The following is a 70,500-nucleotide window of genomic DNA, read 5'->3' as shown; positions in this document are numbered from 1 at the left end:
CTCCAAGTGTGGTCTAACCAAGGGATATGGAGACCAGAACTGTGCACATTGCTCCAGGTGTGGTCAAACCAAGGGATATGAGGTCCAGAACTGTGCAAGTTGCTCCATGTGTGGTCTAACCAAGGTATAAGAGACCATGACTGTGCACATTGTTCCAGATATCACGTAACCAAGGGATATAGAGACCAGAATTGTGCACATTGTTCCAGGTGTGGTCTAACCGAGAGCTATGAAAACCAAAACTTTGCACAGTACTCCAATAGTGGTCCAACCAAGTGATATGAAGATTAGAACAGTGCACAGTACTCCAAATGTGATCTAACCAGGGCGTATGGAGACCAGAACTGTGCACAGTGCTCCAGGTGTGCTCAACCAAGTAGTATCAGGACCAGAACTGTGCACAGTGCTCCAGGTGTGCTCAACCAAGTAGTATGAGGACCAGAACTGTGCATAGTGCTCAAAATGTGATCCAATCAAGGGGTATGGGGACCAGAACTGTGCACAGTGCTCCAGGTGTGATTTCGCCAAGGGATATAGAGATCGGAACAGTACACAGTGCTCCAGGTGTGGTCCAACCAAGGGGTATGGGGACTAGAGCTGTACAAAGTGCTCCAGGTGTGGTCCAACCAAGGTGCTTAGAGTCCAGATGTTTGCACAGTGCTCCAAGTGTGGTCTAACGAAGGTAGATGGAGACCAGAACTATGCATAGTGCTCCAGGTGTGGTCTGACCAAGGTATATGGAGACCAGATGTGTACACGCTGCTCCAAGTGTGGTCTAACCAAGGGATATAGAGGTAGTGTATGTGCACAGTGCCCAAGTGCAGACTAACCAAGAGATCTGGAGACCAGAAATGTGCACAGTGCACCAGCTGGAGTCTAACCAAGGCGTATGGGGCCCAGAACTGTGCAAATTGCTCCAAGTGTGGTCTACCCAAGGTATAAGGAGACCATGACTGTGCAAAGTGTTCCAGATACCATCTAACCAAGGGATATGGAGACCAGAATTGTGCACAATGCTCCAGGTGTGGTCTAACCAAATGGATATGGAGACAGAACTATGCACAGTGCTTCAAGTGTGCTCCAACCAAGTGATATGGCGATTAGAACAGTGCACAGTGCTCCAAATTCGATCTAACCAGTGGGTATGGAGACCAGAACTGTGCACAGTGCTCTAAGTGTGGTCTAACCGAAGGATATGGAGACCAGAACTGTGCACAGTGCTCCATGTGTGATCTTGCTAATGTAAATGGAGACCAGAACTGTGCTCAGTGCTCCAGGTGTGGTCTAACCAAGGTAAATGGAGACCAAAACGGTGCACAGTGCTCTAAGTGTGGTCCATCCAAGGTAACTGAAGAGCAGAACTGTGCACAGTGCTCCAGGTGTGGTCAAACCAAGGGATATGAGGTCCAGAACTGTGCAAATTGCTCCAGGTGTGGTCTAACCAAGGTATAAGAGACCATGACTGTGCACAGTGTTCCAGATATCATCTAACCAAGGGATATGGAGACCAGAACTGTGCACAGTGCTCCAGGTGTGGTCAAACCAAGGGATATGAGGTCCAGAACTGTGCAAATTGCTCCAGGTGTGGTCTAACCAAGGTATAAGAGACCATGACTGTGCACAGTGTTCCAGATATCATCTAACCAAGGGATATGGAGACCAGAACTGTGCACAGTGCTCCAGGTGTGGTCAAACCAAGGGATATGAGGTCCAGAACTGTGCAAATTGCTCCAGGTGTGGTCTAACCAAGGTATAAGAGACCATGACTGTGCACAGTGTTCCAGATATCATCTAACCAAGGGATATGGAGACCAGAATTGTGCACATTGCTCCAGGTATGGTCTAACTGAGAGATATGGAGACCAAAACTTTGCACAGTGCTCCAATAGTTGTCCAACCAAGTGATATGGAGATTAGAACAGTGCACAGTACTCCAAATGTGATCTAACCAGTGGATATGGGGACCAGAACTGTGCACAGTGCTCCAAGTGTGGTCCAAACAAGTGATATAGAGATTAGAACTGTGCACAGTGCTCCAGGTGTGACATAACCAAGGTATATGGAGACAGAACTGAGCACAGTGCTCCAGGTGTGATCTTGCCAATATATATGGAGACCAGAATAGTGCACAGTGCCCCAGGTGTGGCCTACCCACTGGGTATGGAGACCAGAACTGTGCACAGTGCTCCAGGTGTGGTCTAACTAAGGTGCATGGAGACCAGAACTGTGCACAGTGTTCCAATTATGGTCTAACCATGATATATGGAGACCAGAACTGTGCACAGTGCTCCAAACGTGGTCCTACCAAGGAGTATGGGGACCAGAACTGTGCACAGTGATCTAAGTGTGATCTAACCAGGGGGTATGGAGGCCGGAAGGGTGCACAGTGCTCCAGGTGTGGTCTAACCAAGGTATATGGAGAGCAGAGCTGTGCACAGTGCTCCAAATGTGATCTAGCCAGCAGGTATGGAGACCAGAAGGGTGCACAGTGATCCGGGTGTGGTCTAACTAAGGGATATGGAGACCAGAACAGCGCACAGTGCTCCAGGTGTGGTCTAACCAAGGTATATGGAGACCAGAACTGTGCACAGTGCTCCAAGTGTGGTCTAGCCTCAGGATATGGAGATTGTGTACAGTGTATGTGCACAGTGCTCCCAGTGCGGTCTAAGCTAGGGGTATGAAGATAGTGTACAGTATATGTGCACAGAGCTCAAAGTGCGGTTTAAGTTAGGGGTACGGAGATAGTGTACAGTGTATGTGCACAGTGCTCTGAGTTTGGACTGACCAAGGTGCTGTGCAGGTTTAATCTAACTTCTCCGCATTTCATTTTCGTCCCTCTCGAGGTGAAATCTGGTGTTTGTATGCAAACAAGAAATACTTGCATTTCTATAGTGCCTTTAACAACCTCCAAACATCTCTAATGAAATGTCTTGAATTTATAGTCGCTGTTTTAATGTCGGAAATGGTGCATCCAATTTGTACACAGCAAGCTCCCACAAAGAGCGATGTGATAATAATTTGTTTAGCAATGGTAGGCGAGGGACAAATCTTGCCCCCAGGACACTGGGGAGGTCTCCCCTCACTCTTCATCCAAATAGTGGGCCTGGGGTCTTTGAGTTCCACCTGAGGGGGCAGATGGGGTTTAATGACTCATCCAAAAGATGGAAAGTGGGTGATAATTATGCTGATAAATCACGTAACTGAACGGAGTGACTGCCTCTTTCAGTAGCTCACAAGGGCTCCTGTCAAAAATCGTTTTCAGGTTGAACGAAGAAGGCGTGAGGCCACAATGTGGTGAACAGGTTGGGTTTGGGATTGGGGTGGGTGACTGGGAAATCAAGCCACACTCCCGCTACGAGGAGAGAGCCAAAGGGAAACATTGGAACTTAAGTGATTGCTCCGCACCCACCCCCTGTTCGCAAATTAACAGGAATTTCACAGGAAAGGCAAAAAAGGAAGTGGGAGCTAACCCTGAGAGCAGCGCTCTGGCACAGAAGCAAGGAGATCATCTGAGGGAAGTAACTCAGCTGGTAAAAATACTTCTGCTAACTTTCAGAAAGCTCACACCAGTTGCGGAAGTCAGCTAACAATTGCAGCCCATGCACCTGGTTCTCTCCCTCTCTCACACATATCCTTCTCTCTCTCTCTACCACTCTCACACCCTCTCAACCATCATAACCATCAATTCCCTTCTCCCTCATCTACTTTTCTAGTTTCTCCTTAAATGTATCTATACTATTTGCCTCAGCCACTTCCTGTGGGAGCGAGTTCCACATTCTCCGCACTCTCTGGGTGAAGAGGTTTCTCCTGAATTCCCCTGTTGGGTTTATTGATGACGATCTTATCTTGATGGCCCCTAGTTACACTTTTCCTCACAAGAGGAAAGGCTCTCTCTGTATCCGCTCGATCAAAATCCTTCAGAATTTTAAAGACCTCTATTTGGTCACCCCACCAGCCTTCTCTTTTCAAGAGAAAAGAGACCCAGCCTGTCAATCCTTTCCTGATATGTAAACCCACACATTTCTGGGGTCAGCCTTGTAAATGAGAGAGCTGTGGATGCTCAGTCGTTGAGTATATTCAAGACAAAGATCAATAGATTTTTGGATACTCAAGGAATCAAGGGATGTGGGGATAAGACGGGAAAGTGGAGTGTATAGGTTTTTTTAATTCTTTCACAGGATGTGGGCATCACTGGCTAGACCAACATTTATTGCCCATCCCTAATTGCCCTTGAGAAGTTGGTGGTGAACTGCCTTCTTGAACCGCTGCAGTCCATGTGGTGTAAGTACACCCACAGTGCTGTCAGGGAGGGAGTTCCAGGGTTTTGACACAGTGCAGTATAGTATGGATAAATGTGAGGTTATCCACTTTGGTAGCAAAATCAGAAAGGCAGATTATTATCTGAATGGCAATAAATTGAGAGCGGGTAATGTGCAACAAGACCTGGGTGTCTTTGTACACCAGTCGCTGAAGGTAAGCGTGGAGGTGCAGCAGGCGGTAAAGAAGGCAAATGGTATGTTGGCCTTCATAGCGAGAGGATTCAAGTACAGGAACAGGGATGTCTTGCTGCAATTATACAGGGCCTTGGTGAGACCACACCTGGAATATTCTGTGCAGTTTTAGTCTCCTTATCTAAGGAAGGATGTTCTTGCTGTAGAGAGAGTGCAGCGAAGGTTTCCCAGACTGATTCCTGGGATGGCGGGACTGACATATGAGGAGAGATTGAGTCATTTAGGATTATATTCGCTGGAGTTCAGAAGAATGAGGGGGGAATCTCATAGAAACCTATAAAATTCTAACAGGACTAGATAGGGTAGATGCAGGAAGGATGTTCCCGATGGTGGGGGAGTCCAGAGTCAGGGGTCACAGTCTGAGCATACGGGGTAGACCATTTAGGACTGAGATGAGGAGAAATTTCTTCACCCAGAGAGTGGTGAGCCCGTGGAATTCACTACCACAGAAAGTAGTTGAGGCCAAAACATTATATGTTTTCAAGAAGGAGTTCGATATAGCTGTTGGGGCGAAAGGGATCAAAGGATGTGGGGAGAAAGCTGGGGCAGGCCATTGAGTTCAATGATCAGCCATGATCATAGTGAATGGCGGAGCAGGCTTGAAGGGCTGAATGGCCTACTCATGCACCTATTTTCTATATTTCTATGACAATGAAGGAATGGCCAGTATATTTCCAAGTCAGGATGGTGTGTGATTTGAAGGGGAACTTGCAAGTGGTGGCTTTCCTATGTTTTTGTTGCCCTTGTCCATCTAGATGTAGAGCAGGCTTGAGAGGTGCTGTCGAAGGAGCCTTGGCGAATTGCTGCTTAGTCCTGGATGGTGCTGTTGGAGTTGCACTTATCCAGACAAGTGAAGAGTATTCTATCACACACCTGGTTTGTGCCTTGTAGATAGTGGACAGGCTTTGGGGAGTCAGGAGGTGAGTTACTTGCCACAGGATTCCCAGCCTCTGACCTGCTCTTTTAGCCACAGTATTTATATGGCTAGTCCAGTTCAGCTTCTGATCAATGGTAACCCCCCCAGGATGTTGATAGTGGGGGACTCAGTGATGGTAATTCTATTGAATGTCATGGGGAAATGGTTGGATTCTCTCTTTTTGGAGATGGTGATTGCCTGGCACTTATGTGGCATGAAAGCTACTTGCCACTTATCAGCCCAAGCCTGAATGTTGTCCAGCTCTTGCTGCATAATGACATGGACTTCTTAATGTATTCATGGGATGTGGGCATCATTGGCAAAGCCAGAATTTGTTGCCTGTCCCTAATTGCCCTTGAGAAGCTGCTGGTGAGCTGCCTTCTTGAACCGCTACAGTTCCCATGTGATGAATTGAGGTAGATGATCAGCCATGATCTAACTGAAGAGCAGAGTGGGTTATGGGGCTCACTCCTGCTCTTACGCCTTGTGTCAGCTGTGGCTCTCACCTCGAAGTCACATCGTTTTAGGGTTCAAGTCCCACTCCAGGGCTTGAGCAGGGAAAATCATGGCTGGCATTGCCAGTGCAGTGCTGAGGGAGTGCTGTACTGTAGGAGGTGCTGCCTTCTGGGTGAGATGATAAACAGAGGCCCTGTCTGCCCTTTAGTTCAAAGAAGAGTTATCCTTAGTGCCCTGGCCACTGTTTATTCCTCCGTTGAGGACATGGTGGTCCAGTGGTAATGGAACTAATCCAGAAGCCTGGGCTAACGCTCTGGGGACATGGGTTCAAATCCACCATGGTACCTGGTCAATTAATTCATTGAAAAAATCTGGAATTGAAAGCTCATCTCAGTCAGGGTGATCATTAAACTATCATCAATTATTGTTAAAATCCCATCTGGTTCATTCATGTCCTTTAGGGAGAGAAATCTGCTGTCCTTACCCAGTCTGGCTTACATGTGACTCCAAGCCCACAGCAATGTGGTTGACTCTTAACTGCCCCTCTGAAATGGCCGAGCAAGGCACTCAAGTTGTAGGTATTAGGGATGGGCAACAAATGCTGGTCCTGCCAGTCACGCAGTGGAACAATATAAAAAAAAACTGGTCATTATCACATCGCTGTTGCTGGGAGCTTGCTGTGCCCAAATTGGCTGCCACATTCCTTCGTAACATGAACTGGGCGGTCAATAGCTGTGAAATACTTTTCACCGCTGCTGGACTTTTCAATAAATGCAAGTGTTTGTGAAAAGAGCTATGTGGGAGCAAGTCTCCTCTTTTGTTATGTTCTTGGTATACAGCGTGGAGTGGTCGGGGCAGAAGGTGTCACATTCATTGGTTCAGTCCGCACTCTTGTGTCATTTTAGGGCAGCTTGACCTGTACCGTGGCCACCAGCGTATGCGCAGCCATTCATGCTGTCTTGACACTGGGCAGCAGGAGCACCAGGGGCTCATCGAATCCCACTTTAGATTTCTGATTTCTTACTGGGGATAAAATTGCCAAATTTGCAATGCATCGCAGATGCGCAGAATGGAAATAGCAGCTTCAGGTTGAAGTGACGTTCTGCTGAAAAAAGTTGGAAAGACTTTGTGGAGGCCATTCCTGGCCCGCTAGGTTAGTACTTACTGGGGGTCTTAAGCCCAGAGTCCTGGTCTCAAACCCTACACTGAACAATGATTATGTTCATTTAAAATGGTGCATTTACCAAAGAGTACAATTCATTAGTAGAAAATCAAATACATCCTTTTGATAGCATCTACAACAAGCCACATTAATATATAATGAATAAATTAGTGAATAAATGATGCAAGATGGAGTAATCCTGTACATTTTGACGCTTCTCCTAGACATTTTGATAACATCTGCAAAAAAGTCCACTTAAAAATACAATATTTCTGACAAGAATTTGAATAAGAATGACTGACGAATGAACAGGACATTTTGCGGAACAGTCAATCCTAACATGGTTCTGTTTTACTTTAACTCCCAAATCCAGGTTTCAGTTTGCATCTCAAATCTTAATCTGGCACGGTCACCTATTTGCAAATCAGCAAGTCACAGACTAATTTACTGTGACTGACACTGTCTCGGCACCCATGCAGGAACTGCTACCCCTAGCATTACTACACAAATAAACCAACCAAAAAGGTATTGGCAAATCACCCAGTTCGCACGATTGCCAATGTCTGCTTCAATATTTGGATTGCTCCATAACCGGCCACAGATACAAGCAGAGGCATGCTGGTGGTGTGTGTTACAGTTCACTCAGGCAATGTGAGATGTATGACAACATGCACTTTTACATGCATGCTGTAATCTGGAGCTACGGGTACTTACGGTAGAGCAGGCCTTCCCAATTTTATTCCTGATGTGATCTGTTACGACCCTTGGCCAGAGCCCAGGACGTCGGGGGAAATACAATTAGGAGCCAATAACATTTTGTTTAAAGTAGATAAACATTAAGATTCAAGACACCTTTTTTTGGAATAAAGCTACAAGATTCCATACGTTTTAAACAAACAAAAACAAACTTTACTAGTTCAGAAAGATAAAACAATTTACAATATGTATCTTGTGCTCTAACATTCAGGGTAAGTATGAGGTACATATAAATTAACAAACGAACTGTGCTCGAACACACCACACTACACAGGAAATGGCAGATGCAACCAAGATAGAGTCCTTGGATTTCTCAACACCACCCCCCCCCCCCCACCGACCCCCCAACCAGATGTTAGCCCTACTGTGGGCCAACTAATTTCACTGAAACTTCGGCCGGAATTTTACGCAGTAACCGCGGGCGGGCGCACTGGTGGCACGACCTTGCGTGAAATTGCGCGATAAGACATCAGGCGCGCGTCCCAATGTCATCCCGTACTGGAGCAATATTATGGTCAGAGGGCACACGTGGGAGTCGGCAGCTCCCCCGCCAACAGTTAAACAAGCAATTAAGGTCATTGAAATATCAAATAAGCAACATTTCACAGCACCCGTGCACTTTAGCGTCTGGGCGAAATGGACAGGCAATCCATTTTTTTCATGATGTCATCCAATGCTGGGATGAAATGGGCCCAGAGCATTGACACTGTGAGTAATGAGGTGTTTAGGAGGTAGTTTGCTGCTGGTTGCTTAGTGAAACTTGACAGCTTTATCTCTGTTTATAGCTTCGATCTTTGCATTGCTAGCTTTCATTTCAGGTCTCATTGGTGTCTCCAAGTCTCCTGAAGGATTTATACCGTGTGGCCCTGTCCGATCACCACACAGCTTTCTGTTTCTCAGGTAATGGGGATTGTCTACTCCACTGGTGGGACCTCCTCTGAGGAGGAAGAGAGGGGCAGAAGGGAGAGAAGGCCAGGTGTCCGTAGGCAGCGTCCAAGGGAGTGACCTGTGGGAGGAGAGGCGCAGGCACAGGTGGAGAGTGCAAGGTGGAAGGGGCTGCAGAAGACACCACTATCCTGCTGCCAGTGTTCAGGCGGCAATCCAGCTACCTCAACATGTCAGAGGGGCAATCCCGAAGGAGGCTCCACCTCTCCAGGGATACTGTGACATCAATATGCCAGATGATTGAGCCAGAGATCACCTCTGACTGTGTGGGTGGCCATCCCATGCCAGTGACTCTAAAAGTCATAGAGGCCCTCAACTTCGATACCTCCAGACCTTTCCAGAGGTCAGTGAGGGTTTCATGTGGAATGTCCCAATCAGCTGTTCACAGTTGCTTGAAGCTGGTGACTGATGCTCTGTTCAATCGGGTCATGACATTTATTCATTTCCAGATGGACGAAGCCAGCCAGGCTCAGCGAGCCAGAGGGTTCGCTGCGATTGCTGGGTTCCCTGCGTCCAGGGTGCCATAGATTTCTATTGACTGTGGCCACCAAGGCACCAGTGAGTGAGCTGGATGCCCTCGAGAACAAGAGGAGCTTCCACTCCATGAACGTGCAGCTTGAGGCAAGATGCAGATTCTTCAAATCTGTGCAAGGTACCCTGGCAGCTCCCATGATACATGCCTCCTGTAGCACTTCCAGGTGCCAAGGTTGTTCATGGCTCCAGCCCAACTGGATGAGTGGCTGCTGGGTGACAAGGGCTTTCCATTGAAAAGGTGGCATATGACACCTCTCCGGCACCCAAGGGCAGAAACAGAGCAGAGGTACAATGAGAGTCATGCCCCCACAAGGGTGGTGATAGAGAGGACCACTGGTCTGCTGAAGATGAGATTCAGTTGTCTGGACCAATTATGTGGGAGCACTGCAGTGCCCTGCAGAGCGTGTGTCTCTTATAGTCATTGTCAACTGCGCTCTCCACAATCCGGCACTGGCAAGGGGGGAACCGACTGGAGGATGAGGATTTCGAGGCAGCTCCACAGGCCACAGATGATGACTCTAGTGGTGGATCAGACGAGGAGCCCAGGGAAGAACATGGTGAGGACATGAAGGCAGGCTTCTGGAACCTTCAGGGAGGCAGGGACACCAGGGAAGCCTTGATTCAACGCTCCTTCAGCTAGGCTGCCAAGGCATTGCTTCTAGCCTCATGCCAGGGGTGCCACCTCCTTACCAGACGTTTGCAATGACCAGTTCCATTGAAGTCCACTCAGTACCTGTGCAATAAAGATTAGAGTCCCTCACGTCCAGCATGAGATACAGGCATGCCCTGCTCCTATGAAATAAGTCAAGCGTACTCAGGCCATTAACACATAAGCAAAATTGATATGCTCTTGGCACTTACGGGCAATGAACATAACATTATAAGGTGTTAACTGTCACACCAGTAAACAACTTAAGAACTGAAGATCGCCCATGAAAAGTCCCTCTTGTGCTCAAGGTGATTTAATCTAACGTTTGCGAGTGCTCCGTCTTGGCACCCCCTCAACCCCCTCTCCCTCCCAGCCCCCACTGCTGGCACTGCCCCCACTGACAGGCGTCTTGTCGGCCCTGTTGACCTTGGCAGTCGTCCTCTGGCTGGCGGAGCCTACGCGGCCACCTGCCTGTGAGGGTGCATCCAGTGCCATGGCTGGGCATTCCTCGGTGGTCACAGCCTCATCAGATGGCACGGTCACCAGCAGAAGGGTGGAGAAGGCGCTGCTGCCATCCTGACAGGAGCCTGCAGAGACGGCACGACACTCGGTCACCAACGTGAGGTCAGTCTGGAGCTCCCTGCTCGCCATCGATGGACGGGCACCTCGCAGAGATACCAGGTGCCTCATCCATCTCTCACACTGGCAGTGACCTCCTAAGGTCATTGCCTGTATGAGGGCTTGCAGGTCCAAGTGCAACCCCAGAGACCCCTGGCTCTGTTCTTGGAGCTGCCTCTCCATGAGAGTTGCCACTCTCTAAATGGAGGAGGCCGTGCGCTCGGTGCTCAGAGTCAATGCAGTACTCATGCTCTGCGTGGACTCCTCCATGACGTAGACCATGGCATGTGAACCCTCAGGAATCTCTGCCCGTGATCCTCCCACACATCCTGCTGGACATTCAGCATTGCTGCCTAATAATCAACTCCAGAGGCTCGGCATCTGCCTCAGACTCAGCATGATCCTGGTCTGCAGCAGTTCTCTGCCTGCTGGAGCCCTGGGCACTCTCTGCCTCCACTAGCTTCTCATGCAACTGTGCTGTGCCCTCCCCCGTGCACTGACGTTGTAGCCGATGGTCTAAAGACCACTGAGGTGCTTGCATCTGCGCTGGTGCCTGGTGTAAAGGGGGGAGTGTGACACAGGTGCAGATGCTGGCCCACCAGTGTCAAGGGTGTGTTATGACACAGCAGTTGATAAAGGCTGAGTTGTTTAAAATCCCAGAGAGAAACTTTAAACAACTGTCTTAAGCTATATTTTCAATTGGTATGTTTGAGATGCAGCTCTGAATTCAGAAATGAAACCACCAAGCCTCAAAAGGGTTCTTATATAAATTAAATTAAATATTTATTAATTTAACAAGAAATTAAACACATACACGTGTCTACAAATTACTACTATAATAACTTTTAAACAAATCCCCAAATTAATCATTCTCAGATAAATCTTCCCCAAGGCAACATAACTCATTGACTTAAACAGACACCAGGCAAAGCACATTTTATCTTATGAATTCAAAATGAGGTTTCTTTCAATTTTGTTCCTCTGCACCTTTGTAGGCTTACAGGTGGCTTAAATCTTACATGCCTCTGACTGACACACACAAAACTCTTTTCTGTACATTCCCAGCCTTCCCCTTGAATGTAACTTCTCATTGTATCACCAGGCCCTTTGAACTGCACCTCTTCTAACAATAAAACCCCTTTCATAGTACCAATTTTATTAGTAATGTAAACATGTTGCTTGGTGTCTCCTAGCTAGGTGCAAGATTTCACCCCCAAATCTTTGAATGGTTTATTCAACAAAATGCAAATGTACCTTCTAACCTTACTGTTTAACATCTCAAAACTACTATACATCAAAGCACCCAGGCTAGCTGGTTTTAATCCAGTTAAGACACACACACTCACACCCACAGACACAGACCCTCCTACAAAGCCGATTTAAAATTATTTCCAATAACATTATATACATTAATATCTTCATGACAGGTGTCTCCTCGGGGTCCTGCAATCGTTGGCTGGATGGCAATTCTAGGGGGAGAAAACGACATGTCAGTAGTATCAGTCATCACCGTCACTGTGCACGCTAGGCAGGCTGCTGAAGCAATGGCGATCTTCATCATGGTGCTATCATCTTTTAATGAACAATGGGGTCTCCAGGTTTGAGGTTTCCATTACAGATGAGGCAACACAACAGTGTTAACACACTCCAACACTCTCGCATCTGTGGGCTGCACTCTTACCTTCATCAGAGACCCCTGCCTCTCCACGACCTGCGGACCGACTGAGCGTTGGCACTCCATCGCCAGGGCACCCATCTCGTCAGAATCATCAGGTTTGGGGGGGGCCTCTCGATAGTGTTACGGCTTCTCTTCTCCTTAAAGGGCAGAGGATCATTGATTGGTCCACCCTCTACCTGCAGCGCCACTGCAGCCTGGCCAACCCCACCTGAGGGACAGCTTGCGTGGCACATCCGAGCCGTGGCCCTCGAGCCACAAAGCAATCAGGCCAAGTGGCCAGAGCTCACCCCCTTGGCCGATGCCGGTGTCAGTGACATTTGACACTCAGGCTCTTCCAACCGAGCACCACAGAGGGGGGGGGGGGGTGACCAGCCTTTAACACTTCTCCACACAGATCCGTGCCAACTTATTGAACCTTTTACAGCACCGTACCCACATGTCCTGCACAACAACATGACTGCTGACCAGGGCTGCCACCTCTGCCCATGCCCTCCTGTTGAGGTGCAGTGGCCTCCTTTTGCCAGCCCTGGGCGTCAAGATGTCCGGCTGTACTGACCTCCTCCATAAGGGTTCCCAAGCACTCATCCGAGAGTCAGAGGGAGTGAATGCCCACCAGCCTTGCCCTCCCACCTGGTTTGCCCAGCAGGGGCAGATGCCATTGCTACTCCACACAAATCTTTCTTCCTTGAACTCAACAGCTCCCTCTGTGTCCCTTGGGCGCTGGGTCCACCTGGAACTTGTTAGGGCATTCAAAAGCAACAGAGGCAGCTCCATTTCAGATTCATTAACTGAATTTAAATTCCACCAGCTGCCTTGGTGGGATTTGAACCCATGTCCCCAAAGCATTAGGCCAGGCCTCTTGATTACTGGTCTAGTGACTATACCACTATGCCGCCATTTCCCAGCACCCAGGGCCATGAAGATCAATGCATTTCATGACATGTTCTCCTTGGAAGAAAGAGAGCTTCACTACAGTGAAGGTTTCCTTACAATGGTTTTACAGTTTCTTTACAAGAAGTACTTAACATCATAACTTTTAACAAATACCTTATTACATACTATCCAAATAAACCTTTTCATTTTGTTTCACAACTACACCATTGTATAATAAAGTTACGAAGGTTTACCAAACAAAAGTCAATACATGTAACAAGTAGAATTAGCAGAATTTTGTTTCTGGTATATATTAATGATTTGGACTCAAATGTGGGATGCGTGATTGGAAAATTTGCAGATGACACAAAAAAATAACCATGTAGCTGATAGTGAAGAGGATAGCTGTGTACTCCCGAATGATATCAGTGGTTTGGTTGAGTAGGTGGAAAAGTGGCAATTGGAATTCAATCCAAAGAACTGTGAGATAATGCATTTTCGTAGGGCAAACAAAGCAAGGGAATACACAATTAATGGAAGGATATTGAGAGGAGTAGAGGAAGTGCATGCCCACAGGATGGGACAGATAGATAAGGTGATAAAGAAGGCATATGCACTGCTTTCCTTTATTGGATGAGGTACAGGTTACAAAAGCAGGGATGTAATGATGGAACTGTATTAAACGCTGGTTAGGCCACAACTGGAGTTTAGCGTGCAGTTCTGGGTCAGCACATTACAGGAAGGACATCATCGCTCTGGAGAGACTACAGAAGAGATTTACGAGAACATTTCCAGGGCTTGAAAATCACAGCTATGCAGAAAGATTGGATAGGCTGGGGTTGTTTTCCTCATGACAGAGGAGACTAAGGGGTGACCTGACAGAGGTGTACAAAATTATGAGGGGCCGAGATAGTCAGAAAACACTTGTTTTCCCTATCAGACAGGTAAATTACCAGGGGCACAGATGGAAAGTAGCTGATAGAAGGATTAGGGGGGAATATTAGGAAAAATATCTGGGCATCTGGAATTCGCTGCCTAAATTGATGGTGGAAGCAGAAACGCTCAACTCATTTAAAAGGCACCTGGATCTGCATCTAAAGTGCTGTAACCTGAAAGGTGTCATGAAGAGATATTAATGTCTATAATGTTATCGGAAACTATTTTTAAATTGGAATTGTAGTAGGGCTTGTGTCTACCCGTGTGTCTTATTTGGATTAAAGCCAGCTAGTCTGGGTGCTTTGAGGTATACTAGTTTGAGATGTTAATCAGATAAGTCTAAGGAGAAGGTAAAGTGTAAATTTGCATTTGTTGAATAAACCATTCAAAAGAATAGGTGAAATCTTGCACCTAGCTGGGAGATGCCAAGCAATGTTATATTGCTAATAAAATTATTGGGATGAAAATGTCATTGTTGGAAAATGTGACATGAAAAGCCTCGTATACAATGGGAAATTTACATTCAAAGGAAAAGCTGGGTATAAACAGAAAGGAGTTTCTGTGTGTAAGTCAGAGGCATTTAAGGCCTAACCAGCCTGTAAGTCACAACTGTGTCTGCAAAGGAAACAAATTGAAAGGAACCTCATTTTGAATTCATAAGGTCAAATGTGCCTTGCCTGGTATCTGTTTAAGTCTATGGGTTATGGTTGCCTTGGTGAAGATTTACTCGGGAGTGATTAATTTGAGGATTTGTTTAAAAGTTATTATGGTAGTAATTTATGGACATGCGTCTGTGTTTAATTTGTTTTAGCAATTGACAGAGCCATTCTGCTTTTCAATCAGTACAGTAAAATTCGTCACGGGAATCCTATGAACCTTCACCTCAGCAAGCATCAGCACTCGTATTTGTAATCCGAGATCCCACAAGATCCCTAATTCATATTATGATCCTTGGCTAGGCCCTGGGACGTGGTGGGGGGTGGGGGGAGGGGGGTTGGTGAGGGGCAGGTCCAGTTAGGGATCAATAATGTTTTGTTTGAAGATTGAAGATAAAGGTTGAGATTCAAGACAACTGGGGTAGAAATTAGACCATGTCGGGCGGGCTTGGTGGGGGTGGTCGGGAAGCCGACTGCTGCCTGTGCTCGAGGTCGGAAGGCAATTTCACCCTGGCGAGCCAATTAAGACCCGCCCAGCGTGAAACACAAGCGGCCGTGCTCAGCACTGCTTGTGCGGGCAGAGGGATGAGGGCGAATCAGTACTGCTTCAATACTGCAATACAGAATCACAGAATTGTTATGGTATAGAAGGAGGCCATTCGGCCCATCATGTCCGCACCGGCTCTCTGAGCATTTTAGTTTAGTGCCAATCTCCTGCCTTTTCCCCGTCACTTCCTTCAATATTCTTGGATGCATCTCATCCGGTCCCAGTGTCTTATCAACTTTAAGCACCAGCAGCTTATCCATTACCTCCTCCTTATCAATGTTAAGCCCTTCTGATGACTGAGTTTCCTGCTCTGTCACCATGGCCTGGGCAGCATCTGCCCTACAGGTAAAGACAGATGCAAAATATTCATTTAACACCTCAGCCATCCCTCTTGTCTCTATTTATAAATCCCATTTTTGGTTCCTAATCGGCTCTACTCCTCCTTTTACCACCCTTTTACTATCGATGTGCTTATAGAATATTTTGGGATTTCCTTTTATGTTAGCTGCCAGTCTTTTTTCATAATCCCTCTTTGCTTCTCGTATTTGCTTTTTCACATTCCTTCTGAACTTTCTGTATTCAGCTTGGTTCTCAATTGTAGCTACCTGATACCTGCTGTAAGTACATTTTTTCTTCTTTAATTTAATTTCTACCTCCTTTGTCATCCAGGGAGCTCTGGATTTGTTTGTCCTACCCTTCCCCTTTCGAGGGAACATACCTTAACTGTGCCCAAACCATCTCCTCTTTGAAGGTAGCCCACTGTTCAGCTACTGTTTCTCTCGCCAACCTTTGGTTCCAGTCTATCCAGCCCAGCCCCGTTCTTGCCCCATTGAAGTCTGCTCTCTGCCAGTTGATTATTCTTACTCTAGATTGATCAATGTCCTTTTCCACCATCATCCTAAAATCTTATGATACGATGATCACTGTCCCGTAAATGTTCCCCCACTGTCACTCGATCTACTTGGCCCACCTCATTCCCAAGAACCAGGTCAAGCAGTGCCTCCTTTCTTGTTGGACTGGACACAAACTGCTGTAGGAAATTCTCCTGAACACAATCTAGGAACGCTTGTCCCTCACTGCCCCTTACACAACCACTATCCCAGTCCCAGTCTATATACGGGTAATTAAAATCCCCCATTATAACTACTCTATGATGTTTACGCCTCTCTGTAAATTCCTTGCAGACTTGTTCCTCTATATCCTTCCCACTAGCTGGTGGTCTATATATTACACCGAGCAATGTAATTGCACCCTTCTTATTCCTTAGCTCTAGCCAAATTGATTCTGTCCTTGGATCCTCTGACACATTCTCTTTCTCCAGTGCTGCAATTCTCTCTTACCAAAAACGTCACCCCTCCTCTGTTTTTCCAACAGTGAAGCTCTCTGACAGGTCTGACTGCCCAACAGTGCAGCGCTCCTTCAGTACTGATCCTCTACAAACAGTGAAGCTCTCCCACAGAACTGAATCCAACTCACTGCAGCACTCCCTCAATACTGACTCCTCGATGGTGCTGCACTCCCTCAGCACTGACTCCTCGACGGTGCTACACTCCCTCAGCACTGACTCCTCGACGGTGCTGCACTCCCTCAGCACTGACTCCTCGACGGTGCTGCACTCCCTCAGCACTGACTTGACGGTGCTGCACTCCCTCAGCACTGACTCGACGGTGCTGCACTCCCTCAGCACTGACCCTTCGACAGTGCAGCGCTCCCTCAGTACTGACCCTCTGACAGCGCAGCGCTCCCTCAGTACTGACCCTCGGACAGTGCAGCACTCCCTCAGTACTGACCCTCCGACAGTGCAGCGCTCCCTCAGTACTAACCCTCCGACAGTGCAGCGCTCCCTCAGTACTGACCCTCCGACAGTGCAGCGCTCCCTCAGTACTGACCGTCCGACAGTGCAGCGCTCCCTCAGTACTGACCCTCCGACAGTGCAGCACTCCCTCAGTACTGACCCTCCGACAGTGCAGCACTCCCTCAGTACTGACCCTCCAACAGTGTAGCGCTCCTTCAGAACTGACCCTCCGACAGTGCGGCGCTCCCTCAGTACTGACCCTCCGACAGTGCAGCACTCCCTCAGTACTGACCCTCCGACAGTGCAGCGCTCCCTCTGTGCTTACCTTCAGACTGTGCTGTGCCCGTTCAGTACTGGTAAGGGCAGAGTGTTGATCTAGATTATGGGACTGGAGTTTCTGGATTGACACATGAACCCATGAACTCCTGTCTCAGTTACTATTGTACCAAGTGGATTCTCAAGGGGTAATGGTAGCATCCCATATCTTGGATGGAGAGGGAGATTACTTCCCCCAACTTGCCCTGTTTTTATGGGCCTGGTTTAGATTATAACTAACTTTGTGTGTTGGAAAAGTATTCAGAGGGAGTTAGAAATAGGTCTCAAATCCTCTGAAATTAACATGATCAGATAGAGACTTTATAGACACATAAACTGACATGCAAACACGAACATACAGGTACACGCAGTCACTAATATACACACACAACCACACAGGCACAGACACAGAAGGTGCGCACACACACACACAGATGGTGCACCCCCACACAGACAGGGCCACACATACACACACCCATCCACATTGACTTGACGGAACTGAAGGGAATTCTGATGAAGGGTCATCGTGACCTGAAACATTTTAACTCTGTCTCTTTCTACAGATGCTTCCTGACCTGCTGGGTATTTCCTGCATATTTTCATTTTTGTGTGTGTTTGGTTAATGTTTAATCTCTTGCTGCGGGTAATTTTGCTCCCGCTGTAAGGTCATTATATCAGTGAAACCATCGAAGTCTCAGAGCAAGCAGGAAGCTGGCCTGAGGAATACACAAACCAATGTCAGCTGGCTCCTTTTTTAATAGCTGCTCGAATTACCTCTGCCCTCTCATGGAGAAGTCAGTCAGTCCGTGGACACCATACAATGTGGGGGGTTGCCTGGGAGAAAAGCCTTCGACATATATTTGCTCCATGTCAGTAAAAAAGTGCTGGCATTTCTATAGCGCCTTTCACTGCCTCAAGAGCATCCTGAAGTGTTTTGCAACCAATGAAGTACTTCTCAAAAGTCGATAGTGTAATGTAGGAAATTGAGGCAGCCAATTTGTGCACAGCAAGCACCCACAATGAGACAAGTATGGGGGTGTATGCTCCTTCCTGCAGGATCTGTCCCAGAGTAAGATCTTCTATGTCCATCTGAGAGAGCAGACAGGGTCTCCACAATAAGGTATATGGAGATATCCTATCATACCCCCCCACCTCACCTCCCCCACCACCCCCCACAAAAGCAGGACAATGTCACAAATCCAGAGTATTTACATTGCAGGATGAGGCCATTCAGCACATCAGATCCAGGCCAGTGTTCAACTGTAGGGAAGAGTTTCCATTTGTTGGGGGAGACCAGAACTAGGGGCCATCAATGTAAGATAATAAATCCAATAAGGAATTCAGGAGAAACGTCTTTACCAGGGAGTGGGGAGAATGTGGAACTCACTCCCACAGGGAGTGGTTGAGGTGAATAGTTTTGATGTACTTAAAGGGGAAGCTGGGTAAACGCATGAGGGAGAAGAATAGAAGGATATGGTAATGGGATGAGAAGAGGGGGTGGGAGGAGGCTTGTGTGGAGCATAAACACGGGCAGGGAACAGACGGGCTGAATGGTCTGTTTCCACACTATTCACTCGATGTAATTTACAGCACTGTCACTGGCTGGAGGGTGTAATTGCAGCGTGACATCTTTACGCAGAGACAATTATAAATGTTGACATAGGAATTTAAAATGGGGGTATTTTTAAAAATTCGACAGCAGCAAATAAGTGTGCACGTACACAACCTTCAATCATATAATTAGTCATGTTTTTGCCAATTTTCTTTCACTCGATCTTCCTTTCTGTCTTTGAATGAATAATTGGCCTTGATTGCAAGGGACTTGGAATACAAGAGTTAGGAAGTCTTGTTACAATTCTGCAGGGCCTTGATGAGACTACACCTGGAGTACAGTGTACAGTTTTGGAATCCTTACTGAAGGAAGGATACACTTACTTTAAGGGAGTGCAACAAAGGTTCACTAGACTGATTCCTGGGATAAGGGGATTGTCCTATGAGAAGAGATTGAGTGGAATGGACCCACGCTCCCTGGAATTCAGATGAATGTGATGTGGGATCTCCTTGAAATGTATACAATTCTGAGAGTGGATGCTGAGAGGCTGTCTTCACCCACCACCCACACCCCAAGCTGGAGAATCTAGAACGAGCACGTCACAGTCCCAGGATAAGGGGACAGCCATTTTAGGTTTAGATGAAGGGAAATTTCTTCACTCAGAGGGGTGTGAATCTTTGGAATTCTCTGCCCCAGAGAACTGTGGATGCTCAGTCGTTGTGTCTATTCAAGACTGAGATCGATAGATTTTTTGGCAATCAGTGGTAGGGCGGGAAAAGGAGTTGAGATTTTTTTTTAATTCATTCATAGGATGTGGGTGTCGCTGGCTGGGCCCAGCATTTATTGCCCATTCCTAATTGCCCCCTGAGAAGGCAGTGGTGAGCTGCTTTCTCGAACCGCTGCAGTCCCCGTGGTGTAGGTACACCCACAGTCCTGTTAGGGAGGGAGCTCCAGGATTTTGACCCAGCGACAGTGAAGGAACGGCCGATATATTTCCAAGTCAGGATGGTGAGTGACTTGGAGGGGAACTCCCAGGTGTTGGTGTTCCCATCTATCTGATGCCCTTGTCCTTCTAGATGGTAGTGGTCATGGGTTTGGAAGGTGCTGCCTAAGAAGCCTTGGTGAATTCCTGCAGTGTGTCTTTTAGATGGTACACACACTGCTGCTACTGTGCGTCGGTGGTGGAGGGAGTGAATGTTTATGGATGTGGAGCCAATCAAGCAGGCTGCTTTGTCCGGGATGGTGTTGAGCTTCTTGAGTGTTGTAAGAGCTGCACTCATCCAGGCAAGTGGGGAGTATTCCATCGCACTCCTGACTTCTGCCCTGTAAATGGTGGATAGGTCAGCCATAATGTTATTGAATGTGGGGGAGGGGGGCAAGCTCAAGGGGCTGAATGGCCTCCTCCAGCTCCAATCTACGAACAAATGTAATTGTTATTCTTGCACTGAATAATCTGTCCCCATGCAGTCAAATTCGATCTAAACAGTTTGCGATTCACGCGGGACCAACTGACTCCGTGACACCTTCAACATGAGATTTATTCACTTCTTTAAGTTCAGCAGATAAAAACTCTGCGGACACCACCAGGCAAAACCGTTGGTCATCCCAGACTGATGGAAACCGAGGAATGTTGGCTCCCGACACATGAGACAAGTGCATCAACTGCCAACCTCCGAGACCACAGGCTCCTCACTCACCTTTCAGCCTGGATTCAATCCGTCACCTCCTCCTCCTCCTCTCCCCTCATAGATCCAGTTGACCCGGAGATTCGGGGGCAGCTCCGAGCCAGCCAGCTCCTGGAAGGCGAAGGAGTCGGTGTCGGCCGGCTGCTGGTAGAAGTGCAAGATATCGCCCGGGCTCCTCATCTGGTGCAGCCGGGAGTTGGGCACCGTGTGTCTCAGCTCATCGGACAGCTCGCAGAGGAGGTGGAACCTCTCACCCTCACCCAGCTGAGTTTCCTGCCAGTCCGGGGCAGCAGGTGAACCCGTCACCCGTTCCAACACGGCCCGCACCCTCTCTTCCAGCTGGGCAGGGGGCTGGTATTTCCGGCTCCGGAAAGGGGGCCGGGCCAGGGCATCCTGGGGGGACAAAGAGAGACATAGGTCTGAATTAGAAAATGGCATCCCACCAAAATCACACCAATTTAACAGTTACCCCCTGACCAAAGCGGTCCAATCTGCCTTGCCCCCCGCCCCGCTCCCACCCACATGGTGGGATTTCGGGTGGGCTGGGGAGAAGAGGAATCAAAGTCACCCCAGGGCCAGAGATCCCTCAACTACTGACCTCCCAGTTACTATAGAGATTAAGCCCTGATCTTTCAGTTACTATGGAGATTAACCTCAACCTCCCAGTTATTATGGATATTAACCCCTGATCCTCAGTTACTGTGGAGATCATCCCCTGACCCTCAGTTAGTCAGGCTCTCAATTACTATGGAGATTAACACCTGACCCTTATCAGTTACTATGGAGATTAACACGTGACCCTCGTCAGTTACTTTGGAGATTAACACCTGACCTTCCTCAGTTACTATGGAGATTAACACCTGACCTTCCTCAGTTACTATGGAGATTAACACCTGACCTTCCTCAGTTACTATGAGATGAACACCTGACCTTCCTCAGTTACTATGAGATGAACACCTGACCTTCCTCAGTTACTATGAGATGAACACCTGACCTTCCTCAGTTACTATGGAGATAAACACCTGACCTTCCTCAGTTACTATGGAGATAAACACCGGACCTTCCTCAGTTACTATGGAGATTAACACCTGACCATCCTGAATTACTATGGAGATCAAAGCTTGACTTTCTTCAGTTCCGATGGAGATAAACACCTGACCTTCCTCAGTTACTATGGAGATTAACACCTGACGTTGCTCAGTTACTATAGAGATTAAGCCCTGACCTTTCACAGTTACTATGGAGATTAACCTCAACCTCCCAGTTATTATGGAAATTAACCCCTAACCCTCAGTTACTATGGAATTCATCCCGTGACCCTCAGTTAGTCAGGCCCTCAATTACTATGGAGATTAACACCTGACCTTCCTCAGTTACTGTGGAGATTAACACCTGACCTTCCTCAGTTACTGTGGAGATTAACACCTGACCTTCCTCAGTTACTGTGGAGATTAACACCTGACCTTCCTCAGTTAATGTGGATATTAACACCTGGCCCTCCTCAGTTACTGTGGAGATTAATACCTGACCTTCCTCAGTTACTGTGGAGATTAACAGCTGACCTTCCTCAGTTAATGTGGATATTAACACCTGGCCCTCCTCAGTTACTGTGGAGATTAATACCTGACCTTCCTCAGTTACTGTGGAGATTAACACCTGACCTTCCTCAGTTACTATGAAGATTAACACTTGACCTTCCATAGTTACTATGGAGATTAGCATCTGACCCTCCTCAGTTACTATGGAGATTAACACCTGACCTTCCTCAGTTACTATGGAGATAAACACTTGACCTTCCTTGGTTACTATTGAGACTAACACCTGACCTTCCTCAGTTACTATGGAATTAACATCCGACCTTCCTCAGTTACTATGGAGATTAACACCTGACCTTCCTCAGTTACTATGGAGATTAACACCTGACCTTCCTCAGTTACTATGGAGATTAGCACCTGACCTTCCTCAGTTACTATGGAGATTAACACCTGACATTCCTATTACTATGGAGATTAACACGTGACCCTCGTCAGTTACTATGGAGATTAACACCTGACATTCCTCAGTTACTATTGAGATTAACACCTGACCTTCCTCAGTTACTATAGAGATTAACCCCTGACCTTCCAATTACTACAGCGATTAACCCCTGACTCTCAGTTATTATGGAGATAAATCCCCACCCTAGCATCTTGCTGTTCATTCCCGGTCCCGGACTCCCTGCGTCGGTGGATCGGGATCAGGATCCTCCCCGGGATCCAGGAGCTCAGTCTCAGGCTTAGCCTCAGCGCCGGCGTCGCCATTTTCCACCCGGTGAAAATGTGCTGGGGGAGGGGGGGGGTGGTGGAGCTTCCCTGGCGCAGCCGCACAGCGCGGCAGCCGGGTCCCGCCCACTCGCCCGTGCATAGCTACTGCGCATGTGGATGGATAGTCCCTTTGTCTCTTCCATGCCGCTGTCCCTCGGGCTGGACCTAGTGCGCATGTCGGTTATCCGACCCCGCCCCTTGGCTGCCGCCGGCCGGCTTGCTGCAGTAACTGCGCATGCGGAATTACTGATCAAACGTTCTATTAGTAGGGCTAGCTTAATCTGCGCATGCGTACAACCAGGCTGAAGGCGCACTGCCCTCTGGGAGCTGTAGTCCATTCATCGGATACCCCATTGCCCATGGAATCCTACAGACCGTTTCCCATTCCAACTGGATCCCCCAATCCCCAGGGAATCCTACAGACCATTCCAGATCCCAACTAGATCCCTCATTCTCCAGGGATCCTATAGACCATGTCCCATCCCAAATGGATCCCTCATTCCCCACAGAATCTTACAATCCATTTCCCATCCCAACTGGATCCCCCATTCCCCATGGAATCCTAGGACTATTTTCCATCCCAACTGGATCCCCTATTCCCTTAGGGAATCCTACAGACCATTTTCCAAAGAAATAAAAACAAAAACAAAAAACTGCAGATGCTGGAAATCCAAAACAAAAACAGAATTTTTCCAGACCATTTTCCATATCAACTGGATCTCCCATTGCCCGGGGAATCCTGTAGCCCACAACCCATCCCAATTTGATCCCCCATTCCCCAGGGAATGCTGCGATTCATTCCTCATCCCACTGGATCCTCATTCCCGGTGCAGGGAGGGTATTACAGATCTTAGTGCTGAGGCAATGCAACCTAATATGAAGAGCATTCAGCTTTTGGGAAGGCATTTTCATGAACTACCATAGTCACTTGTGCCAGCTCTGCCATGCATTATGACCATGGCTGATCTTCTGCCTCAACTCTATTTGCCAGCACATATCCCTTGGTTCGCTAAGAGATTAAATATCTCCAACGATGGATAGGCCACAGCTCTCTGAGGTAGAGAGTCCAAAAATTCACAACCTTCTGAACAAAGAAATTTTAGCCTCACCTCCCAGTCCTAAATAATTTATTCATTGTTTTATCCCCACCTTTTATCCTGTTTTCGATCCTTCTTCCCCACCACTGTCCCCTCCCTCCACCACACCCCCACTAGGGCCATCTATCACTTGTTAAAGTTGTTCTTTGCAAGTACTTACCCTTGTCCTGCTAGTATCATATTCTGCTTTCTGACCTTAATGCCACCATCAGCACCTCCTTTAGTCCTTACCACTACCATTAACACCCCTTTGGCCTTTTGTCCATGACATCTCTGGCAATCTCTCCTTTGCCTCCGCCTATCACTGGCCTTCTATCAAGCTTCACCTGCTCCAGCCCCCCATAAACAGTATAAATTTCATCACATTTCCACTTCTCTAGCTCTGAAGAAAAGTCATACAGACTCGAAATGTTAACTCTTGTTTTTATCTCTCCACAGATCCTGCCAAACCTGCTGAATCTTTCCAGCATTTTCTATTTTTATTTCAGATTTCCAGCATCTGCAGTATTTTTATTTCGTACCCTTGTTCTAGACTCCCAGCCAGAGGAAGCAACCTCTGTCCAGTCTATCGAACCCTTTCACAGTCTTGAATTTTCACTGAGATCACCTCTCATTCTTCTAAACTCCAGGGAATGGAGTCCCAACATACTCGGCCCCTCATGACAGGACAATCCTCTCATACCAGGGACGAACCTAGTCTTCACTGCAATGCAGTAATATCCTTCCCTAGATTCAGAGACCAAAACTGTACTCTGTACAGTACTCCAGGTGTGCTGTCACCAAAACCCTGAACAACTGATAACACCAGGATGTTGATAGTGAGGGGAATTCAGCAATGGCCATGATGGTGATGGTCAGGGGAACTGGATTAGACTCTCCCATTGGAGGTGGCCATTGCCTGGCACTTGTGCGGCACAAATGTTCAGTATGTACATGGGTCACGTAAGAAGGCAGAAAGCAGAGCCAAACTGTGACACACACTGCAGTGGGCAATCTCATGAGTGGGGTTGGAGGGGCAGCACCAGGAAACACTCCCAGGGCAGGTACAGCACGGGTTTAGATACAGGGTAAAGCTCCCTCTACACTGTCCCCATCAAACACTCCCAGGACAGATACAGCACGGGGTTAGATACAGAGTAAAGCTCCCTCTACACTGTCCCCATCAAACCCTCCCAGGACAGGTACAGCACGGGGTTAGATACAGAGTAAAGCTCCCACTACACTGTCCCCATCAAACACTCCCAGGACAGGTACAGCAGAGGGTGAGATACAGAGTAAAGCTTCCTCTACACTGTCCCCATCAAACACTCCCGGGACAGGTACAGCACGGGGTTAGATACAGAGTAAAGCTCCCTCTACACTGTCCCCATCAAACCCTCCCAGGACAGGTACAGCACGGGGTTAGATACAGAGTAAAGCTCCCTCTACACTGTCCCCATCAAACACTCCCAGGGCAGGTACAGCACGGGGTTAGATAGAGAGTAAAGCTCCCTCTACACTGTCCGCATCAAACACTCCCAGGACAGGTACAGCACGGGGTTAGGTACAGAGTAAAGCTCCCTCTACCCTGTCCCCATCAAACACACCCAGGACAGGTACAGCACGGGGTGAGATAGAGAGTAAAGCTCCCTCTACGCTGTCCCCATCAAACACACCCAGGACAGGTACAGCACGGGGTTAGATACAGAGTAAAGCTCCCTCTACACTGTCCCCATCAAACACTCCCAGGACAGCTACAGCACAGGGTTAGATTCAGAGTAAAGCTCCCTCTACACTGTCCCCATCAAACACTCCCAGGACAGGTACAGCACGGGGTTAGATACAGAGTAAAGCTCCCTCTACACTGTCCCCATCAAACACTCCCAGGACAGGTACAGCACGGGGTTAGATACAGAGTAAAGCTCCTTCTACACTGTCCCCATCAAACACTCTCAGGTAAAAAAAGCACAGGGATAGATACAGACAAAAACTTGGTTTTAACTCAATCAGCCATTTGGCCCGTCTGCTCCGTTCTGGCGTTTCTGTTCCACACGAGCCTCCTCCCACCCCCTCTTCATTTCACCCCATCCCCATGTCCTTCCATTCCTTTCTCCCTCATGTGTTTCTCCAGCTTCCCCATTAAACAGATCGACACGATTCACCTCAACCCACTCCCCGTGGGAGCCAGTTCCACCTTCTCCCCATTCTCCGGCTGAAGAATTTCCCCTGAATTCCTAGTTGTAATAGTAACTTTCAAGTGGGAAATCATATAAATACTTGAAAAGAAACAATTCATAGGGAAGTGAGAAAAGAGTGAGGGAGAAGTGGAACTAATTGTGTGGCTCTGTCAAAAACAAGACACAGGAACGATGTGCCAAGTGTCTATATTCTGTGCTGTATCATGCTCAGTGATGAATTATCGTAAATATTTATTTAAACCTCACCTCCCCATTAAAAACGTCAGCACTATCATCTAAGGTTTGCATCTCGAGTCTGTATCTCGCCTCGTACGTGTCCAATCTCGACACACCAGTAAAGTTAGATGTCCTCATTCCCGCCTTTGATTCTTCAGCTGTGAAAAATCCAACCCCTGGCCACTTGTTTTCCCCCTGAGTGCAAGTTCAACTCACACTGCTCTGAACTGTCAAAAGTCTGGGAACTTACGGACTGACAATGTGTGAGTTTCTGACCCAGAGCCATTCTGCCTTACTCGCAGCTCTCTGCAATTGTAGTCATCCGGTCACTTACAGCGCTGATGGAGGCTGTTTGGCTCAACGGGTCCATCCCAGTTCTCCGTGCAGAAATCCAGTCAGTCCCATTCTCCCACCCGACATCCGTATCCTCCCAAGTTTATTCCCTGCAAGTTTCCTTTTGAAATCATTGATCGTCTCCGCACCCACCACCCTCGCGGCCAGCGAGTTCCAGCTCATTACCACTCGCTGTATAAAAAAGTTCCTCCTCACATCCCCCCCCCCCCCCCCCCAACCCAAAACTTTAAATCTGTGACCCACAGTCCTTGTACCATCAGCCAATGGGAACAGTTTTTCTTTGGCCCCTAATCTAAACCTATCATCATCTTGTCCACCTCGATCGGATCCCGCGCGCCCCCCTCCTCAATCGCCTTCACTCCAAGGAGAACAAGCCCAGCTTCTCCAACCCAACCTTGTGGCTAAAACCCCTCATCCCCTGGACCCGTTCCGGTCAATCTCCTCCACACCCTCTCAAGGACCCTCACTTCCTTCCCAAAGTGTGGTGACCAGAACTGGATGCAATTGTTTACTTGCGGCGATGTTAGTGGGTTTTTAATCCAGAGGTTCGGATTCAGGATCCAGAGACATGGGTACAAGTTGCACCATGGCTATCAGTAACGGTGACCATGAAAATATCGAAATGCTGTTAAAAGCCCATCTGGTTCACTCATGCCCTTCAGGGAGGGAAATCTGCCATCCTACGCAGCCTGGCCTACACCCAACTTCAGACCCACAGCGACATGGTTGACTCCAAACTGCCCTCTGAAATGCTGAACAAACCACTCAGGTGTATTCAAGAAGGCGACTCACCACAACGTTCTCTTCATCAAAAAAAAATTTTAAAAAAAGCTGGTTTCAGATTGGAGGAAGGTTTGTAGTGGAGTTCGCCAGGGGTCAGCATTGTGACCCTTGCTCTTCCTGATATATATTAATGATCTAGACTGTGCAGGGCATGATTTCAAAATTTGTAGGTGATACACAGACTGGAAATGTTGTCAACCGTGATGAGGATAGTCTTGAACTTCAAAAGGACATAAGACATGTTGGTGGATTGGGCAGACAAGTGGTAGATTGCCTGGACTCGAACTCAAGTTCTGTCGAAGGGTCATGAGGACTCGAAACGTCAACTCTTTTCTTCTCCGCCGATGCTGCCAGACCTGCTGAGTTTTTCCAGGTAATTCTGTTTTTGTTTTGGATTTCCAGCATCCGCAGTTTTTTTGTTTTTATCTTTTAAGTGGTAGATGAAGTTCAATGCAGAGAAGTGTGAGGTAATCCATTCTGGCAGGAAGAATATGGTGAGGCAGTATTAAATAAAGGAAGGGACTCTAAAGGAGGTGCAAAAACAGAGGAACCTCACTGTATATGTACATAGATTATTGAAGATGGCAGGGCAGGTTCAGAGAGCAGTAAATAAAGAATATAGTATCTTAAGCTATTTTAATAGGGGCATTGAGTACAAGAGTCAAGAGGTCTTGTTGAACTTGTATAAGACACTAGTTAGGCCTCAACTAGAGTACTGCATCAAGCTCTGGGTGCCATACTTGTGGAAGGATGTGAAGGCATTGGAGAAATTAACAGAGGAGATTCACAAGAATGATTCCAGGGATAAAGAACTGGAGCCAGGAGGATAGATTGGAGAGGTTGGAACTCTTTTCCTTGGAGAAAAGAAGGCCGAGAGGAGACTTGATAGAACTATTCAAGATCCCGAGAGGTATGGACAGGGTAAACAGTGAGAAACTGTTTCTACTGAAGAGGCCAACAAGTACTAGAGGGCACAGGTTTAAAATAATTGGCAAAAGGAGTAAATGTAATGAGGAAAAAGATTTTCACCCAGAGGGTGGTTGGAATCTGAAATGAACTTCCTGAAAGGATGGTGGAGGCAGGTTTGATCGAGGTATTCAAAAGGGAATTGAAAAGAAATCACGTGCAAGGTTACGGGGATAAGGCAGGGGAGTGGGACCAGGTGGAATGCTCTTTCAGAGAGCCAGTGCAGACTCGATGGGCCAAATGGCCTCATTCTGCACTGTAAGATTCTGTGATTCTAAATGTCGGCCTTGCCAGTGGTCTCCACACCCCAGCTAATTAATTTAAAAAAAACATAAATTGCAAGGGCCAGCAACATGATAGTTCAACCTGAAGAAGTGGGAAGATTTTTCTACCCTTCAGGTTGTTTTTGATTTGAGTGTCAGACAGAGCCATTCCCAAATCAATCCTTAAACAGCGTCATCGGATGCCCCTTCATTTATTGAGAGGGGGAATTGAATTCAAAAGTAGGGAGGTTATGCTTCAGATATACAGAGCACTAGTGAGACCACATCTGGAGTACCGTGCACAGTATTGGTCACCTTATTTAAGGAAGGATGTAAATGCATTGGAAGCAGTTCAGAGAAGGTTTACCAGGCTAATACTAGAAATGGGTGGGTTGTCTTATGAGGAATGGTTGGGCAGGTTAAGCACGTATCTGCTGGAGTTTAGAAGAGTAAGAGGCGACTTGATTGAAGCTTTTAAGATCCTGAGGGGTCTCAACAGGGTGGATGTGGAGAGGACGTTTCCTCTTGTGGGAGAATCCAGAACTAGGGGTCACTGTTTAAATATAGGGTGTTGCTCATTTAAAATGGAGATCAGGCAACATGTTTTCCCTCAGCGGGTCGTAAGTCTTTGGAACTCTCTTCCTGTAAAGGCGGTGGAAGCAGAGACTTTGAACATTCTTAAGGCAGAGGGGGATAGATTCTTGGTAAACAAGGGGGTGATAGATTATCGGGGGTAGGCAGGATGCAGATTTGAGGTTACTATCAGATCGGCCATGATCTTATTAAATGGTGGAGGAGGCTCGAGGGGCCGAATGGTCTACTCCTGCTCCTTGTTCGTATGTTCGACTCAAGGGGGACGTCTACTTAGAGTCATGGGTTTCTGTCACAGGTTTTCATGCGACTAAATAGACCGAATCTCCACCCACAGATCTTTGGGGGCAGGACGTCCCACAAGGTAGTGGGATCCGGAGAGCAGGATTTGCTTCCTTCCCTTCTCTACTGCCGCTCTGCCTCTTCACTAAGACTTTGGGACTCGAAGTGTGACGCAGCTTGATGGACAGGTTGTCGCCATTTTGAATGATTTGTGAGCAAGCCCCTCCCAGTCATTAGTGTAAATGGTGCCGGGCTTCAAGGAGAGCCTCAGAGTGTCCTTGGTGTGTTTTTTTTTTGTTCTCCCCGCCCAGGATATTGGCCGTTTGAGAGTTGAGAGAACAGGACCTGACGGGGGAGCTGTTTTCAGCCGTCTGGACAGTGTCCAGTCTATCAAAATAATAAAAACAAAAAAACTGCGGATGCTGGAAATCCAAAACAAAAACAGAATTACCTGGAAAAACTCAGCAGGTCTGACAGCATCGGCGGAGAACTCAGTTCTGTCGAAGGGTCATGAGGACTCGAAACGTCAACTCTTTTCTTCTCCGCCGATGCTGTCAGACCTGCTGAGTTTTTCCAGGTAATTCTGTTTTTGTTTCCAGTCTATCAAAGTTGATTTTGCATGAGTTTCACCTTAAGCAACACACACCAGACCGAGGCATATTGAGAGAAGGCAAAAGGAATGAGAGAGAGAGAGAGATAGAGATAGAAAGAAGAACTAGGAAGTGAAAGACTGCGAGAGGTAACAGAGTGGAAGGGACAATGAGATAAGGAGGATCCGCTTTAGACACAAAGACACAGTAACAGAGAACTAGAATTAAAGAAACAGAGAGAAAGAAGGAGAGACTGGTAGAGATAGCGACAGAGTAACTGAGGTACCGTGGGAGGTTTCATTATATGAAGGGTGCTACTGTTGTTATTGGCCAAGTGAATATTGAAGTGACTGAGGCAGCTGTGTGGGAATGAGTCGCAATCTGAAAGTTTTACTGGGCTCCACCCCATTATTTAAATATGCAACTCTAATTGGAGAGTATTCACACTCTTTCCCGGTGGCTCCATAGCTCAGGGGTTAGAGCACTGGTCTTGTAAACCAGGGGTCGTGAGTTCAAATCTCACTGGGGCCTGTGACTGCATTTTGCTCAGTTTTCAAATTCACAACCAACTGGTAAATGTTCCGGTTTAAATATTAAACAGCTGTGAGGCTGACCCTGAAACAACAGGCTGGCTGGCTCCTTCTCCATTTCTCCTTCTATCCACCTGCTCTCTTTCCCATTCATCCTCTCTCTTCCCACACCCCTCTTTCTCTCTGCTTTCTCTCGCTCTCTGCTCCCATTTCTCTCACCTCACCCTCTCTCTCTCTCCAGTTCTCTCTCTCTCCATCCCCCTCAGTAAAAAGAGGACAGATGTTGAGTGTAAAAATAAGGATAGATATACGGAACAGCAGGAGGCCATTCAGCCCATCATGTCCATGCCAGCTGAAGATGAGTTGTTTGGTCTAATCCTACCTTCCAGCTCTTGGTAATAATTGGACAAAGAGACATTGAGAGCCGGAGATGAGGAAATTTGGCAATGGAAGCAAATTCAAAAGAATTACACAGCAAGAGGCCATTCAGCCAATCTGCTCCATGCCTGTATTTCTGCTCCATAGGAGCCTCCTGCCCACCCCCTCTTCATCTCACCCCATCACCCATCCTTCTATTCCTCTCTCCCTCATGTGCTTATCCAGCTTCCCCTTAAACGCATCGATACTATTCACCTCAACCACTCCCTGTGGGAGCGAGTTCCGCGTTCTCCTCACTGTCTAGGTAAAGCAGTTTCTCCTGAGTTCCTCACTGTAATAGTCTCTTTCCAAATGGGAAATCGTATGAATAATTGAAATGGAAAGATTCGCAAGGTGGAGAGGAAAGGTTGAGGTAGAAGTGGGACTAATTGGATAGCTCTGCCAAAGAACTGACACGGAATGACGGGCCAAATGGTTTCCTCCTGTGCTGTATCATTCTCATTTTGTTCAGTGGTGAACCATTGTAAATGTTTATTTAAGCCTCCCCTCCTTGTTAAAGTTTCTGACTCAGCTCTGTACCTCACCTCTTGCACGCCATGGGTGTATCAATGTGTCCACATATTTCACAGTTCTGCCTTTGAGAGATGTAAGATTTTTTCTTTTTAACCAATAATTCGCACTCTGATCCTTTATTTATTTCCCGAATTCCCAAATTTACGACAGGGAAAGTCAGAGAGAGGGAGAGATGAGGAGAGTGGCAGGGAGTAAAAGAGAGCAGGGAAAGCGAAAGGCAGAGGGAAGAGGATGAGTGAAGGAGAATCACAGAGGGTCAAAACACCAGGGAGGAAGTTCAGTCACATGAAGACCCACAGCCGAAACTGGCAGCCCGGAGCAGAAGTCATCCTCGAATCAAGGGATATCTGATGACTTTTAGTAAGGATTTTTTTTCTTCTATTCTTTCTTGGGATGTGGGTGTCGCTGGCAAGGTCAGCATTTGTTGCCCATCCCCAAATTTCCCTTGAACTGAGTGGCTTGCTGGGCCATTTCAGAAGGCGGCTAAGAGTCAACCGCTTGCTGCAATGTCACATGTAGGCCAGACCGGGTAAGGATGGCAGATTTCCTTCCCTCTCAGTGGGGAATCAATGATCATTTCACAGTCGTCATCACTGAGAGTGGCTCTCAATTCCAGATTTTATTAATTGAATTTGAATTCCCCCAGCTGCCATGGTGGGATTTCAACAAATGTCCCCAGAGCATTAGCCGAGGCCTCTGAGTTACTAACCCAATGACATTATCTCTACACTACTGTCTCCCCATTTTGATTTGGGAGAAATGATGCCTGATATTCAAATGAAAAGTAAGTATAAACTAATATTAAACTAGCATGCTCCAACAGATGAATTTTGTTTTAATTCATGCACAGGATATGGACCATCACTGACAAGGCCCAGCATTTATTGGCCCGGTTCTCAGTTGTATTTTCTACCTGACATCTGTCGTGAGCATACTTTTACTTCTTTATCTTAATTTCTATCTCTTTTGCCATCCAAGGAGCTCTGGATTTGTTTGCCCTACCTTTCCCTTTTTTTTATTCATTGACGGTATGTGGGCTTCTCTGGCTGGGCCGGCATTTATTGCCCATCCCTAATTGCCCCTTGAGAAGGTGGTGGTGAGCTGCCTTCTTGAACTGCTGCAGTCCATGTGGTGTAGGTACACCCACAGTGCTGTTAGGGAGGGTTCCAGGATTTTGACCCAGTGACAGTGAAGGAAAGGCCGATATATTTCCAAGTCAGGATAGTGAGTGGCTTGGAGGGGAACTTCCAGGTGGTGGTGTTCCCATGCATCTGCTGCCCTCGTCCTTCTAGATGTTAGCGGTCGTGAGTTTGGAAGGTGTTGTCGAAGGAGCCTTGGTGAATTCCTGCAGTGCATCTTGTAGATGGTACACACACTGCTGCTACTGTGTGTCAGTGGTGAAGGGAGTGAATGTTTGTGGATGTGGTGCCAATCAAGCGGGGCTGCTTTGTCCTGGATGGTGTTGAGCTTCTTGAGTGTTGTGGGAACTGCACTCATCCAGGGCAAGTGGGGAGTATTCCATCATGCTCCTGACTTGTGCCTTGCAGATGATGGACAGGCTTTGGGGGGTTAGGAGGTGAGTTACTTGTCGCATTGGGGGAATATAACTTGACTATGCCCAAACCATCTCTCCTTTGAAGAGAGCCCATTGATCAGCTACCGTTTTTCCTGCCAAACTTTGGCTCCAATTTATTTGGCCTAGATCCATTCTTACCCCATTGAGGTTGACTTCCACCACCACCCCCCTGCCCCGGTTAACTATTCTTACCCTGGATTGTTCTTTGTCCTTTTCCACAGCCATCCCAAATGATCACTGTCACCTAAATGTTCTCCCACTGACGCTTGATCTACTTGGCCCATCTCATTCCCAAGAAGCAGGTCTAGCAGTGCCCCCTTTCTTGTTGAGCTAGACATGCACTGCTGTCAAAAATTCTCCTGAACACACTCTAGGGACTCTTGCCCCTCTCTGCTCTTTACACCACCACTATCCCAGTCTATATTTGGATAATAAAAGTCCCCCAACTCTATAATGTTTGCACCTCTCTGTAGTTTCCTTGCAGATTGGTTCCTCTATATCCTTCCGCCTTGTTGGTGGCCTTTAGACAACACCGAGCAATACCATTGCACCTTTTTGTTCCTTAGCTCGAGCCAAGTTAGTTCTGTCCTTGAACCCTCCAGGACATCCTCTTTTGTCAATGCTCCAATCAATACCCCTCCCCCCATTCTTCCTTTCCTATCTTTCCTGAATGCTTTATGGAACATTTATCATCCAGTCCTGCCCTTCCTCGAGCCAGGTCTCTGTTATAGGCACAACATCAAATTTCCATCTGGTAATCTGTGCCTCAGATTCACCAATCATATTTACCACAATCTATGCATTCACACACATGCACAGTAACCCTGATTCGGACTTTATTACTTTCTCGCATGGTCTGACCCCACTTATTAACATTCTGTTGGCTTAGATAAGATAGACAAGGAAAAACTCTGCTCTTTAGCTGGCACATGGGCTAAGGGGACACAGATTTAAGGTTTTGATAAGGGGGATTCTGAAGAAGAACCTTTTTTACACAGCAACCTGGAACTCGCTGCCCACGAGGGCGGTAGAAGCCGAGATGAGGAACAATTTCAAAAGGAAATTGGACGGACACTTGAGGGAAGTAAACTTGCAGGGGTACAGGGATAAGAGCGGGGTGGGGTGGGTGGTGGGACTGATGCATTACTCCTCTGGTGCTGGTATATGGACTCAATGGGCCAAATGGCCTCCATCTGTGTCACAAATGACTGTATGACGACCTTCCCTCAATAAAAACATACTGGCTGTCCATGAGTTATCTGTGTCTTTCTAGGTGATGATTTATAATGTTCATGCAATTACACTGTCTCTCCCTTCCTACCCTGTTAAACAATGGTGTACTGTTAGCAATCGTCCAGTCCTGTAGTACCACTCCTGCAGCCAGAAAGGATTGAGGGGGACCATAAACATAGGAGAATCAATATTAAATCTAACGGGGGAATTCAGGAGAAACATCTTTATCCAGAGGATGGTGAGAATGTGGAACTCACTCCCACCGGGAATGGGCGATGTGAATGGTGTAGGTAACATGGACCACATCCTTCTGTCTCTGGATGGTTGTACCCTGGAAGATGTGCAAGGATTAAGAACTAAGGACTCCATGGGAATTGCCTGTGAAATTTTAAGCTCCGTTGGGCACTTACCGTGTTTCTGGAATGCCCTGAAACTCTGAGTTTGAGTCAAAGACTTTGGATAGTGCTGACTCAATTAGCAGAAGAGTTATCCAGGAAAAGTTAGAAAGATTAAACCCAGTTCCAACTCCTGGGTAACTATACTACTGACCTCCTGACTACCACCACCTAATCCCCTTGGTTTATCACCCAGAACCCCCAAATGTCACCACAGCCAGAATATCCACCTGACTCCCTGACTTCCCCCACACCCCCTGACTACTCTCCGAACCCTCCCAACTACCACCCACCCCATGACTAATCCCTCCCCCACCGTCCAACCATTCCCCCAACTTCCAACTTACTCCGCCCCCCCCATCCCCGGGAGGGGAAGGCCAGGGTGTTAGGGGAGAGGTCAGGGAGTGGTGGAGGGGTCGGGGGGGGTGGCGGTGGTCAGTGGGTGGAGAGGTAGTAGGGGTGGGGTGCGGTGGGTGGTTGGAGCGAGGGATAGTCAAATGGTTGGGAACATAGTCAGGTGGTGGGGGAGGCAATTGGTGTGGGGGTGCAGTCAGGGGGCTGGGTGGAGTAGTCAGTGGCTCAGATGTAGTCAGGGGGTGGGGGGGGGGAAGTGAGGGAGAATGAAGGGGAGAGAGAGAAGGTGGCTTGAGGAGAAATGAAAAAGGAGACAGACTATTCTTTCAGGGTCAGCTTTCGAGCTGTTTAATATTGAAATGTGAGCATTCGCAAATTGGTGGTGAGTTTAAACATGCAAAAAACAATACACAGAGGCCCCCCCCACCCCCGCCACTTTCATTTGAAACAATGACCTCTGCTTTACAAGGCCAGCACTCTAACCCCTAAGCTATGGAGTCACCAAGTCTTATGCACCTGGACATTCCCCACTTAGTGCTGGGTGGGGCTCAATAAAACTTTCAAGTTGTGACTCATTTCCACACACCTGCCTCTGTCTCTTCAAAACAAAAACAGAATTACCTGGAAAAACTCAGCAGGTCTGGCAGCATCGGCGGAGAAGAAAAGAGTTGACGTGATGAATCATGAGGACTCGAAACGTCAACTCTTTTCTTCTCCGCCGATGCTGCCAGACCTGCTGAGTTTTTCCAGGTAATTCTGTTTTTGTTTTGGATTTCCAGCGTCCGCAGTTTTTTGTTTTTATCTCTGTCTCTTCAACGTTCACTTGGCCAACAACAATATAGAAATAGTACCTTTCACTCAATGAAACTTCCCAGGATGCCTCGGTTACTCTGGCTCGACCTCTATCAGTCTCTCCTTCCTTCTCTCTATTTCTCTATTTCTTTTTGTTACTGTCTGTATCTCTGTCGTTCTCTCCAATCATCCCTGAGTTTTTTTTGTCCCTCCATGGTTCCCTCTTTCACTCTTTTTCCCTCTGTCTCTCTCTCTCTCTCCCTCCCTGTCTCTCCTAGCTAGTCTCTCTCTCTCTCTCTCTCTAACTGTACTTCACCGTCTGTCTCCATTTGGTGTGTCAAAAGCAAAATACTGCAGATGCTGGAAATCTGAAACAAAAACAGAACATGCTGGAAAAGCTCAGCAGGTCTAGCAGCATCGCTGGAGAGAGAAACAGAGTTAACGTTTCTTCAGAGAGCCACACTGGGGTAGGCTGGGTACTCTCCGGTTAGCATTGCATGTTTAAAGAATGGGGTGCAGCTCAGTGAAACTTTCAAGTTGTGGCCCATCCCCAAACAGCTGCCTCAGTCTCTTCAATATTCACTTGGCCAAGAACAACAATATCGAAATAGCACCTTTCACATAATGAAACCTCCCACGGTACCTCAGTGACTCTGTCGCTATCTCTACCAGTCTCTCCTTCTTTCTCTCTGTTTCTCTATGTCTAGTCTCTCTGTTACTGTCAGTCTCTGTGTCTATCTTGGATCCTCCTTATCTCCTTGTCCCTCTGTGTTACCCTTCCACTCTGTTACTTCTCCCTACCTTTCACTTCCTCATTCTTCTATCTGTTTCTCTTTCTCTATCTCTCTCTCTCATTCTTTTTGCCTTCTCTCTCTATGTCTCGATCTGGTGTGTGTTGCTTAAAGTGAAACTTCTGCAAAAGCAACTCTGAAGAAAGGTCATACGGACTCGAAATGTTAAATCTTGTTTCTATCTCCACCGGTTCTGCCAGACCTGCTGAGTTTTTTCAGCATTTCCTGTTTTTGTTCCATTTGGTATGTGCTGTTTAAGGTCAAACTCTTGCAGAATCAAGTTCAATGGGCTGGACACTGTGCGGATGGGCCAAATGGCCTCCTTCTGTGTCGCAAATGACTGTATGGCAACCTTCCCTCAGTAAAACCATGCTGACTATCCATGAGTTACCCATGTCTTTCTGAATGACTATTTATACTGTTCCTGTAATTACACAATCTGTCCCTTCCTCCCCTGTTAAACAATGGTATAATGTTAACAAACCTCCAGCCCTCTACAATACCACTCCTATAGCCAGAGAAGATTAGAATGGAGAGCCACGAATATAGGATAGTCAATACTAAATCCAATCGGGAAATCAGGAGAAACCTCTTTACCCAGAGAGTGGGGAGAATGTGGAACTCATTCCTACGGGGAGTGGTCGAGGTGGATAGTTTCGATTTATTTAAGCAGGAAACTGGATAAACATGTGAGGGAGAAAGTGAGATATTAAACCAAGACCCCAACTGAATTCTCAAGTGAACGTTAGCAAACCCAAAGCTATTATTGGGAGAAGATCAGGTGAGTCCTGCACAGTGAGCTGGGCCAGTATTTATCTCTCTATATGAACCTTCAGCCAGAGCACTCATGGAATGGAATTTCACTTCTCTGGGCATTTATTGCCTTGCTCTTTGTGGGGGAATGCTGTGGATCAATTGGCTGCTTTGTTTCCCTGCATTACACCAGTGGCTGTACCTCTGAAATGATCTGCGACATCCTGGACACTCATAAAGCACCTGACCCTGTGATCGGCACGTTCCTTCTGCTCCTTCAGTTACTATGCCCTGGTGACCATGGACTTCCCCACTGGATTGGTCTGTGATTACACTTGGCAAAGTACAGCAGTGGTTTGCTGTTGCCTTCTGCAGTATGGCCAACTAGGAAACTCTCCCATTCTTACCGCCTGCGAGCGGGTTTGTTTACAGGCTGATAGGCAGCCCAGTTGGGCCACATTATGAACGCGCGTTCAGTGGCCATCAAGTCCTTAGTAGCGGGCCTAGAACCCTAAGCTAATGGCCCAGAGGTAGGGACACTACCACTGCGCCGCAAGAACTTTCCAATCGGCATTTCAGCTCCGCTCAATGTGACTGCAACAGTGGAGGGTGATCTTTTCTCTTCTTGTTTGCTTCGTTGCAGCCTCGACTCTGAACTGTTTCAGTTCTGTGAGTACAACAGGAAACTGTGCACACCAGGAAGTCTGCAATCCCGGTCTGAATGCAAAATGCAGAACCATCTTAGAACCAACAAGAATTGGCGAGGGTACCCCCCAAATAAGGATAGTCCTTTGTAAGATGACAAAGATACAATAGTGGATAGATAGATGGGACATGGACAGAAAAAATGGAGGATAGAAATTCAGACCAACAGGTGGATAGATAGGTAAATGAATGATAGACAGGTCGATATCTAAAGTGATAGATAGATGAAATATAGATAGATTGATAAACCATCTTCCTTTGTGCTCGGTATGACTCCAACCAGCGGAGAGTTTTCCCCCTGATTCCCATTGACTCCAGTTTTGCTAGGGCTCCTTGATGCCACACTCGGTCAAATGCTGCCTTGATGCCAAGGGCAGTCACTCTCGCCTCACCTCAGGAGTTCAGCTCTTGTGTCCATGTCTGAACCAGGGCTGTACCAATTCCAGTATTTTGACCCAGCGACGATGAAGGAATGGTTGGCACAGCTCCAAGTCAGGTGTCTTGAAGGGGAATTTGCAGGTGGTGGTGTTCCCATACATCTGCTGCCCTTGCCCTTCTAGCTGGTAGAGGTCGCCATATAGGGGTATACATACAGAAAATAGGCAGAAAGATATACAGATGAATTCCAGATAGATATCTAGACAGACAGACAGAAGGACAGACGGACTGATAATAGATGGAGTGGTTTACAGACTGAGTTTTTAAAAAATTAATTCACGGGATGTGGGCTTCGCTGGCTGGGCCCAGCATTTATTGCCCATCCCTAATTGCCCCTTGAGAAGGTGGTGGTGAGCTGCCTTCTTGAACCGCTGCAGTCCATGTGGTGCAGGTACACCCACAGTGCTGCTAGGGAGTTCCAGGATTTTGACCCAGCGACAGTGAAGGAACGGCTGATAGATTTCCAAGTCAGGTAGGTGACTTGGAGAGGAACTTCTAGGTAGTGGCTGAACATGAACTTGGGCTGAAAATGAACAAACTCTGCGTGTTTTCAGGTGCAAGTAAGAGCAAACATATTTTCAAAGGCTGCAGATTTTCCTCTGATCCCATTTCATTTAACAACAGTTATTACACAGAGTTCGCAGGATCCAGCTGTTGCACTTTTGAGCTGTGCAATGACCCCAGCCATGAAAGTAAGGTCATGACCACATTAAACCAATCAGCGCTCTCAGACCGACCAGATACTCGAAAAGGAAACGATTGCAGGAAGTGCTGGCACAGGAATGATGGGCTGAATGGCCTCTTTCTGCTCTGCATGGCTCTGTGCAGCTGATGATGCATTGGTTGCTTATTGATGACACCAGCGACCTTGGGTGTCTTCATCCCCAAAGCCGGGCTTTTGGAATCCGTAATATTTTGTGTAGCTATTTCAGTGGAAGAGAAGACAGTGTCCATTGGCTTCGAGTGTTATGGGTGCAAACATGTTTCTTCTCTTACCTGTGCCAGCAGTGCGAGAATCCTGAAATGTGTAGGGATTCAGGATCACTGCAGCTACAGTAACATTTCACTATCCATTTGTAAGTGTATGTGCTGGTATATTGTGACAAGAGTTGAAATGTCCCTGAGAGGTTTGGGGAGACTCCTCGTTTGATGAAAGGGATCTCGTGGAAAGTTGAATGTGAATCAAATTGAGGTGCGATTTCCAGGCCATTAATGAAATATTACTTCAGGTTTATTTGTAAGAATGGACTGAACCTTAAATCGATAAACCATTCGAGGAATATTTCTTAACTGTAAGGCCGACACAGGGACTGGAATGGCCACCAAATGAATTTTGACCCCCACACATCGGTCACGCTCCATTGATCAAAAAAAGGTAACCTGTGAGGACAGTCAAGCGTTCGAATGTTCCTCAAGGAGGAGACAGGGCTCAGGAGGGTAAGGGAGGGAATTCCAGAGTGTAAATCCCAAGGAACTGAACGCAGGAATTGGGGATTCTCAACAGGCTGTATCAGGAGTAGGGCAGTGAGTATGGAGAGTTATAGAAGGTGGAGGAGGTTACAGAAATAGGGAGGGTTGTAGAGGCTGGAGGAGGATACAGAGATAGGGAGGGTTGCAGGTGCTGGAGGAGTTACAGAGATAGCGAGGGTTGTAGGAGCTGGAGGAGGTTACAAAGATTGGGAGGGTTGTAGGGGCTAGAAGAGGTTGCAGAGATAAGGAGGGTTGTAGAGGTTGGAGGTTGTTACAAAGATAGTGATGTTTACAGAGATAGGGAGGGCTGTAGGGGCTGGAGGGGTTTACAGGGATAGAGAGGTTTGTAGGGGCTGGAGGAGGTTACAAAGATAGGGAAAGGTGTAGGCACTGGAGGGGGTTACAGAGATAGGGAGCATTGGAGGGACTAGAGGGGGTTACAGAGATAGGGAGGGTTGTAAGGGATGGAGGAGGTTTCGGAGATAGGGAGGGTTGTAGGACTGGAGGGGGTTACAAAAATATGGAGGGTTGTAGGGGCTGGAGGAGGTTACAGAGATCGGGAGTGTTGTAGGGACTGAAGGAGATTACAGAGATAGGGTATGTTGTAGGGACTGGAGGAAGTTACAGAGATAGGGAGTGTTGTAGGGGCTGGAGGAGTTTACAGAGATAGGGAGGGTTGTAGGAGGTGCAGGAGGTTACAGAGATAGGGAGGGTTGTAGGGGCTAGAGAAGGTTACAGAGATAAGGAGGGTTGAAGAAGGTGGAGGAGGTTCCAGATTTAGGGAGGGTTGTAGGGGCTGGAGGAGGTTACAGAGATAGGGAGGGTTGTAGGTGTTGGAGGAGGTTACAGAGATAGGGATGGTTGTAGCAGCTGGAGGAGATTACGAAGATAGGGAGTGTTGTAGGGTTTGGAGGAGGTTACAGGGATAGGGAGGGTTGTAGGGACTGGAGGAGGTTACAGAGATAGGGAGGGTTGTAGGTAGCTGGAGGAAGTTACAGAGATAGGGAGGGTTGTAGGTGTTGGAGGAGGTTACAGAGATAGGGAGCATTGTCAATGCTAGAGGAGGTTGCTGAGACTTGGAGGGTTGTAGGGTTTGGAGGAGATTACAGAGATAGGGAGGGTTGTAGGTGCTGGAGGAGGTTACAGACATAGGGAGAGTTGTAGGGGCTGGAGAAGGTTACAGAGATAGTGAGGGTTGTAGGTGCTGGCGGAGGTTACAGAGATAGGGAGGGTTGTAGGGGCTGGAGGAGGTTACAGAGATAGGGAGGGTTGTAGGGACTGGAGGAGGTTACAGAGATAGTGAGTGTTGTAGGTGCTGGAGGACGTTACAGAGATAGGGATGGTTGTAGGGGCTGGAGGAGGTTATAGAGATAGGGAGGGTTGTAGGGGCTGGAGGAGGTTTCAGAGATAGGGAGGCTTGTAGGTGCTGGAGGACGTTACAGAGATAGGGAGCTTGTAGGGGCTGGAGGAGGTTACAGAGATAGGGAGGGTTGTAGGTGGCTGGATGAGGTTACAGAGATAGGGAGGGTTGTAGTTGCTGGAGAAGGTTATAGAGATAGGGAGGGTTATAGGGGCTGGAGGAGGTTACAGAGATAGGGAGGGTTGTAGGTGCTGGAGGAGGTTATAGAGATAGGGAGGGTTATAGGGGCTGGAGGAGGTTACAGAGATAGGGAGGTTTGTAGGTGCTGGAGGAAGTTACAGAGATAGGGAGCTTGTAGGGGCTGGAGGAGGTTACAGAGATAGGGAGGGTTGTAGGTGGCTGGATGAGGTTACAGAGATAGGGAGGGTTGTAGTTGCTGGAGAATGTTACAGAGATAGGGAGGGTTGTACGGGCTGGAGCAGGTTAGAGAGATAGGGAGGGTTGTAGGTGATGGCTCAGGTTACAGGGATAGAGAGCATTCTGGGTGCTGGAGGAGGTTACAGAGATAGGGAGGGTTGTAGGGGCTGGAGGAGGTTACAGAGATAGGGAGGGTTGTAGGGGCTGGAGGAGGTTACAGAGATAAAGAGGTTTATAGGGGCTGGAGGAGGTTACAGAGATAGGGAGTGTTGTAGGGGCTCGGGGAGGTTACAGAGATAGGGAGGGTTGTAGGTGACTGGAGGAGGTTACAGAGATAAGGAGGGTTGTAGTTGCTGGAGAATGTTACAGAGATAGGGAGGGTTGTAGGGGCTGGAGGAGGTTACAGAGATAGGGAGGGTTGTAGGGACTGGAGGAGGTTACAGAGATAGGGCGGGTTGTAGGTTCTGGAGGAGGTTACAGAGATAGGGAGGGTTGTAGGGGCTGGAGGAGGTTACAGAGATAGGGAGGGTTGTAAATGCCGGAGGAGGTTACAGAGATAGAGAGCATTCTGGGTGCTGGAGGAGGTTACAGAGATAGGGAGGTTGTAGGTGCTGGAGGAGGTTACAGAGATAGGGAGGGTTGTAGGTGCTGGAGGAGGTTACAGACATAGGGAGTGTTGTAGGTGCTGCAGTAGGTTACAGAGATAGGGATGGTTGTAGGTGCTGGAGAAGGTTACAGAGATAGGGAGGGTTGTAAATGCTGGAGGAGGTTACAGAGATAGGGAGGGTTGTAAATGCCGGAGGAGGTTACAGAGATAGGGAGGGTTGTAGGTGCTGGAGGAGCTTATAGAGATAGTGAGGGTTTTAGGGGCTGGAGGAGGTTACAGAGATAGGGCGTGTTGTAGCTTCTGGAGGAGGTTACAGAGATAGGGCATGTTGTAGGTTCTGGAGGAGGTTACAAAGATGGGGCGGTTGTAGGGGCTGGAGGAGGTTACAGAGATAGGGAGGGTTGTAGAGGCTGGAGGAGTTTACAGAGATAGGGAGGGTTGTAGGGGCTGGAGGAGGTTACAGAGATAGGGAGAGTTGTAGGGGCTGGAGGAGGTTAGGGAGGGTTGTAGGGGCTGGAGGAGGTTACAGAGATAGAAAGGTTTGTAGGGGCTGGAGGAGGTTACAGAGATAGGGAGTGTTGTAGGGGCTGGCGGAGGTTACAGAGATAGGGAGGGTTGTAGGTGCTGGAGGAGGTTACAGAGATATGGTGCAGCGAGGCCCTGAAGAGTTAGAAATGGATAGAAAAATCGAGGAGCAGGTAAACATTCTAGCCCAGCCTGCAAAATGGTGATCCTTGTGAGTAAGGGTGTACAAAGAGGGAGGTCACCTCCTGAATTAGATGTAGACCAAGTCTGAAGTTGGGAATTTGGTTCACCTGGTAAATTCTGGTAGGTTTTTCTCAAATTTAATTCTGGATTCACAATCAGGCTCTGACAGAGAACATCCAGGCTATAAAGCCAGTTTTGTGGCCTCGTTAAACCTGGAGTTGCCTGGTAGGGCAGATATCGATCAATCAGCTGAAGGTGTTTGCCTTGAATAGGTGTTAATTATTGTAGCAGAAAGCTGAGCCAGCATTGCAACTTGGGAGCGAGTCATCAGTGGCTGTACCTAAGCAGACAGGTTTGCAAATTGCATGGAGTAAGGGGATGCATGGAGAGGAGACAGTGCCAAAGTGGGACATTGATCAATTCAACAGAGAGGCAGGAAGAGGTGCTACATTTGCAGTGAACTTATCAAATAGTTGAGCAAGCTTGAGGGGCTGAATGGCCTACACTTGCTCCCGATTCTTGTGATCTTCTATGTCACAATGTATAAACTCTGCACACCACCCAAAACTATTTAAACTTCTGGCAGAAGGAATCAAAATCTCCAAGCAATTGGGCTGAATACTCAAGTCTTGGGGTGGTATGGGAAGGAGTCCATGATAATCCACCCAGCTGAGGTTTATGGAACTGAATTTCAGGTGGTAAGGTGTAGGGACGTTAATGTGATACTGTCTGCTTTGGCCACTTATTCGTCTCCAGGATGTCTGAATTGATCAGGCTGCAAACAGATGAAAGAACATGACATGTAACATCTTGTTTGTTGGTCACAAGAAGCAATCAAAACCTTTGACAGGCTCGAGTGTTACAGGTGCGCACCGCATTCAAACAATAGGATCACAAAGATATGGTGAAACGTTCTGGGATCAGATAAGGTGTCTTCACTCATCAGTGAGAGGTAAGCCTTAGATTTTACTCCATCAATTATTTCCCAATGAGACAGCGATGTTACACGATGGAACACCAACAGAGCTTCAATGTAACACTGACATGGCATCAATGTAACACCAACAGAGCTTCAATGTACCACTGACACAGCATCAATGTAACACCAACAGAGCATCAATGTAACACTGACACAGCATCAATGTAACACCAACAGAGCATCAATGTAACACTGACACAGCATCAATGTAACACCAACAGAGCATCAATGTAACACTGACACAGCATCAATGTAACACCAACAGAGCATCAATGTAACACTGACATAGCATCAATGTAACACAACAAAGCATCAATGTAACACCCACATAGCATCAATGTAACACTGATATAGCATCAATGTAACACGGGCATAGCATAAATGAAACACCAACAAAGCAAAAATGTAACACCCACATCGCATCAATGTAACACCCACATAGCATCAATGTAACACTGACACAGCATCAATGTAACACCGACATAGCATCAATGTAACACTGACATAGCATCAATGTAACACCGACACAGCATCAATGTAACACTGACATAGCATCAATGTAACACCGACATAGCGTCAGTGTTACACTGAAATAGCATCAATAATGTAACACCGATATAGCATCAATGTAACACAGACATAGCATCAATGTAACACACAGACATAGCATCAATGTAACACTGTCATAGCATCAATGTAACACCGACAGAGCATCAATGTAACACCGACAGAGCATCAATTAACACCGATATAGCATCAATGTAACACCGACAGAACATCAGTGTAACACTGACATAGCATTAATGTAACACTGAAATAGCATCAATGTAACACTGACATAGCATCAATGTAACACTAACATAGCATCATTGTAACACTGACAAGGCATCAATGTCCGACATAACATCAATGTAACACTGAAATAGCATCAATGTAACACTGAAATAGCATCAATGTAACACCAACATAGCATCAATGTAACACTGACATAGCATCAATGTAACACAGACATAACATCAATGTAACACCGACATGGCATCAATGTAACACCGACATAGCATCAATGTAACAACGACATTTTTTTTAATTCATTTCATGGGATGAGGGCTTCATTGGCTAGGCCAGCCTTTATTGCACACCCCTAATTGCCCCTTTAGAAGGCAGTGGTGAGTTGCCTTCTTGAACCGCTGTAGTCCATGTGGTGTAGGTACACCCACAGTGCTGTTAGGAAGGGAGTTCCAGGATTTTGACCCAGCGACAGTGAAGGAACGGCCAATAGATTTCCAAATCAGGATCGTGAGTGACTTGAAGGGGAACTTCCAGGTGATGGGCTTCCCATCTATCTGCTGCCCTTGTCCTTCTAGATGGTAGCCGTCGTGGGTTTGGAAGGTGCTGTCTAAGGAGCCTTGGTGAATTCCTGCAGTGCATCTTGTAGATGGTACACATACTGCTGCTACTGTGCATCGGTGGTGGAGGGAGTGAATGTTTGTGGATGTGGTGCCAATCAAGCGGGGCTGCTTTGTCCTGAATGGTGTCGAGCTGCTTGAGTATTGTGAGAGCTGCACTCATCCAGGCAAGTGGAGACTATTCCATCAAACTCCTGACTTGTGCCTTATTGATGGTGGACAGGCTTTGGGGTATCAGGGGGTGAGTTACTTGTTGCACGATTCCTAACCTCTGACCTGCTCTTGTAGCCACAGTATTTATATGGCTAGTCCAGTTCAATTTCTGGTCAATGGTAACCCCCAGGATGTTGATAGTGGGGGATTCAGTGATGGTAATGCCATTGAACATCAAGGGGTGATGGTTGGACTCTCTCTTATTGAAGATGCTCATTGCCTGACACTTGTGTGGCATGAATGTTACTTGCCACTTGTCAGCCCATGCCTGGATATTGTCCAGGTCTTGCTCCATTTGGACATGGACTGCTTCAGTATCTGAGAGTCACAAATGGTGCTGAACATTGTGCAATTATCAGTGAACATCCCCACTTCTGATCTTATGATGGAAGGAAGGTCATTGATGAAGCAGCTGAAGATGGTTGGACCGAGGACACTACCTCGAGGAACTCCTGCAGTGATGTCCTGGAGCTGAGATGACTGACCTCCAACAACCACAGCCATCTTCCTTTGTGCTAAGTATGACTCCAACCGACAGAGAGTTTTCCCCCTGATTCCCATTGACTCCAGTTTTGCTAGGGCTCCTTGATGCCAAATGCTGCCTTGATGTCAAGGTCAGTCACTCTCACCCCACCTCTGGAGCTCAGCTCTTTTGTCCATGTTTGAACCAAGGCTGTAATGAGGTCAGGAGCTGAGTGGCCTTGACGGAACCCAAACTGAGCATCAGTGAGCAGGTTATTGCTAAGCAAGTGCCGCTTGACAGCACTGTTGATAACCCATTCCATCACTTTACTGATGATGGAGAGTAGACTGATGGGGCGGTAATTGGCCGGGTTGGATTTGTCCGGCTTTTTCTGTACAGGACACACCTGGGCAATTTTCCACATAGCCAGGTAGACACCAGTGTTGTAGCTGTCCTGGAACAGCTTGGCTAAGACACTAGAAGTTCAGGAGCACAAGTCTTCAGCACTATTGCTGGAATATTATCAGGGCCCCTAGCCTTTGCAGTATCCAGTGCCTTCAGCCATTTCCTGATATCATGTGGAGTGAATCGAATTGGCTGAAAACTGGCACCTGTGATGCTGGGGACCTCCGGAGGAGGTCGAGATGGATCATCCACTCGGCACTCCTGATTAAAGATTGTAGTGAATCTTTTGCACTGATGTGCTGGGCTCCTCCATCATTGAGGATGGGGATATCTGTGGAGTCTTCTCCTCCAGTGAGTTATTTAATTGTCCACCACCATTCAGGACTGGAGAGCTTAGATCTGATCCGTTGGTTATGGGATCACTTAGTCCTGTCTATCACTTGCTGCTTAAGCTGTTTGGCAAGTAGTCCTCTGTTATAGCTTCACCAGGTTGATACCTCATTTTTAGGTATGCCTGGTGCTGCTCCTGGCATGTCCTCCTGCACTCTTCATTGAACCAGGGTTGATCCCCTGGCTTGATGGTAATGGTAGAGTGGGGGATATGCCGGGCCATGAGGTTACAGATTGTGTTCGAGTACAATTCTGCTCCAGCTGATGGTCCAAAGCACCTCATGGATGCCCAGTCTTGAGTTACTAGGTTAGTTCGAAATCTAAAAACAAAAAAACTGCGGATGCTGGAAATCCAAAACAAAAACAAAAACAGAATTACCTGGAAAAACTCAGCAGGTCTGGCAGCATCGGCGGAGAAGAAAAGAGTTGAAGTTTCAAGTCCTCATGACCCTTCGACAGAACTTGAGTTCGAGTCCAAGAAAGAGTTGAAATATGAGCTGGTTTAAGGTGTGTGTGTGGGGGGGGCGGAGAGAGAGAGAGAGAGAGAGAGGTGGAGTGGAGGGGGGTGTGGTTGTAGGGACAAACAAGCAGTGACAGAAGCAGATCATCAAAAGATGTCAACAACAATAGTACAAAAGAACACATAGGTGTTAAAGTTAAAGTTGGTGATATTATAAAGATTTTCCTTTTCCCACCTATTTCCATTATTTTTAAAAAAAACAGCCCTACTAGAGCTATACCTTGAGTGCCCTACCATCCATTCTTAATTAGCACATTCGTTTAGATAATATCACCAACTTTAACTTTAACACCTATGTGTTCTTTTGTACTATTGTTGTTTGACATCTTTTGATGATCTGCCTCTATCACTGCTTGTTTGTCCCTACAACCACACCCCCCCCTCCACTTCTCTCTCTCTCTCTCTCTCTCCGCCCCCCACACACACACCTTAAACCAGCTTATATTTCAACTCTTTCTTGGACTCGAACTCAAGTTCTGTCGAAGGGTCATGAGGACTCAAAACGTCAACTCTTTTCTTCTCCGCCGATGCTGCCAGACCTGCTGAGTTTTTCCAGATAATTCTGTTTTTGTTTTTGTTTTAGTTCAAAATCTATCCCATTTAGCAGGGTGGTAGTGCCACACAACACAATGGAGGGTATCCTCAGTGTGAAGGCTGGACTTCATTTCCACAATGACTGTGTGGTGGTCACTCCTACCAATACTGTCATGGACAGATGCATCTGCTGCAGGCAGATTGGTGAGGATGAGGATGAAATATGTTCTTCCCTCTTGTTGGTTCCCACACCACCTGCCATAGACCCAGTCTAGTAGCTATGTCCTTTAGGACTCGGCCAGCTCGGTCAGTAGTGGTGCTACCAAGCCACTCTTGGTGATGGACATTGAAGTTCCCCACCCAGAGTACATTCAGAACCCTTGCCACCCTCAGTGCTTCCTCCAAGTGGTGTTCAACATGGAGGGGCACTGATTCATCAGCTGAGGGAGGGCAGTACGTGGTAATCAGCAGGAGGTTTCCTTGCCCATGTTTGACCTGATGCCATGAGACCTCATGGGGTCCGGAGTTGATGTTGAAGACTCTCAGGACAACTCCCTCCCGACTGTATCCCACTGTGTTACCACCTCTGCTGGGTCTGTCCTGCTGGTGGGAGAGGACATACGCGGGGATGGTGATGGTGGTGTCTGGGACATTATCTGTAAGATGTGATTCCATGAGGATGACTGTGTCAGTCTGTTGCTTAACTAGTCTGTAAGACAGCTCTCCCAATTTTGGCACTAGCCCTCAGATGTTGGGGGACTTTGCAGGGTCGACAGGGCTGAGTTTGCCGTTGTTGTTTCTGGTGCCTACGTCAATGCCGGGTGGTCTGTCCGGTTTCAACTGAGTGGCTTGCTAGGCCATTTCAGAGGGCATTTAAGAGTCAACCACATTGCTGGAGTCTGGAGTCATGTGTAGGCCAGACCAGGTAAGGACGGCAGATTTCCAGATGGGTGTTTACAACAATCCACAATGGGTTCATGGTCATCATCCGACTTTTCATTCCAGATTTTTATTGGATTCAAATTCCACCATCTGCCATTGGCAGGATTCAAACCCGGGTCACTACGTTGGGTCACTGGATTATTCGTTCAGCAACAATACCACTGTTCCATCGCCTCCCCCAAAGCATCATTGTAACACTGACATAGCATCAATGAAACACCAACAGAGCATCAATGTAATACTGACACAGCATCAATGTAATACTGACAGAGCATCACTGTAACGCTGACAGAGCAACATTGTAACACTGACAGACCATCATTGTAACACTGACAGAGAATCAATGTAACACCGACACAGCATCAATGTAATACTGACGGAGCATCAATGTAACACCAACAGAGCATCAATGTAATACCGACACACCATCAATGAAATACTGACATAGCATCAATGTAGCACAGACATAGCATCAATGAAACACTGACATAGCATCAATGTAACACCCACATAGCATCAATGTAACATCGACATAGCATCAATGTAACACCGACATAGCATCAATGTAACACCGACATAGCATCAATGTAACACCCACATAGCATCAATGTAACATTGACATAGCATCAATGTAACACCGACAGAGCATCAATGTAACACTGACTGAGCATCAATGTAACACTGACAGAGCATCAATGTAACACTGACTGAGCATCAATGTAACACTGACATAGCATCAATGTAACACCGACAGAGCATCAGTGTAACAACGACAGAGCATGAATGTAACACAGACATAGCATCAATGTAACACTGACATAGCATCAATGTAACACCAACACAGCATCAATGTAATACTGATGGAGCATCAATGTAAAACCAACACAGCATCATTGTAATACTGACAGAGCATCAATGTAACACCGACAGAGCATCAATATAACACCGGCATAGCATCAACGTAACACAGACATAGCATCAATGTAACACCGACAGAGCATCAATGTAACACCGACTGAGCATCAATGTAACACTGACAGAGCATCAATGTAACACTGACATAGCATCAATGTAACACTGACATAGCATCAATGTAACACAGACATAGCATCAATGTCACAACCACATAGCATCAATGTAACACTGACATAGCATCAATGTAACACCGACAGAGCATCAATGTAACACCGACAGAGCATCAATGTAACACCGACAGAGCATCAATGTAACACCAACACAGCATCAATGTAATACTGATGGAGCATCAATGTAACACCAACACAGCACCATTGTAACACGGACAGAGCATCAATGTAACACTGACATAGCATCAATGTCACACCCACATAGCATCAATGTAACACCGACAGAGCATCAATGTAACACCGACAGAGCATCAATGTAACACCGACACAGCATCAATGTAATACTGATGGAGCATCAATGTAACACCAACACAGCATCATTGTAACACTGACAGAGCATCAATGTAACACTGACATAGCATCAATGTGACACCGACAGAGCATCAATGTAACACTGACAGAGCATCAGTGTAACACTGACATAGCATCAATGTAACACAGACAGAGCATCAATGTAACACTGACATAACATCAATGTAACACTGACATAGCATCAATGTAACACAGACATAGCATCAATGTAATACTGACGTAGCATCAATGTAACACTGACATAGCATCAATGTCACACCAACAGAGCATCAATGTAACACTGACATAGCATCAATGTCACACCAACAGAGCATCAATGTAACACTGACATAGCATCAATGTAACACTGACAGAGCATCAATGTAACACAGACATAGCATCAATGTAACACTGACATACCACCAATATAACACAGACATAGCATCAATGTAACACTGACATAGCATTAATGTAACACCAACACAGCATCATTGTAATACTGACATAGCATCAATGTAACACCGACAGAGCATCAATGTAACACCGACAGAGCATCAATGTAACACCGACAGAGCATCAGTGTAACACCGACTGAGCATCAATGTAACACTGACAGAGCATCAATGTAACACTGACATAGCATCAATGTAACACCGACATAGCATCAATGTAACACAGACATAGCATCAATGTCACACCCACATAGCATCAATGTAACACTGACATAGCATCAATGTAACACCGACAGAGCATCAATGTAACACCAACACAGCATCAATGTAATACTGATGGAGCATCAATGTAACACCAACACAGCGTCATTGTAACACTGACAGAGCATCAATGTAACACTGACAGAGCATCAATGTAACACTGACAGAGCTTCAATGTAACACTGACATAGCATCAATGTAACACTGACACAGCATCAATGTAACACTGACACAGCATCAATGTAACACCAACACAGCATCATTGTAACACTGACAGAGCATCAATGTAACACCGACAGAGCATCAATGTAACACTGACAGAGCTTCAATGTAACACTGACATAGCATCAATGCAACACAGACAGAGTATCAATGTAACACTGACATAACATCAATGTAACACTGACATAGCATCAATGTAACACTGACATAGCATCAATGTAACACAGACATAGCATCAATGTAACACCAACACAGCATCATTGTAACACTGACAGAGCATCAATGTAACACTGACATAGCATCAATGTGACACCGACAGAGCATCAATGTAACACCGACAGAGCATCAATGTAACACCGACAGAGCATCAATGTAACACTGACATAGCGTCAATGTAACACAGACATAGCATCAATGTCACACCGACAGAGCATCAATGTAACACTGACATAGCATCAATGTAACACTGACAGAGCATCAATGTAACACTGACATAGCATCAATGTAACACTGACATAGCATCAATGTAACACTGACATAGCACCAATGTAACGCAGACATAGCATCAATGTAACACTGACATAGCATTAATGTAACACCCACATAGCATCAATGTAACATTGACATAGCATCAATGTAATACTGATGGAGCATCAATGTAACACCAACACAGCATCATTGTAATACTGACAGAGCATCAATGTAACACTGACATAGCATCAATGTAACACTGACATAGCATCAATGTAACACCGACAGAGCATCAATGTAACACCGACAGAGCATCAATGTAACACTGACATAGCATCAATGTCACACTAACAGAGCATCAATGTAACACTGACATAGCATCAATGTAACACTGACAGAGCATAAATGTAACACTGACAGAGCATCAATGTAACACTGACATAGCATCAATGTAACACCGACAGAGCACCAACGTAACACAGACATAGCATCAATGTAACACTGACATAGCATTAATGTAACACCAACACAGCATCATTGTAATACTGACAGAGCATCAATGTAACACTGACATAACATCAATGTAATACTGACATAGCATCAATGTAAAACTGACATAGCATCAATGTCACACCGACAGAGCATCAATGTAACACTGACATAGCATCAATGTAACACTGACAGAGCATCAATGTAACACTGACATAGCATCAATGTAACACTGACATAGCACCAATGTAACACAGACATAGCATCAATGTAACACTGACATAGCATTAATGTAACACCAACACAGCATCAATGTAATACTGATGGAGCATCAATGTAACACCAACACAGCATCATTGTAATACTGACAGAGCATCAATGTAACACTGACATAGCATCAATGTAACACCGACAGGGCATCAATGTAACACCGACAGAGCAACAATGTAACACCGACTGAGCATCAATGTAACACTGACAGAGCATCAATGTAACACTGACATAGCATCAATGTAACACCGACATAGCATCAATGTAACACAGACATAGCATCAATGTCACACCCACATAGCATCAATGTAACACTGACATAGCATCAACGTAACACCGACAGAGCATCAATGTAACACCAACACAGCATCAATGTAATACTGATGGAGCATCAATGTAACACCAACACAGCATCATTGTAACACTGACAGAGCATCAATGTAACACTGACATAGCATCAATGTGACACCGACAGAGCATCAATGTAACACCGACAGAGCATCAATGTAACACTGACAGAGCTTCAATGTAACACTGACATAGCATCAATGTAACACAGACAGAGTATCAATGTAACACTGACATAACATCAATGTAACACTGACATAACATCAAGGTAACACTGACATAGCATCAATGTAACACAGACATAGCATCAATGTCACACCGACAGAGCATCAATGTAACACTGACATGGCATCAATGTAACACCGACAGAGCATCAATGTAATACCGACATAGCATCATGTAACACAGACAGCATCAATGTAACACTGACATAGCATCAATGTAACACCGACAGAGCATCAATGTAACACCAACACAGCATCAATGTAATACTAATGGAGCATCAATGTAACACCAACACAGCATCATTGTAACACTGACAGAGCATCAATGTAACACTGACAGAGCATCAATGTAACACTGACACAGCATCAATGTAACACTGACACAGCATCAATGTAACACTGACACAGCATCAATGTAACACTGACACAGCATCAATGTAATACTGATGGAGCATCAATGTAACACCAACACAGCATCAATGTAACACTGACATAGCATCAATGTAATACTGATGGAGCATCAATGTAACACCAACACAGCATCATTGTAACACTGACATAGCATCAATGTAACACTGACAGAGCATCAATGTAACACTGACACAGCATCAGTGTAATACTGACGGAGCATCAATATAACACCAACACAGCATCAATATAACACTGACATTGCATCAATGTAACACCAACAGAACATCAATGTAATACCGACACACCATCAATGTAATACTGATGGAGCATCAGTGTAACACCAACAAAGCATCAATGTAACACCGACAGAGCATCAATGTAATACTGACACAGCATCAATGTAACACCAACAGAGCATCAATGTAATACCAACAGAGCATCAATGTAACACTGACATTGCATTAATGTAACACAGACATAGCATCAATGTAACACCCACGTAACATCAGTGTAACACTGACATAGCACCAATGTGACACCGACAGAGCATCAATGTAACACCGACAGAGCATCAATGTAACACAGACAGAGCATCAATGTAACACCGACAGAGCATCAATGTAACACTGACAGAGCATCAATGTAACACTGACATAGCATCAATGTAACACCGACATAGCATCAATGTAACACAGACATAGCATCAATGTCACACCCACATAGCATCAATGTAACACTGACATAGCATCAATGTAACACCGACAGAGCATCAATGTAACACCAACACAGCATCAATGTAATACTGATGGAGCATCAATGTAACACCAACACAGCGTCATTGTAACACTGACAGAGCATCAATGTAACATTGACATAGCATCAATGTGACACCAACAGAGCATCAATGTAACACCGACAGAGCATCAATGTAACACCGACAGAGCATCAATGTAACACTGACAGAGCTTCAATGTAACACTGACATAGCATCAATGTAACACAGACAGAGTATCAATGTAACACTGACATAACATCAATGTAACACTGACATAGCATCAATGTAACACAGACATAGCATCAATGTAACACCAACACAGCATCATTGTAACACTGACAGAGCATCAATGTAACACTGACAAGGCATCAATGTGACACCGACAGAGCATCAATGTGACACCGACAGAGCATCAATGTAACACCGACAGAGCATCAATGTAACACTGACATAGCATCAATGTAACACAGACAGAGCATCAATGTAACACTGACATAACATCAATGTAATACTGACATAGCATCAATGTAACACTGACATAGCATCAATGTCACACCGACAGAGCATCAATGTAACACTGACATAGCATCAATGTAACACTGACAGAGCATCAATGTAACACTGACATAGCATCAATGTAACACTGACATAGCACCAATGTAACACAGACATAGCATCAATGTAACACTGACATAGCATTAATGTAACACCAACGCAGCATCAATGTAATACTGATGGAGCATCAATGTAACACCAACACAGCATCAATGTAATACTGACAGAGCATCAATGTAACACCGACAGGGAATCAATGTAACACCGACAGGGCATCAATGTAACACCGACGGAGCATCAATGTAACACTGACAGAGCATCAATGTAACACTGACATAGCATCAATGTAACACTGACATAGCATCAATGTCACACCGACAGAGCATCAATGTAACACTGACATAGCATCAATGTAACACTGACAGAGCATGAATGTAACACTGACATAGCATCAATGTAACACTGACATAGCACCAATGTAACACAGACATAGCATCAATGTAACACTGACATAGCATCAATGTAACACCGACATAGCATCAATGTAACACAGACATAGCATCAATGTCACACCCACATTGCATCAATGTAACACTGACATAGCATCAACGTAACACCGACAGAGCATCAATGTAACACCAACACAGCATCAATGGAATACTGATGGAGCATCAATGTAACACCAACACAGCGTCATTGTAACACTGACAGAGCATCAATGTAACACTGACATAGCATCAATGTGACACCGACAGAGCATCAATGTAACACCGACAGAGCATCAATGTAACACCGACAGAGCATCAATGTAACACTGACAGAGCTTCAATGTAACACTGACATAGCATCAATGTAACACAGACAGAGTATCAATGTAACACTGACATAACATCAATGTAACACTGACATAGCATCAATGTAACACTGACATGGCATCAATGTAACACCGACAGAGCATCAATGTAATACCGACATAGCATCATGTAACACCGACACAGCATCAATGTAACACCGACACAGCATCAATGTAACACAGACACAGCATCAATGTAACACTGACATAGCATCAATGTAACACCGACAGAGCATCAATGTAACACCAACACAGCATCAATGTAATACTAATGGAGCATCAATGTAACACCAACACAGCATCATTGTAACACTGACAGAGCATCAATGTAACACTGACATAGCATCAATGTAACACTGACACAGCATCAATGTAACACTGACACAGCATCAATGTAACACTGACACAGCATCAATGTAACACTGACACAGCATCAATGTAATACTGATGGTGCATCAATGTAACACCAACACAGCATCAATGTAACACTGACATAGCATCAATGTAATACTGATGGAGCATCAATGTAACACCAACACAGCATCATTGTAACACTGACATAGCATCAATGTAACACTGACAGAGCATCAATGTAACACTGACATAGCATCAATGTGACACCGACAGAGCACCAATGTGACACCGACAGAGCACCAATGTAACACCGACAGAGCATCAATGTAACACCGACAGAGCATCAATGTAACACTGACAGAGCTTCAATGTAACACTGACATAGCATCAATGTAACACAGACAGAGTATCAATGTAACACTGACATAACAACAAGGTAACACTGACATAGCATCAATGTAACACAGACATAGCATCAATGTCACACCGACAGAGCATCAATGTAACACTGACATAGCATCAATGTAACACCGACAGAGCATCAATGTAATACCGACATAGCATCATGTAACACCGACACAGCATCAATGTAACACCGACACAGCATCAATGTAACACAGACACAGCATCAATGTAACACTGACATAGCATCAATGTAACACCGACAGAGCATCAATGTAACACCAACACAGCATCAATGTAATACTAATGGAGCATCAATGTAACACCAACACAGCATCATTGTAACACTGACAGAGCATCAATGTAACACTGACACAGCATCAATGTAACACTGACACAGCATCAATGTAACACTGACACAGCATCAATGTAACACTGACACAGCATCAATGTAACACTGACACAGCATCAATGTAACACTGACATAGCATCAATGTAACACTGACAGAGCATCAATGTAACACTGACATAGCATCAATGTAACACTGACATAGCACCAATGTAACACAGACATAGCATCAATGTAACACTGACATAGCATTAATGTAACACCAACGCAGCATCAATGTAATACTGATGGAGCATCAATGTAACACCAACACAGCATCAATGTAATACTGACAGAGCATCAATGTAACACCGACAGGGAATCAATGTAACACCGACAGGGCATCAATGTAACACCGACTGAGCATCAATGTAACACTGACAGAGCATCAATGTAACACTGACATAGCATCAATGTAACACTGACATAGCATCAATGTCACACCGACAGAGCATCAATGTAACACTGACATAGCATCAATGTAACACTGACAGAGCATGAATGTAACACTGACATAGCATCAATGTAACACTGACATAGCACCAATGTAACACAGACATAGCATCAATGTAACACTGACATAGCATCAATGTAACACCGACATAGCATCAATGTAACACAGACATAGCATCAATGTCACACCCACATTGCATCAATGTAACACTGACATAGCATCAACGTAACACCGACAGAGCATCAATGTAACACCAACACAGCATCAATGGAATACTGATGGAGCATCAATGTAACACCAACACAGCGTCATTGTAACACTGACAGAGCATCAATGTAACACTGACATAGCATCAATGTGACACCGACAGAGCATCAATGTAACACCGACAGAGCATCAATGTAACACCGACAGAGCATCAATGTAACACCGACAGAGCATCAATGTAACACCGACAGAGCATCAATGTAACACTGACATAGCATCAATGTAACACAGACAGAGTATCAATGTAACACTGACATAACATCAAGGTAACACTGACATAGCATCAATGTAACACTGACATGGCATCAATGTAACACCGACAGAGCATCAATGTAATACCGACATAGCATCATGTAACACCGACACAGCATCAATGTAACACCGACACAGCATCAATGTAACACAGACACAGCATCAATGTAACACTGACATAGCATCAATATAACACCGACAGAGCATCAATGTAACACCAACACAGCATCAATGTAATACTAATGGAGCATCAATGTAACACCAACACAGCATCATTGTAACACTGACAGAGCATCAATGTAACACTGACATAGCATCAATGTAACACTGACACAGCATCAATGTAACACTGACACAGCATCAATGTAACACTGACACAGCATCAATGTAACACTGACACAGCATCAATGTAATACTGATGGAGCATCAATGTAACACCAACACAGCATCAATGTAACACTGACATAGCATCAATGTAATACTGATGGAGCATCAATGTAACACCAACACAGCATCATTGTAACACTGACATAGCATCAATGTAACACTGACAGAGCATCAATGTAACACTGACATAGCATCAATGTGACACCGACAGAGCACCAATGTGACACCGACAGAGCACCAATGTAACACCGACAGAGCATCAATGTAACACCGACAGAGCATCAATGTAACACTGACAGAGCTTCAATGTAACACTGACATAGCATCAATGTAACACAGACAGAGTATCAATGTAACACTGACATAACAACAAGGTAACACTGACATAGCATCAATGTAACACAGACATAGCATCAATGTCACACCGACAGAGCATCAATGTAACACTGACATAGCATCAATGTAACACCGACAGAGCATCAATGTAATACCGACATAGCAGCATGTAACACCGACACAGCATCAATGTAACACCGACACAGCATCAATGTAACACAGACACAGCATCAATGTAACACTGACATAGCATCAATGTAACACCGACAGAGCATCAATGTAACACCAACACAGCATCAATGTAATACTAATGGAGCATCAATGTAACACCAACACAGCATCATTGTAACACTGACAGAGCATCAATGTAACACTGACACAGCATCAATGTAACACTGACACAGCATCAATGTAACACTGACACAGCATCAATGTAACACTGACACAGCATCAATGTAACACTGACACAGCATCAATGTAACACTGACACAGCATCAATGTAATACTGATGGAGCATCAATGTAACACCAACACAGCATCAATGTAACACTGACATAGCATCAATGTAATACTGATGGAGCATCAATGTAACACCAACACAGCATCATTGTAACACTGACATAGCATCAATGTAACACTGACAGAGCATCAATGTAACACTGACACAGCATCAGTGTAATACTGACGGAGCATCAATATAACACCAACACAGCATCAATGTAACACTGACATTGCATCAATGTAACACCAACAGAACATCAATGTAATACCGACACACCATCAATGTAATACTGATGGAGCATCAATGTAACACCAACAGAGCATAAATGTAATACTGACACAGCATCAATGTAACACCAACAGAGCATCAATGTAACACCAACAGAGCATCAATGTAATACCAACAGAGCATCAATGTAACACTGACATTGCATTAATGTAACACAGACATAGCATCAATGTCACACCGACAGAGCATCAATGTAACACTGACATAGCATCAATGTAACACCAACAGAGCATCAATGTAATACCAACAGAGCATCAATGTAACACTGACATTTCATCAATGTAACACAGACATAGCATCAATGTAACACCCACGTAACATCAGTGTAACACTGACATAGCATCAATGTGACACCGACAGAGCATCAATGTAACACCGACTGAGCATCAATGTAACACTGACAGAGCATCAATGTAACACTGACATAGCATCAATGTAACACCGACATAGCATCAATGTAACACAGACATAGCATCAATGTCACACCCACATAGCATCAATGTAACACTGACATAGCATCAATGTAACACCGACAGAGCATCAATGTAACACCAACACAGCATCAATGTAATACTGACGGAGCATCAATGTAACACCAACACAGCGTCATTGTAACACTGACAGAGCATCAATGTAACACTGACATAGCATCAATGTGACACCAACAGAGCATCAATGTAACACCGACAGAGCATCAATGTAACACCGACAGAGCATCAATGTAACACTGACAGAGCTTCAATGTAACACTGACATAGCATCAACGTAACACAGACAGAGTATCAATGTAACACTGACATAACATCAATGTAACACTGACATAGCATCAATGTAACACCAACACAGCATCATTGTAACACTGACAGAGCATCAATGTAACACTGACATAGCATCAATGTGACACCGACAGAGCATCAATGTAACACCGACAGAGCATCAATGTAACACCGACAGAGCATCAATGTAACACTGACATAGCATCAATGTAACACAGACAGAGCATCAATGTAACACTGACATAACATCAATGTAATACTGACATAGCATCAATGTAACACTGACATAGCATCAATGTCACACCGACAGAGCATCAATGTAACACTGACATAGCATCAATGTAACACTGACAGAGCATCAATGTAACACTGACATAGCATCAATGTAACACTGACATAGCACCAATGTAACACAGACATAGCATCAATGTAACACTGACATAGCATTAATGTAACACCAACACAGCATCAATGTAATACTGATGGAGCATCAATGTAACACCAACACAGCATCATTGTAATACTGACAGAGCATCAATGTAACACTGACATAGCATCAATGTAACACTGACATAGCATCAATGTAACACCGACAGGGCATCAATGTAACACCGACAGAGCATCAATGTAACACCGACTGAGCATCAATGTAACACTGACAGAGCATCAATGTAACACTGACATAGCATCAGTGTAACACTGACATAGCATCAGTGTAACACCGACATAGCATCAATGTAACACAGACATAGCATCAATGTCACACCCACATAGCATCAATGTAACACAGACATAGCATCAACGTAACACCGACAGAGCATCAATGTAACACCAACACAGCATCAATGTAATACTGATGGAGCATCAATGTAACACCAACACAGCGTCATTGTAACACTGACAGAGCATCAATGTAACACTGACATAGCATTAATGTAACACCAACACAGCATCAATGTAATACTGATGGAGCATCAATGTAACACCAACACAGCATCATTGTAATACTGATTGAGCATCAATGTAACACTGACATAGCATCAATGTAACACTGACATAGCATCAATGTAACACCGACAGGGCATCAATGTAACACCGACAGAGCATCAATGTAACACCGACTGAGCATCAATGTAACACTGACAGAGCATCAATGTAACACTGACATAGCATCAGTGTAACACTGACATAGCATCAGTGTAACACCGACATAGCATCAATGTAACACTGACATAGCATCAATGTAACACCGACAGGGCATCAATGTAACACCGACAGAGCATCAATGTAACACCGACTGAGCATCAATGTAACACTGACAGAGCATCAATGTAACACTGACATAGCATCAGTGTAACACCGACATAGCATCAATGTAACACAGACATAGCATCAATGTCACACCCACATAGCATCAATGTAACACAGACATAGCATCAACGTAACACCGACAGAGCATCAATGTAACACCAACACAGCATCAATGTAATACTGATGGAGCATCAATGTAACACCAACACAGCGTCATTGTAACACTGACAGAGCATCAATGTAACACTGACATAGCATCAATGTGACACCGACAGAGCACCAATGTGACACCGACAGAGCATCAATGTAACACCGACAGAGCATCAATGTAACACCGACAGAGCATCAATGTAACACTGACAGAGCTTCAATGTAACACTGACATAGCATCAATGTAACACAGACAGAGTATCAAAGTAACACTGACATAACATCAAGGTAACACTGACATAGCATCAATGTAACACAGACATAGCATCAATGTCACACCGACAGAGCATCAATGTAACACTGACATAGCATCAATGTAACACCGACAGAGTATCAATGTAATACCGACATAGCATCATGTAACACCGACACAGCATCAATGTAACACCGACACAGCATCAATGTAACACAGACACAGCATCAATGTAACACTGACATAGCATCAATGTAACACCGACAGAGCATCAATGTAACACCAACACAGCATCAATGTAACACCAACACAGCATCATTGTAACACTGACAGAGCATCAATGTAACACTGACATAGCATCAATGTAACACTGACACAGCATCAATGTAACACTGACACAGCATCAATGTAACACTGACACAGCATCAATGTAACACTGACACAGCATCAATGTAATACTGATGGAGCATCAATGTAACACCAACACAGCATCAATGTAACACTGACATAGCATCAATGTAATACTGATGGAGCATCAATGTAACACCAACACAGCATCATTGTAACACTGACATAGCATCAATGTAACACTGACAGAGCATCAATGTAACACTGACACAGCATCAGTGTAATACTGACGGAGCATCAATATAACACCAACACAGCATCAATGTAACACTGACATTGCATCAATGTAACACCAACAGAACATCAATGTAATACCGACACACCATCAATGTAATACTGATGGAGCATCAATGTAACACCAACAGAGCATCAATGTAATACTGACACAGCACCAATGTAACACCAACAGAGCATCAATGTAATACCAACAGAGCATCAATGTAACACTGACATTGCATTAATGTAACACAGACATAGCATCAATGTCACACCGACAGAGCATCAATGTAACAATGACATAGCATCAATGTAACACCGACAGAGCATCAATGTAATACTGACACAGCATCAATGTAACACCAACAGAGCATCAATGTAATACCAACAGAGCATCAATGTAACACTGACATTTCATCAATGTAACACAGACATAGCATCAATGTAACACCCACGTAACATCAGTGTAACACTGACATAGCATCAATGTGACACCGACAGAGCATCAATGTAACACCGACTGAGCATCAATGTAACACTGACAGAGCTTCAATGTAACACTGACATAGCATCAATGTAACACAGACAGAGTATCAATGTAACACTGACATAACATCAATGTAACACTGACATAACATCAAGGTAACACTGACATAGCATCAATGTAACACCGACAGAGCATCAATGTAACACCAACACAGCATCAATGTAATACTGACGGAGCATCAATGTAACACCAACACAGCGTCATTGTAACACTGACAGAGCATCAATGTAACACTGACATAGCATCAATGTGACACCAACAGAGCATCAATGTAACACCGACAGAGCATCAATGTAACACCGACAGAGCATCAATGTAACACTGACAGAGCTTCAATGTAACACTGACATAGCATCAATGTAACACAGACAGAGTATCAATGTAACACTGACATAACATCAATGTAACACTGACATAGCATCAATGTAACACCAACACAGCATCATTGTAACACTGACAGAGCATCAATGTAACACTGACATAGCATCAATGTGACACCGACAGAGCATCAATGTAACACCGACAGAGCATCAATGTAACACCGACAGAGCATCAATGTAACACTGACATAGCATCAATGTAACACAGACAGAGCATCAATGTAACACTGACATAACATCAATGTAATACTGACATAGCATCAATGTAACACTGACATAGCATCAATGTCACACCGACAGAGCATCAATGTAACACTGACATAGCATCAATGTAACACTGACAGAGCATCAATGTAACACTGACATAGCATCAATGTAACACTGACATAGCACCAATGTAACACAGACATAGCATCAATGTAACACTGACATAGCATTAATGTAACACCAACACAGCATCAATGTAATACTGATGGAGCATCAATGTAACACCAACACAGCATCATTGTAATACTGACAGAGCATCAATGTAACACTGACATAGCATCAATGTAACACTGACATAGCATCAATGTAACACCGACAGGGCATCAATGTAACACCGACAGAGCATCAATGTAACACCGACTGAGCATCAATGTAACACTGACAGAGCATCAGTGTAACACCGACATAGCATCAATGTAACACTGACATAGCATCAATGTAACACCGACAGGGCATCAATGTAACACCGACAGAGCATCAATGTAACACCGACTGCGCATCAATGTAACAGTGACAGAGCATCAATGTAACACTGACATAGCATCAGTGTAACACCGACATAGCATCAATGTAACACAGACATAGCATCAATGTCACACCCACATAGCATCAATGTAACACAGACATAGCATCAACGTAACACCGACAGAGCATCAATGTAACACCAACACAGCGTCATTGTAACACTGACAGAGCATCAATGTAACACTGACATAGCATCAATGTGACACCGACAGAGCACCAATGTGACACCGACAGAGCACCAATGTGACACCGACAGAGCATCAATGTAACACCGACAGAGCATCAATGTAACACTGACAGAGCTTCAATGTAACACTGACATAGCATCAATGTAACACAGACAGAGTATCAATGTAACACCGACAGGGCATCAATGTAACACCGACAGAGCATCAATGTAACACCGACTGAGCATCAATGTAACAGTGACAGAGCATCAATGTAACACTGACATAGCATCAGTGTAACACCGACAGAGCACCAATGTGACACCGACAGAGCACCAATGTGACACCGACAGAGCATCAATGTAACACTGACATAGCATCAGTGTAACACTGACATAGCATCAGTGTAACACCGACATAGCATCAATGTAACACTGACATAGCATCAATGTAACACCGACAGGGCATCAATGTAACACCGACAGAGCATCAATGTAACACCGACTGAGCATCAATGTAACAGTGACAGAGCATCAATGTAACACTGACATAGCATCAGTGTAACACCGACATAGCATCAATGTAACACAGACATAGCATCAATGTCACACCCACATAGCATCAATGTAACACAGACATAGCATCAACGTAACACCGACAGAGCATCAATGTAACACCAACACAGCGTCATTGTAACACTGACAGAGCATCAATGTAACACTGACATAGCATCAATGTGACACCGACAGAGCACCAATGTGACACCGACAGAGCACCAATGTGACACCGACAGAGCATCAATGTAACACCGACAGAGCATCAATGTAACACTGACAGAGCTTCAATGTAACACTGACATAGCATCAATGTAACACAGACAGAGTATCAATGTAACACTGACATAACATCAAGGTAACACTGACATAGCATCAATGTAACACAGACATAGCATCAATGTCACACCGACAGAGCATCAATGTAACACTGACATAGCATCAATGTAACACCGACAGAGCATCAATGTAATACCGACATAGCATCATGTAACACCGACACAGCATCAATGTAACACCGACACAGCATCAATGTAACACAGACACAGCATCAATGTAACACTGACATAGCATCAATGTAACACCGACAGAGCATCAATGTAACACCAACACAGCATCAATGTAATACTAATGGAGCATCAATGTAACACCAACACAGCATCATTGTAACACTGACAGAGCATCAATGTAACACTGACATAGCATCAATGTAACACTGACACAGCATCAATGTAACACTGACACAGCATCAATGTAACACTGACACAGCATCAATGTAACACTGACACAGCATCAATGTAATACTGATGGAGCATCAATGTAACACCAACACAGCATCAATGTAACACTGACATAGCATCAATGTAATACTGATGGAGCATCAATGTAACACCAACACAGCATCATTGTAACACTGACATAGCATCAATGTAACACTGACAGAGCATCAATGTAACACTGACACAGCATCAGTGTAATACTGACGGAGCATCAATATAACACCAACACAGCATCAATGTAACACTGACATTGCATCAATGTAACACCAACAGAACATCAATGTAATACCGACACACCATCAATGTAATACTGATGGAGCATCAATGTAACACCAACAGAGCATCAATGGAATACTGACACAGCACCAATGTAACACCAACAGAGCATCAATGTAATACCAACAGAGCATCAATGTAACACTGACATTGCATTAATGTAACACAGACATAGCATCAATGTCACACCGACAGAGCATCAATGTAACACTGACATAGCATCAATGTAACACCGACAGAGCATCAATGTAATACTGACACAGCATCAATGTAACACCAACAGAGCATCAATGTAATACCAACAGAGCATCAATGTAACACTGACATTTCATCAATGTAACACAGACATAGCATCAATGTAACACCCACGTAACATCAGTGTAACACTGACATAGCATCAATGTGACACCGACAGAGCATCAATGTAACACCGACTGAGCATCAATGTAACACTGACAGAGCATCAATGTAACACTGACATAGCATCAATGTAACACCGACATAGCATCAATGTAACACAGACATAGCATCAATGTCACACCCACATAGCATCAATGTAACACTGACATAGCATCAATGTAACACCGACAGAGCATCAATGTAACACCAACACAGCGTCATTGTAACACTGACAGAGCATCAATGTAACACTGACATAGCATCAATGTGACACCAACAAAGCATCAATGTAACACCGACAGAGCATCAATGTAATACTGACACAGCATCAATGTAACACCAACAGAGCATCAATGTAATACCAACAGAGCATCAATGTAACACTGACATTGCATTAATGTAACACAGACAGAGTATCAATGTAACACTGACATAACATCAATGTAACACTGACATAGCATCAATGTAACACAGACATAGCATCAATGTAATACTGACATAGCATCAATGAAACACTGACATAGCATCAATGTCACACCGACAGAGCATCAATGTAACACTGACATAGCATCAATGTCACACCGACAGAGCATCAATGTAACACTGACATAGCATCAATGTAACACCGACAGAGCATCAATGTAATACTGACACAGCATCAACGTAACACCAACAGAGCATCAATGTAATACCAACAGAGCATCAATGTAACACTGACATTGCATCAATGTAACACAGACATAGCATCAATGTAACACCCACGTAACATCAGTGTAACACTGACATAGCATCTATGTGACACCGACAGAGCATCAATGTAACACTGACAGAGCATCAATGTAACACAGACAGAACATCAATGTAACACTGACATAACATCAATGTAACACTGACGTAGCATCAATGTAACACTGACGTAGCATCAATGTAATACTGACATAGCATCAATGAAACACTGACATAGCATCAATGTCACACCGACAGAGCATCAATGTAACACCGACAGAGCATCAATGTAATACCGACATAGCATCATGTAACACCGACACAGCATCAATGTAACACCGACACAGCATCAATGTAACACAGACAGAGCATCAATGTAACACAGACACAGCATCAATGTAACACTGACATAGCATCAATGTAACACTGACAGAGCATCAATGTAACACCGACATAGCATCAATGTAACAACGACATTTTTTTATTCATTTCATGGGATGAGGGCTTCATTGGCTTGGCCAGCCTTTATTGCACACCCCTAATTGCCCCTGTAGAAGGCGGTGGTGAGTTGCCTTCTTGAACCGCTGTAGTCCATGTGGTGTAGGTACACCCACAGTGCTGTTAGGGAGTTCCAGGATTTTGACCCAGAGACAGTGACGGAACGGTGATATATTTCCAAATCAGGATGGTGAGTGGCTTGGAGGGGAACTTCCAGGTTCCGTGGCCACTGACAGGTCGGCGGGCCCACAGCTGATCAGGCTGTGCCCCACCACCACCACCCCCCCATCCCCCCCACCCCCACCACCTACGCCTTCCTGAAAATGTAAATGGGGCGGGGTGACGTCGGGGGTTCCGCGTCAATTACACATCGGGCGAGCTGGCTTCAGCCCCGCAAGCCCCGACGGCAAAATTCTGACCCAGGTCTCCAAGAGAAAAGAGGTCGGTTTGGCTCCTGGGCCTCCCCGGACAAAGGGGTGGAGGGTGACGGAAGGGAGAGCTCAGCATGGTGCTGTGCACAAAGCTCATTAAAGGTGGAGATGTGAGGGGATGAAACTGAGCCCTTTACCGAGGACAGAAAGGTGTTCCGAGTCAGAGAGGGGCAGGCCAGGAGGTACTGTGGACACTCAGCAAGAGGGGAGATTGGAGGGAGAGTCCCATGCTGTGCACACAGTTGTAGTAGCCACTGTCCGGTTTCAGTCATTGTGCCAACGCCGTGGTGACTGAGGTATGTTTGCCATAAAGCTCTGCTTGATCCAACTCCTGCGTTCAAGCCCCCCCCCCCCCCCCAAGGAAAAATAACCTTTCTCCATGTAGCAGATGATGCAGAAAATATCATCTACAGCGTCCCTAGTCAGGCTAGTCTGAGGCAACTCAGTTAGTTATTACACCTCTGTGCATGGTCTCAGATTTGTGTTTTATATATGTATGCGTGGGTTTTGTGTGTTGCTGAGTGCTGGCGTGTGCATCTGTGTGAATATGTCGGTGAATCTGTGCATGTGTCTATTTGTGAGAGTTTGCATGTGAGTTTGAATAAGTGTGAGTGTTTGTGTGTGTGTGCATGAGTGAGAGTGTGTATATGAGATTGTGTTTGAGTGTATGTACCTGTGTGATGCTGGGCATATATGCGAGTGTGTATGTGACTCTCTGTGTAATTGTTTCTGTATGTGATTGAATGTGCGAGTTTGAATGTGAGGGTGTGTGAGAGTGTCTGTGAGTGTGCGTTAGAGTGTGTCTGTGTGTGCATGAGTCTGTGTGTATGTGAATGTGTGTTAGTGAGACTGTAAGTGTAAGTGAGGAGGGTGTGTGAGTATGTATGTCAGTCTGTGTGTATGTGTGTTTGAGTGTGTGAGTGAGGGTGTGTGACTGTATGAGTCAGTGTGTGTTTGAGTGTGTGTGAGGCTGTGCGAGTCAGTGTCTCTCTGCGTTTGAGTGTATTTGAATATGTGTCTGTCAGTGTGTGCGAGTGAGTCTGTGTTTGAGTGTGAGGGTTTGTCTGAGCGTATGTGTGTGTGAGTCCGTTTGTGAATGTGTGTGTGAGTGAGTCTGCATTTGAGTATGAGGGTGTCTAAATTATGGTCCAGGAATCCCAGATTACCCAAAAAAAGGTGTTGAACTCATAAGAGAATTTCAAGTAGACCATTAAGAAGCAACAGTTTCAATATGATGCATTAGCGAAGTAGACAGGTAATGCATGCAGACAATGAAAGGTAAGAGCAGTTCACCAGTCCTGCAGGGTCTAATGGACAGATGATACTGAGTGAGTGTTGATCTCTGTAGTGGGTGAGGCAGCCCCTTCTGCTGTGTGGCTGGAGCGTTAGGAAGGCCCTTCCCATGTCTTCCACCATCTGAAGAAGGCTGAAGCTAGCATGGATCACTTCAAAAAAAAGCTATTTCCTGTCCGAATTGACAAATCTGACATCTCCAGGGCTTATGTTTAATCTTTTCTCAGGAGCTCGGTTTACGTATGGGTCACGAGATCCAAACTTATCAGGAATATAGTTAATATGGTGTTCAATACATTTCGGAAGGTTTTATAAAGTTATTATGCTGTGATTTCTCACAGCGGGTTTCAATAGAGCAAATCAAGGGGACATGCTTGCAATGGCAGATGGTAAGTAACCAGGAGACACAGAATGAAGGCAAAGGTACCCAAGGTGACAAAAAGGATTTTTTTTTTTAAGTACTGGATGCTAAGGTTTCGACTGCAATGCCTGACTGGGTGGTGGATTCAGGTTCAATCGGAACCTTCAAAAGGAGAACTGGATATTGAAAGAAAGGGTGGTGGGGGGTGGAAATCAGGGATATGGGGAAAGAGCGGGACTAAACATGGTTGTTCTTGGGGATAGCCAGCACAGACTCAATGGGCCAAACAGCCTCCCGCTGTGCTGTACTATTCCACGATGCTGTGGTCCTTCGATCGTTATTATTTACACCGACGAGGTTCCAATTTGTGAATGAGAAAACCCTGTAAGTCGCCTGACGGTGCTCTCCCCAGCTGTACTGGGCCAGGAGGCAGCAGGAAACAAACAGGAACCACCAAGTCCCCAGGAAAGAGATGGTTTCGCCTGATGTTCATCTGATGTGCACAGACCCGATGGGCCGAAGGGCCTCTTCTGCACTGTGAGATTCTGTGGTTCTTACCAATGGATTCTCCCTTGATGGGGAGTTGGGGGGGTGGTGGGGGTGGTGGGGGGGGGGAGAGAGGTTGTTACAGATTCTACAAAAAAAAGT

At 45.6% G+C, this 70,500-nt stretch overlaps 1 protein-coding gene and 1 non-coding gene across 2 annotated transcripts; one reads left to right on the top strand and one right to left on the bottom strand.

The window, feature by feature from the left end:
- Window positions 1-11,803: 11,803 nt before the first annotated feature.
- On the bottom strand, window positions 11,804-22,905 carry LOC121270972 (39S ribosomal protein L50, mitochondrial-like). The gene is made up of 3 exons (XM_041176648.1): window positions 22,765-22,905; window positions 20,597-20,977; window positions 11,804-12,016 (listed from the first exon to the last, which is right to left on the bottom strand). Exons 1-2 carry the CDS (start codon window positions 22,882-22,884, stop codon window positions 20,600-20,602), a joined length of 498 nt encoding a protein of 165 aa, XP_041032582.1. The 5' UTR covers window positions 22,885-22,905; the 3' UTR covers window positions 11,804-12,016; window positions 20,597-20,599.
- Window positions 22,906-30,664: 7,759 nt separating this feature from the next.
- Window positions 30,665-30,737, top strand: trnat-ugu. Its single transcript has one exon. It is a non-coding gene; the product is annotated as a tRNA-Thr (tRNA).
- Window positions 30,738-70,500: the final 39,763 nt, after the last annotated feature.

Source organism: Carcharodon carcharias, chromosome 29, assembly GCF_017639515.1.
Source record: "Carcharodon carcharias isolate sCarCar2 chromosome 29, sCarCar2.pri, whole genome shotgun sequence".
In the NCBI taxonomy this organism is placed as follows: Eukaryota; Metazoa; Chordata; class Chondrichthyes; order Lamniformes; family Lamnidae; genus Carcharodon; species Carcharodon carcharias.
The sequence above is the reverse complement of the archived record's forward strand: the minus strand, read 5'-3'. Positions and strand labels throughout refer to the sequence as shown.

What these genes read in the sequence shown, in the direction of transcription:
- LOC121270972 (XM_041176648.1), bottom strand. Translation starts at nt 22,884, where the DNA reads ATGGCGACGCCGGCGCTGAGGCTAAGCCTGAGACTGAGCTCCTGGATC. An exon ending in ATGAACAGCAAGATGCTAGG is followed by an intron (nt 20,978 to 22,764) that starts GTGGGGATTTAT and finishes TTGTCCCCCCAG; the next exon opens with GATGCCCTGGCCCGGCCCCC.